Here is a 72089-nt window from a genome sequence, read left to right on the forward strand (position 1 = left end):
TACACAATTCGTGTATCCAGCGTGCTTCCTTTCTCAGGAGTATCTTGGCTCGATTCCCTCCTCTTCGTAGGACTGGTACATGATCTATAATTCTGAAGCGTAAGTCGCTCACAGTGTGTCCTGCTTCCAGGAAGTGGCGGGCCACAGGGTGCTCTGCCTTCTGAGAATTGATTGCCGATCTGATGCTGGAGCGGTGGTTCGCTATCCTCACCCTGGCATCATCCGTCGTCTTGCCAGTCTAGAATTTCCCACAAGGGCAATTAAGTAGATATACGATAAATTGGGTTGTACATGTCAGATAGTATTTGATCTGGTATCTTTTGCGGCGGTCAGGATGTTGGAATGTCGTGCCAGTGTGCATACTGTTGCAAGTTACACAACTAATGCATTTATAGCATCCCATTTTTCTCTTTAGCCATGTTTGTTTCTCATTTCTTAGGGGGATGTCTGTCTTTACCAGCAAATCCCTCAAGCTTCTGCCCCTGCGGTATGCCAATTGTGGAGCTGCCCATTCAGCGAATGGCAGTGTAGGGTCACTCTGGAGTAATTTCCATTCCTCCTTAATTGCTTTGGCAATTCTGTGTTGGTCTGGATTGTACGTGGTCACAAACGTGAGTTGGGGATTTGATGTAATATCTGTGGTGCTTACTTCTTGTTGAGATAGAAGAGCCGATTCACGTTGTTGCTCTAGATTTTTCTTACTGTATCCACGTTGCATGAATCTTTGGGTCATTTCTGACATCTGTGTTTGCATCAAATCACTGTTGGTGTTGTTTCTGATCACCCTTTGATATTGCGCTTTAGGGATATTTCGTATGAGTGCAGGCTGATGGCAGCTTCTGGCATGTAGTAATGTGTTGCGGTCTGTTTTCTTCCGAAACAACGTTGTTCCCAGTCTGTTAGAATTTTTGAACACCCTGACATCCAGAAAATCAACTGTGGTACTGTTGGCAGAGTGTTGAAATGTAATTGTGCTATCCATCTCGTTTAGAGTATGGATCCAGTCGTTCAGTGCCTGTTCACCATCACGCCATATCAAGAAGACGTCGTCTATATACCGACAGTAGTGTAGGATGGCATCCATTTCGTACACCCTCATTTGTATGGCCTCATAGTCCGCCATGAACAGATTAGCCAACGATGGGGCCATGTTTGACCCCATCGCGGTCCCCTCAATTTGTAGGTAAAAGGTGTTTTCAAACCGGAAGAAGTTATTCTCCAAACATATCCTTAGGAGCTCAACCAGCACATCCTCTGGGGGCCCCACATATGGACTTTTCCGTAGATGGTTAACCACGGCTGCAATCCCTGACTTATGGGGAATAACCGTGTACAAACTGCAGACATCCATCGTCACAAGTAGATCAGTGGGTTGTATGTCATCTAGTTTGGTAATGGCATGGATAAAGGCATTTGAATCTTGTGTATATGATTGCATTCTTTTAACCATTGGCTGTAGATGAAAATCCAGAAATTCGGCAAGTGGTTGAAGGAGTGATCCCCTTGCTGAAACGATGGGTCTTCCTGGGGGATTTTTTGGATCCTTGTGGATCTTTGGTAACGTCTAAATGATGGGTATTATAGGATAATCTCTCTTCATGAATTTGTACTCCTGTGTGGTTATGAAACCGATTGTACACCACATGTCCAGTTTTTCATCAATATATCTTTTCAATTGCTGAGTCGGATCCGTTTGGAGGGCCCTATAGGTGTTCCTGTCTGTTAATTGGCCCAAAAGTTCAGCTCTGTATTGTTGCACATCCATAACAAACACAGCCCCACCCTTGTCTGCCGGGCGTATTATGATGGTCGTGTCTTCAGCTAGTGTCTTAAGTGCCTGTCTTTCTTCCTTAGATAGATTGTCCACTCTCCTCCTATTGGGAACCTTCTTGGAGACATGACTTAAGTAGTTCGTGTATGCGGTAATGGATGGGTTTTGTGACTTCGGGTCAAATGTTCCAGGTGTTCGGAAAGGTGTTATTTCGCTATTCTCTGTCTGATAATATTCTTTAAGTCTCAAATTTCTTCCAAATTTTTGAATGTCGATGTACATATCAAATGAACTGGACCTCATTTTTGGGACAAAGGATAAGCCCTTATTTAATAGGGAGTTTTCCGATTGTGATAGTGGTCTTGTACTGATGTTAAATACATTGTCAATTATCTCCTCTGTATCGGAGGGCGGCGTGACATGCCCCCCCCCTCCTCGTGTGTGGCCTGTGCCTCGTCCTAAAAAACGAGCCGGAGGAAGGTGAGATGGAGGGTATGCGGTACCTCTAGTGTTCGTTCCCCTCATATTGTCCCACTGTTGTCCTCTATTGGCACCTCTGGATCTAGTGGTAATGCCACGATATGAAGATTCTCCGCTAGTTGTGGCCACCTCTGGATCTGAGCTATCACCTGAGCTAGTATCAACTGTATTGATGTTTCTTTTTGTGAATCTCCTTTCACGTCTTGATCTGAAATTCTTTCTTTCGTCTGGTGATAGCATCCACCGATATACACTCTTATAGGTGTAATCCTGATTAACTGTTTGGAGTTTCCGATTTTTGAACGCAATAAGTTCTTGCTTATATACCTTGACCTGTTGTGTTAATTTGTCAATCCAATCCACGGTCTTGTCTGCTCTCAGTGTATGTAGCTGTTCTGCTTCAAATGCTTGGATCTCATTTCGTACTTCTTGGAGTAGTCGTCCCGCTTCTCTGATCACCAGAAGCATAAGATCAAACGAGCATTTGTTGAGGATTTTGCACCAGTTGGTGCAAAATTCAGCATTTGATCTACCAATTGTAGGGATGTTCTTCACTCTGAACCCTCGTGGCAGTAGTCTCTTTTTGTGGTAGTCCGAAAGATAAATCCCATGAAGATTGAGATCTATCTCACGTTGTTTAAGCTTCGCCAGTGTGTTATACAGAGATTGACACAACTCTTCTACTTGTTGTTCTTCAACGGAACCAAATCGGATGGCCTCTGCATCTTCGTCCGTGAACGTAAAGATGTCCTCATGTCTCTCTTCCATACTCTCGCTATGGGTTAAATCAGGTGTTTCCATGTTTTCACTATTAGGTTCAGTCATACTGATAAAAGATTGAGGCACAAATACTGAGAAAGAAGGGAAATGATAGGGGCTAATTCAGCCAAAATATGGGTGCACTGTACCGTGGGAGTATAAGTAAAAGTATGTATGTGGTATATGCACTCTCATCAACAGACCGCAACTTGCCAGGGTGCTGTAGCCAGGTATGTAAGAAAATAAGAATTAGCAAGCACTCACTGGACTGTAGACAACAACTTCAATGAAATATCCTTTATTGTGACGTTTCGGGACCAACAATGTCCCTTCTTCTGACAAGCAAAAAAGTGAAAACAGACAAACTTATAAAGACCCTTACAACCACTCCCCTTGGTGAGTTACCAATCAAAATGTGCCGTGTGCAAAAGTACATGGGCCGGGTGCAAAACCGGCTTTCATATAAGTGATACAAAACAGATATAAACTGTTATTATTTAAAGTGTACATCAAACAATATATATATTATTATCCCTGTGAATGTGTAATACAAATGTAACAAAAAACTGGATCCGATCACACACATGCTCAAAGTTGTCCGAGGTGTATTAGACCTAATATAAATAACAACACGAACCTGATAGGAGGGCGAAACACACCCTCGCAATGCGATAGGTTAAAAACATTCATCACACAAAAACACACCTATCACTATTACGCCAACCAATAACAAGGACTGAAATCTGTAAACAAATAGACTGATTGGTAATCTTCACCCGTCCTCTATGATGTCAGGGGGCGTGTTAGTTAGCAGACCGAGTATCAATAGAGCTGTCAAACCGCAGGTCCGGGGCTTACTATAGTGTCCACTGACACCTAATCCCCATATTTCAAAGCGCAGTCATCGCATCAATCATACGTGTCCCTTATTATCAGCGCACTGTGTATCATGGCACCATGTTGAGATGGATGATTGTGGGTTGGCTCTGATGAGTTTGTGACATCTAGGGCCACACTCATATAACCCTGATCTTCTATTTTATTATATTCACGTACACTTTCTTCTATGTAAGTTGTCTACGAGTGGTCTACTATTGGGGATAATATCCCACGGAGAGTGGGGGTTTACCCTTGCAGACCCCGGAGTGGTGACTGCAGTTGGGTGGTTATGTTTCGTATTGTGGGTAATAGAGTACTTGGTACACAGCACTTTGACAGTAGAATTAGGTGTTTATTATGTCATTATATGTGCAGAGGTGATTGCATATGAGTGGCTTTATTTGCGATTGAGGGTAGTAATTTACCGGATATATTATACTTTTGAGGAGAATTGTTTGATCTTCTATTTTATTATATTCACGTACACTTTCTTCTATGTAGGTTGTCTACGAGTGGTTTACTATTGGGGATAATATCCCACGGAGAGTGGGGGTTTACACTTGCAGACCCCGGAGTGGTGACTGGTGTTTTGTATTGTGAGTAATAGAGTACTTGGTACACAGCACTTTGGCAGTAGAATTAGGTGGTTATTATGTCATTATATGTGCAGAGGTGATTGCTTATGAGTGGTTTGATTTGCGATTGAGGGTAGTAATTTACCGGGTATATAATACTTTTGAGGAGAATTGTTTAACCTGAGTATATGCATATAGTAGAGGATAAGTTTATATTTATATCTATTTTTATTGTTATTTTTTCATGATTTGGGTTGCATTTGTGTTCCGTGCTTGGAAGGTGACACTTGGTGAGCAGCACAGCCGTCTGTATCAGTTAGCGGCCTCCAGCACGCATTTATGGTTGCTATGGTTTCCATTTACATTGTGGTCTCTTTGGTCACAGGTGGCGGTCCCAAGTATGCAATTGTGGGTACTTGTGTTGGCAGTGCGGTTTCTTAGAAGTCCGCGATATTTAACTAGGGGAACGCGGCATAAGCCTAGTATAGCTAATTACTATCGAGAATATGCCTGGCGTGTTGAAATATGGGAGAAACACTTGGTCACCATGGCAACCGCGGCATGAAGTAAGGACTATTGTGATGTACTCTGCCGTGTCGGTGCCATGATGTTGTGGATGATATGACCCTTTGAGCGCTGCGATTGAGAGGTTATGTATCATGGATTGTGTATACAGGTTGTCATGACAACCGGGAACTGGGACACACAGCCGCATCTGTGGCATGAGGTTTCTGATGATACACAGTGCGCTGATAATAAGGGACACGTATGATTGATGCGATGACTGCGCTTTGAAATAGGGGGATTAGGTGTCAGTGGACACTATAGTAAGCCCCGGACCTGCGGTTTGACAGCTCTATTGATACTCGGTCTGCTAGCTAACACGCCCCCTGACATCATAGAGGACGGGTGAAGATTACCAATCAGTCTATTTGTTTACAGATTTCAGTCCTTGTTATTGGTTGGCGTAATAGTGATAGGTGTGTTTTTGTGTGATGAATGTTTTTAACCTATCGCATTGCGAGGGTGTGTTTCGCCCTCCTATCAGGTTCGTGTTGTTATTTATATTAGGTCTAATACACCTCAGACAACTTTGAGCATGTGTGTGATCGGATCCAGTTTTTTGTTACATTTGTATTACACATTCACAGGGATAATGATATATATATTGTTTGATGTACACTTTAAATAATAACAGTTTATATCTGTTTTGTATCACTTATATGAAAGCCGGTTTTGCACCCGGCCCATGTACTTTTGCACACGGCACATTTTGATTGGTAACTCACCAAGGGGAGTGGTTGTAAGGGTCTTTATAAGTTTGTCTGTTTTCACTTTTTTGCTTGTCAGAAGAAGGGACGTTGTTGGTCCCGAAACGTCACAATAAAGGATATTTCATTGAAGTTGTTGTCTACAGTCCAGTGAGTGCTTGCTAATTCTTATTTTCTTACATACCTGGCTACAGCACCCTGGCAAGTTGCGGTCTGTTGATGAGAGTGCATATACCACATACAAACTTTTACTTATACTCCCACGGTACAGTGCACCCATATTTTGGCTGAATTAGCCCCTATCATTTCCCTTCTTTCTCAGTATTTGTGCCTCAATCTTTTATCAGTATGACTGAACCTAATAGTGAAAACATGGAAACACCTGATTTAACCCATAGCGAGAGTATGGAAGAGAGACATGAGGACATCTTTACATTCACGGACGAAGATGCAGAGGCCATCCGATTTGGTTCCGTTGAAGAACAACAAGTAGAAGAGTCGTGTCAATCTCTGTATAACACACTGGCGAAGCTTAAACAACGTGAGATAGATCTCAATCTTCATGGGATTTATCTTTCGGACTACCACAAAAAGAGACTACTGCCACGAGGGTTCAGAGTGAAGAACATCCCTACAATTGGTAGATCAAATGCTGAATTTTGCACCAACTGGTGCAAAATCCTCAACAAATGCTCGTTTGATCTTATGCTTCTGGTGATCAGAGAAGCGGGACGACTACTCCAAGAAGTACGAAATGAGATCCAAGCATTTGAAGCAGAACAGCTACATACACTGAGAGCAGACAAGACCGTGGATTGGATTGACAAATTGACACAACAGGTCAAGGTATATAAACAAGAACTTATTGCGTTCAAAAATCGGAAACTCCAAACAGTTAATCAGGATTACACCTATAAGAGTGTATATCGGTGGATGCTATCACCAGACGAAAGAAAGAATTTCAGATCAAGACGTGAAAGGAGATTCACAAAAAGAAACATCAATACAGTTGATACTAGCTCAGGTGATAGCTCAGATCCAGAGGTGGCCACAACTAGCGGAAAATCTTCATATCGTGGCATTACCACTAGATCCAGAGGTGCCAATAGAGGACAACAGTGGGACAATATGAGGGGAATGAACACTAGAGGTACTGCATACCCTCCATCTCACCTTCCTCCGGCTCGTTTTTTAGGACGAGGCAAAGGCCACACACGAGGAGGGGGGGGGCATGTCACGCCGCCCTCCGATACAGAGGAGATAATTGACAATGTATTTAACATCAGTACAAGACCACTATCACAATCGGAAAACTCCCTATTAAATAAGGGCTTATCCTTTGTCCCAACAATGAGGTCCAGTTCATTTGATATGTACATCGACATTCAAAAATTTGGAAGAAATTTGAGACTTAAAGAATATTATCAGACAGAGAATAGCGAAATAACACCTTTCCGAACACCTGGAACATTTGACCCGAAGTCACAAAACCCATCCATTACCGCATACACGAACTACTTAAGTCATGTCTCCAAGAAGGTTCCCAATAGGAGGAGAGTGGACAATCTATCTAAGGAAGAAAGACAGGCACTTAAGACACTAGCTGAAGACACGACCATCATAATACGCCCGGCAGACAAGGGTGGGGCGGTGGTTGTTATGGATGTGCAACAATACAGAGCTGAACTTTTGGGCCAATTAACAGACAGGAACACCTATAGGGCCCTCCAAACGGATCCGACTCAGCAATTGAAAAGATATATTGATGAAAAACTGGACATGTGGTGTACAATCGGTTTCATAACCACACAGGAGTACAAATTCATGAAGAGAGATTATCCTATAATACCCATCATTTACACGTTACCAAAGATCCACAAGGATCCAAAAAATCCCCCAGGAAGACCCATCGTTTCAGCAAGGGGATCACTCTTTCAACCACTTGCCGAATTTCTGGATTTTCATCTACAGCCAATGGTTAAAAGAATGCAATCATATACACAAGATTCAAATGCCTTTATCCGTGCCATTACCAAACTAGATGACATACAACCCACTGATCTACTTGTGACGATGGATGTCTGCAGTTTGTACACGGTTATTCCCCATAAGTCAGGGATTGCAGCTGTGGTTAACCATCTACGAAAAAGTCCATATGTGGGGCCCCCAGAGGATGTGCTGGTTGAGCTCCTAAGGATATGTTTGGAGAATAACTTCTTCCGGTTTGAAAACACCTTTTACCTACAAATTGAGGGGACCGCGATGGGGTCAAACATGGCCCCATCGTTGGCTAATCTGTTCATGGCGGACTATGAGGCCATACAAATGAGGGTGTACGAAATGGATGCCATCCTACACTACTGTCGGTATATAGACGACGTCTTCTTGATATGGCGTGATGGTGAACAGGCACTGAACGACTGGATCCATACTCTAAATGAGATGGATAGCACAATTAAATTTCAACACTCTGCCAACAGTACCACAGTTGATTTTCTGGATGTCAGGGTGTTCAAAAATTCTAACAGACTGGGAACAACGTTGTTCCGGAAGAAAACAGACCGCAACACATTACTACATGCCAGAAGCTGCCATCAGCCTGCACTCATACGAAATATCCCTAAAGCGCAATATCAAAGGGTGATCAGAAACAACACCAGCAGTGATTTGATGCAAACACAGATGTCAGAAATGACACAAAGATTCATGCAACGTGGATACAGTAAGAAAAATCTAGAGCAACAACGTGAATCGGCTCTTCTATCTCAACAAGAAGTAAGCACCACAGATATTACATCAAATCCCCAACTCACGTTTGTGACCACGTACAATCCAGACCAACACAGAATTGCCAAAGCAATTAAGGAGGAATGGAAATTACTCCAGAGTGACCCTACACTGCCATTCGCTGAATGGGCAGCTCCACGATTGGCATACCGCAGGGGCAGAAGCTTGAGGGATTTGCTGGTAAAGACAGACATCCCCCTAAGAAATGAGAAACAAACATGGCTAAAGAGAAAAATGGGATGCTATAAATGCATTAGTTGTGTAACTTGCAACAGTATGCACACTGGCACGACATTCCAACATCCTGACCGCCGCAAAAGATACCAGATCAAATACTATCTGACATGTACAACCCAATTTATCGTATATCTACTTAATTGCCCTTGTGGGAAATTCTACACTGGCAAGACGACGGATGATGCCAGGGTGAGGATGGCGAACCACCGCTCCAGCATCAGATCGGCAATCAATTCTCAGAAGTTAGAGCACCCTGTGGCCCGCCACTTCCTGGAAGCAGGACACACTGTGAGCGACTTACGCTTCAGAATTATAGATCATGTACCAGTCCTACGAAGAGGAGGGAATTAAGCCAAGATACTCCTGAGAAAGGAAGCACGCTGGATACACGAATTGTGTACATTGGCCCCTAGAGGCTTGAACATACAGACGGGATGGCAGAACTTTCTATAATGAAGATGAGGTGCAAGAGTTCACTGGTTCACATTTGGAGTCCACAATCACATTGATTCTAAAACTAAGTCGTGATGTGAGAGTCCACTGATCCATTGAGTTTTGGCCCAATGGGGCAGGCGTTATAAGATGCAGCGCCATAAATGAGAGTCCACTTCCTACTCTGATGGTAGTTTTAGAAATTATTTCATCCAGAAATTATTTCATTTAGAAATAGTGAGTTCCATGTTTTCTCGCAGTTGATGATCACTTTGTGAATATACATGTATATGAGGTGTGCTATGTTTTTATCTGTTTTTAATTTGGTTCTTATCTTCGTTAGTTTACATACATGTTTATGTTTTGTTTTTTCTATGACTGGTATGCTTTCTACACATGCTTAAGTTGTGTGACTATTTTTTCTTGGGGGGGCTAGACCATGATGCTTAGTGTCTTACTGGTTGGCACGCTTGGACAGTCGTTACTGTGACTCCTTGGGATACATATGTCGAGATGGATGATTGTGGGTTGGCTCTGATGAGTTTGTGACATCTAGTGCCACACTCATATAACCCTGATCTTCTATTTTATTATATTCACGTACACTTTCTTCTATGTAAGTTGTCTACGAGTGGTCTACTATTGGGGATAATATCCCACGGAGAGTGGGGGTTTACCCTTGCAGACCCCGGAGTGGTGACTGCAGTTGGGTGGTTATGTTTCGTATTGTGGGTAATAGAGTACTTGGTACACAGCACTTTGACAGTAGAATTAGGTGTTTATTATGTCATTATATGTGCAGAGGTGATTGCATATGAGTGGCTTTATTTGCGATTGAGGGTAGTAATTTACCGGATATATTATACTTTTGAGGAGAATTGTTTGATCTTCTATTTTATTATATTCACGTACACTTTCTTCTATGTAGGTTGTCTACGAGTGGTTTACTATTGGGGATAATATCCCACGGAGAGTGGGGGTTTACACTTGCAGACCCCGGAGTGGTGACTGGTGTTTGGTGTTGTGAGTAATAGAGTACTTGGTACACAGCACTTTGGCAGTAGAATTAGGTGGTTATTATGTCATTATATGTGCAGAGGTGTTTGCTTATGAGTGGTTTGATTTGCGATTGAGGGTAGTAATTTACCGGGTATATAATACTTTTGAGGAGAATTGTTTAACCTGAGTATATGCATATAGTAGAGGATAAGTTTATATTTATATCTATTTTTATTGTTATTTTTTCATGATTTGGGTTGCATTTGTGTTCCGTGCTTGGAAGGTGACACTTGGTGAGCAGCACAGCCGTCTGTATCAGTTAGCGGCCTCCAGCACGCATTTATGGTTGCTATGGTTTCCATTTACATTGTGGTATCTTTGGTCACAGGTGGCGGTCCCAAGTATGCAATTGTGGGTACTTGTGTTGGCAGTGCGGTTTCTTAGAAGTCCGCGATATTTAACTAGGGGAACGCGGCATAAGCCTAGTATAGCTAATTACTATCGAGAATATGCCTGGCGTGTTGAAATATGGGAGAAACACTTGGTCACCATGGCAACCGCGGCATGAAGTAAGGACTATTGTGATGTACTCTGCCGTGTCGGTGCCATGATGTTGTGGATGATATGACCCTTTGAGCGCTGCGATTGAGAGGTTATGTATCATGGATTGTGTATACAGGTTGTCATGACAACTGGGAACTGGGACACACAGCCGCATCTGTGGCATGAGGTTTCTGATGATACACAGTGCGCTGATAATAAGGGACACGTATGATTGATGCGATGACTGCGCTTTGAAATAGGGGGATTAGGTGTCAGTGGACACTATAGTAAGCCCCGGACCTGCGGTTTGACAGCTCTACTGATACTCGGTCTGCTAGCTAACACGCCCCCTGACATCATAGAGGACGGGTGAAGATTACCAATCAGTCTATTTGTTTACAGATTTCAGTCCTTGTTATTGGTTGGCGTAATAGTGATAGGTGTGTTTTTGTGTGATGAATGTTTTTAACCTATCGCATTGCGAGGGTGTGTTTCGCCCTCCTATCAGGTTCGTGTTGTTATTTATATTAGGTCTAATACACCTCGGACAACTTTGAGCATGTGTGTGATCGGATCCAGTTTTTTGTTACATTTGTATTACACATTCACAGGGATAATAATATATATATTGTTTGATGTACACTTTAAATAATAACAGTTTATATCTGTTTTGTATCACTTATATGAAAGCCGGTTTTGCACCCGGCCCATGTACTTTTGCACACGGCACATTTTGATTGGTAACTCACCAAGGGGAGTGGTTGTAAGGGTCTTTATAAGTTTGTCTGTTTTCACTTTTTTGCTTGTCAGAAGAAGGGACGTTGTTGGTCCCGAAACGTCACAATAAAGGATATTTCATTGAAGTTGTTGTCTACAGTCCAGTGAGTGCTTTCTAATTCTTATTTTCTTACATACCTGGCTACAGCACCCTGGCAAGTTGCGGTCTGTTGATGAGAGTGCATATACCACATACAAACTTTTATTTATATATATATATATATATATATATATATATATATATATATATATATAAAAAATATATATATATGTGTGTGTGTGTGTGTGCATGTATGTGTGTGTGGATATATATATATATATATATATATACATACAGTATATATGTATGTGTGTGTGTAATTATATGTGTGTGAGTATGCATCTTTGTGTCCTTGTTATTCATTATGTGTGTATGCAGTATTGTTTGGGTGTGGGTGTAATTGAATTTGGCACTGGCCCTACTTTAATGGGGGCACATTTTGGAATTTCGCCCTGGGAGCCTGATTCTCTAGAAACGGTCCTGCCTGCAATATTCTTATATTGCACACGCTAACTTTAGCACCCCACCTGTAATTTAGTTCTGTCTGATCTATTTAGAAACTGAAAATGTAATTTTAACTTTCATGTACATTTAAGTGATTCCTAAACAATCCCAAATCAATAATCATAATAATAATAAACATTACTAAGAAATATCCAAGAATGCTGGCCAAAAGATATTGATTAACCAAGCATTGCCAATTTATATATTAAAATTAATTTCCAGAGACAAATCAATAAAATTCATCTATTCCACTTGATACAATTAATATGACTGTTACAAAGTTATTACTGAAAAAAAAACAATCAATATTATTCTTCAAGTAATCAGAGAATACATTATATCACTATAGATAGTATATTAACAGTTCATGCATTATAATGTATAATAAGTGACTTATCTTTACAGAGTAATAATTTATGCAAATTATAAAAGCTTCAGAAAAGATTGTAGTTATTGTTATAAGACTGTAAAATCTGGTATCTGCCTTAATTGTTGATATGAAATTTATATTTTATACATACATTAAAGTGGCAATAAAGGCAAAAGTATGCTTATATGACTCAGATAGATCTTGTCATTTTAAACAACTTTCTAATTTATTTCTAAATTAGAAATGTGCTGTGTTCCCTTGGTATCCTTTGATGAACAGCATACCTAGGTGGGCTTAGGAGCAGCAATGCCCTATTGGGAGCAATCTGCTAATTGGTGGCTACACATTTATATCTCTTGTGATGGGCTTTCTAGATGAGTTCAGCTAGCACCTAGTAGAGCATTGCTGCTTCTTAAACAAGGATACCAGGAGAATGAAGCATATTTCATAATAGAAGTCAGTTGTAAAGTTGTTTTAAATTGTATGTTCTGTCTGAATCATGAAAGATACATTTTGGGTTTCATGTTCCTTTAATACCTATATGTCTGAGAGTACTGATGGTAGTTTAATGATGACTCTTTTCAATATGTTAGAAAATCACTTTGCAAGTGATTTCATAAGGTCAAAAGTAATTAACAAGAAAATCTTATGACTTTTCACTGCATTAACTGTTCAGATATTTTGCATTGAGAAACCTCATTAAAATTATTCCAGTCTACCAGAAACAAAATTATGCATTGATTTTTGCACATTTTTGTAGTCATCTATTTTAACAAATGTTATGTCTTGAAAACTAATTTTAAGAATATTTTACACAACAAATATTTGCTGGTTTATTGTTTTGTTTTTCTAAATGTTTATTTTCTTATTCATGCACACACAGACCAAGTACTGCACATTTATATATCTTTTAATGGTGCAATCTTGCCAAGTAGCCAGGTTCTGCTAAATAACTGGACCAAGTGGAACCACTGGACAAAGGCAGCACTTGACAGGGGGAGCACAAAGAGAAAGCTTATTCTGAAACACAGTGTTCTTATATGATGCCCATCTGCATGTTATCATGTGACCTTTTTAAACTGCTGAACTATAATCTCTGAGATAACTGACTCTTGTTGGGTGTAGACTGTAGTCTGCAGAGAGTTAAGGGGAGTCATTTTATTCTTGGACCCAGACAGCACAATGTCTTGAGCTGGCCCTGCAGGGGGCTATGTCCCAAGACCCCAATAAAAAATGTAAAATCAATGAAAATATCAGCGCTCCCAATACTGTATACTTTTAGTGGTTCCAGGGCTAGTACTGCATGCAGTGTGTGCTGTTTCTTTTCTTGAAGACAAAAATGTTTTTATTTCTTTTGCAGTTCTGCATTTTGTGTTTGCAGAATCAGATTGGGAAGTATAATTGTTCTTGCAGTAAACTACATCACAGTGCAACTGCACAGGGCATTCATTTTTTTCTTTGTGGAGCAGGGATTTCTCTATCATTTTTAAGTCTTAATTCTGAGCATCAGTTTTAACATTTCATTTATAATTTGTATTGCAGTGAGGGCATTGCTGGACTGATAAGGCTCCAACATGAGCCTTGTCTTTGCTCTATAAACTAGGCTTAGTTGTCTAGCAGTATAGCTTTATTCTTTTAAATAAATAAATATAATAATACATGTTTAAGTTGCAGGATATTGGGCACAGTGCCTTCCTATTGCCTTGACTATGCAGAGTTTGTGTCGGCTTCTACTTGTCTTGAGCAAAGTGGGACAAGCACTGTTTCCTCTGCTTCACAGTGTCAAATATAATGTTCAATGCCATTGTCTGCTGCTTTGGCTTAAAAAACTAGATGGGCTGCTGCAACAGCAACAGTAGGATATCTTCAGCATCTCGTGTCCACAAGGAGTAGGAGATCTGTAGGGCTCACCACTGCCAGGACTAGGAGGAGCAACAGCATCAGTAGCAGTAAGGGTTGTTCAAGTCCACCCAAAAAAGTAAAGCAACAAGGGGAACTGAATGTGTAGGTGTTGAGTTGACATTGTTTAGCTCCAAGCGTAGCAGTAGGATTGGAAGGGGGTCTGAGGTTACCAAGCAGTCTCTGTGTACATACAAGCTCTTTAGACAGTCTATTCTCAAAACCATCTGCACCAGTGTTAGTCCCAGTGCCACAATCAGTTCTACAACTGCCATTTCCACTACTGTCCTTATTCCCTTCATATTTAATATTATAAGAATTTATCAGAATCTGAATATAGCATGTCTGATATAGCCTTTACTCTGGACAAGGGGCGACTTGATAAATAGCCAGAGGAGATAGTGGAGGAGATTCCACTTTAATCAATGCCAAATCTTTAGAGAAATGTAGCTGTGTCTAAGGGAGTTTTGGCACGTATTTGTTTGCCTACCATGAAGGTGCATTTTTGGGGTTTGTGTACTATAATCCGAGGCCTATTTCAGTAACTCTGTTGTCTGCTGCTGCTATTGCTCCTACCATTCCTGCTCTGTTGGGTGGTAACTAGCCATAGAACAAGCTATCATGCTATTGTTCGTTCCCAGGTTGAGCGCTTCTCTCTTTTTATTTATGCAAATTATGACACTTGGGGAAGTCTCCCTAAGTGTGATGCGGGAATCCAGACGTAGACCCGTTGCTCAGTGTGCCTAGAGGGATATGGCTGCACCTCACTGACGAGGCCCACAATAGGCCGAAACGTACATCTGGGGTTTTGCTGTTTCTCTCGTTCAGAGAGGGATTGCTTGGTATTTCGGGGCTGGACTGCACTGTTAAGTCAGGATCAGACTGATATGCTACAGGAAAGTTCTTCTCTGTGAAAGGCACATATTGAGCAAAAAGAGGCTGCTTCTAGGGTGGTAACTAGCCATAGAACAAGCTATTATGCTATTGTTCGTTCCCAGGTTGAGCGCTTCTCTCTTTTTATTTATGCAAATTATGACACTTGGGGAAGTCTCCCTAAGTGTGATGCGGGAATCCAGACGTGGACCCGTTGCTCAGTGTGCCTAGAGGGATATGGCTGCACCTCACTGACGAGGCCCACAATAGGCTGAAACGTACGTCTGGGGTTTTGCTGTTTCTCTCGTTCAGAGAGGGATTGCCTGGTATTTCGGGGCTGGACTGCACTGTTAAGTCAGGATCAGACTGATATGCTACAGGAAAGTTCTTCTCTGTGAAAGGCACATATTGAGCAAAAAGAGGCTGCTTCTAGGGTGGTAACTAGCCATAGAACAAGCTATTATGCTATTGTTCGTTCCCAGCTTGAGCGCTCCTCTCTTTTTATTTATGCAAATTATGACACTTGGGGAAGTCTCCCTAAGTGTGATGCGGGAATCCAGACGTGGACCCGTTGCTCAGTGTGCCTAGAGGGATATGGCTGCACCTCACTGACGAGGCCCACAATAGGCCGAAACGTACGTCTGGGGTTTTGCTGTTTCTCTTGTTCAGAGAGGGATTGCCTGGTATTTCGGGGCTGGACTGCACTGTTAAGTTAGGATCAGACTGATATGCTACAGGAAAGTTCTTCTCTGTGAAAGGCACATATTGAGCAAAAAGAGGCTGCTTCTAGGGTGGTAACTAGCCATAGAACAAGCTATTATGCTATTGTTCGTTCCCAGGTTGAGCGCTCCTCTCTTTTTATTTATGCAAATTATTACACTTGGGGAAGTCTCCCTAAGTGTGATGCGGGAATCCAGACGTGGACCCTTTGCTCAGTGTGCCTAGAGGGATATGGCTGCACCTCACTGACGAGGCCCACAATAGGCTGAAACGTACGTCTGGGGTTTTGCTGTTTCTCTCGTTCAGAGAGGGATTGCCTGGTATTTCGGGGCTGGACTGCACTGTTAAGTCAGGATTAGACTGATATGCTACAGGAAAGTTCTTCTCTGTGAAAGGCACATATTGAGCAAAAAGAGGCTGCTTCTAGGGTGGTAACTAGCCATAGAACAAGCTATTATGCTATTGTTCATTCCCAGGTTGAGCGCTTCTCTCTTTTTATTTATGCAAATTATGACACTTGGGGAAGTCTCCCTAAGTGTGATGCGGGAATCCAGACGTGGACCCGTTGCTCAGTGTGCCTAGAGGGATATGGCTGCACCTCACTGACGAGGCCCACAATAGGCCGAAACGTACGTCTGGGGTTTTGCTGTTTCTCTCGTTCAGAGAGGGATTGCCTGGTATTTCGGGGCTGAACTGCACTGTTAAGTCAGGATCAGACTGATATGCTACAGGAAAGTTCTTCTCTGTGAAAGGCACATATTGAGCAAAAAGAGGCTGCTTCTAGGGTGGTAACTAGCCATAGAACAAGCTATTATGCTGTTGTTCGTTCCCAGGTTGAGCGCTTCTCTCTTTTTATTTATGCAAATTATGACACTTGGGGAAGTCTCCCTAAGTGTGATGCGGGAATCCAGACGTGGACCCGTTGCTCAGTGTGCCTAGAGGGATATGGCTGCACCTCACTGACGAGGCCCACAATAGGCTGAAACGTACGTCTGGGGTTTTGCTGTTTCTCTCGTTTAGAGAGGGATTGCCTGGTATTTCGGGGCTGGACTGCACTGTTAAGTCAGGATCAGACTGATATGCTACAGGAAAGTTCTTCTCTGTGAAAGGCACATATTGAGCAAAAAGAGGCTGCTTCTAGGGTGGTAACTAGCCATAGAACAAGCTATTATGCTATTGTTCGTTCCCAGGTTGAGCGCTTCTCTCTTTTTATTTATGCAAATTATGACACTTGGGGAAGTCTCCCTAAGTGTGATGCGGGAATCCAGACGTGGACCCGTTGCTCAGTGTGCCTAGAGGGATATGGCTGCACCTCACTGACGAGGCCCACAATAGGCCGAAACGTACGTCTGTGGTTTTGCTGTTTCTCTCGTTCAGAGAGGGATTGCCTGGTATTTCGGGGCTGGACTGCACTGTTAAGTCAGGATCAGACTGATATGCTACAGGAAAGTTCTTCTCTGTGAAAGGCACATATTGAGCAAAAAGAGGCTGCTTCTAGGGTGGTAACTAGCCATAGAACAAGCTATTATGCTATTGTTCGTTCCCAGGTTGAGCGCTTCTCTCTTTTTATTTATGCAAATTATGACACTTGGGGAAGTCTCCCTAAGTGTGATGCGGGAATCCAGACGTGGACCCGTTGCTCAGTGTGCCTAGAGGGATATGGCTGCACCTCACTGACGAGGCCCACAATAGGCCGAAACGTACGTCTGGGGTTTTGCTGTTTCTCTCGTTCAGAGAGGCATTGCCTGATATTTCGGGGTTGGACTGCACTGTTAAGTGAGGATCAGACTGATATGCTACAGGAAAGTTCTTCTCTGTGAAAGGCACATATTGAGCAAAAAGAGGCTGCTTCTAGGGTGGTAACTAGCCATAGAACAAGCTATTATGCTATTGTTCGTTCCCAGGTTGAGCGCTTCTCTCTTTTTATTTAAGACTATAGACGTGTTTGCATCCTATAAGATGGGCTTCTGAGAAGTACTGTTCTTGCTCATGTTGAAGAAATTCCGCAAGGAATTGTAAACAGATCTCTCAAAAGATAACTACAAGCTTGTTATGGATCATGTGTGTGGGAAGAGCACAAGAGCTGCTGGTGCAATGCTGAATACAGAGAGCGTATTGCTCTCCACATTCAGCGAGGTCTGGCGGACCTGATCCGCATTGTCGGATCAGGTCCGCCAGACCTTTGATAAATATCCCCCTTAGACATGCTACAGAACACTAACATGCAATCCCTTATATAGCACCTGTGTGGTAATTAATTATTTAACCTGTTCACTCCTTGTAACATATACATTTCATATTAACTATCGCCATCTAGTGGAATTTTAATATAATTGCTCATTTTAAAGAAACTTTTTTTTCTTTCACTTTTTTTTTTTAGGCTATTTAGGCTTTTTTTTAGGCTATTAGTCAGATTTTTTTAGGCTATTTAGGCTTTTTTTTAGGCTATTAGTCAGATTATGGGAAATATATATATATATATATATATATATATATATACAACCTCCCAAAAAAATAATAATAATTATAATTAAAAAAAAATGAATCACCAATTATTTACCCTAATTGATCAGAAAATAAATTCAAACAAATTTAACCTTAATCTACCTTAATTTAACCTTAATCTAAACTTTCTGTGTTGACCATCAGGGATCACAGAATCTATGCTTGTTTTCTGTTTGTCTAGACTACTTTAAATTAATTTCTCATATTGAGATGAATTTTATCTCTCGCATTTTTCTATCATTCACTTGTGCTACATATTTACCCTTTATCATTGAATTGCACTGTGCACACTGTAGGCAGGGGTATGATCCCTTATTTGGGGGTAGATAAATAATTTACTTTTTCCTCCCTCCTTTTTCCCATGTCTGCCTTTACCAGCATGTCCCTAAGGTTTTTTCACCCTCTTATATGAGGGAATGGGGGGATAATGGAATTGATTAATGTTAGCATTGTATTTACTTGATGATGCCAGATATTCTTTCACTATACATACTATGTTCAGTAGTGAATATAATCTGATTCCCTTCTTTTTTATTATTTTTATTGCACCTTGTTGCAGTAATACTTTCTTCCCCCTCTGTTAGTACGTCTTGTTTGCAGTTTGTTATTAAAGATTTGGGATATCCTCTTTGTTTAAACCTAGCGGCCATCTGTTCTAATCTTATTGGTTGAAGGTTTCTGTCCTTCACATTTCTCAATGTTCTAACAAATTGGCTCTTGGGGATAGAGTTAAAAACTCGTTTAGGGTGGTAACTGTCATAATGCAAAAGTGTATTACGGTCGGTAGATTTATTATATAGGTCAGTAGTTAGTATGCAGTCTTTTTTTATACCACTGTATCCAAATAACTTATGCTTGTATCTAAGTAATTCAAAGTAAATCTCAGACTGTCCATACTTCTATTTAATTCATCCACAGACTCCTGTAATGTGGTTAATATGCCCCTCCGTACGCCAAATACGTCATCTATAAAACGAATCCAAAGCTTGCAACTTGATTGGAATATCATGTTGGTATATACATATTTTTTTTTCGAATTGACTGACAAAAATATTGGCGTATGAAGGGGCCACATTAGAGCCCATGGCCGTTCCTTTTTTTTTTGGATGTAAAAAGTGTCTTGGAAAAGAAAGTAGTTCAGATACAGTACTATATTTAACAGGTCCTCAATAAATTGGCATTTGGGCATAGAGGAATTTGTCTCTTGTTTTATCAATTCTATTACTGAGCATATGCCTGCTTCATGGGGAATAGCTGTGTATAGACTAACTACATCAAGGGTAAATAGAGTGTCAGATTCTTCACTTTGTATTTTACCTAATTGTTCAAGACAATTACCAGTATCTTTTAAATAAGATTTTTGGATGGAGACTAAGGGATTTTAATTTTTTTCTAAGAAGGTAGCTATGTTAGAAAAAACTGATTTGGTGCTAGCAACAATGGGCCTACCTGGGGGTTCAATTAGGCTCTTATGGACCTTAGGGAGAGTATAAAAAACAGGGGTGATGGGATCCCTTTTAATAAAAAAAGTTGCAAGTTCTTTAGTGATGACATGGTTCTCAAGGTGTCAGGATGTCATTCTGCCAACCGGACTTATCTTCCTTTTCTCTGACTTGTACCTTTAAATTTCAATTAAGGTCATGTTCACTCCCTATAAATTCCCAGCAGCCCTTTTTCTTTTGCTTGGTATTATTGTGCCTACATTATATCCAGCCTCTGCTTTGCATTTGATGTTTAGGAAATTATCAACACTCTTTGGATCAAGTTATCCTTTTCTAAATCAAAACTACTCTACTGCAGCACTCTCTGTGTATGCGCTACTTTGCTGCCTGAACTGCCTGTGTCTGTTCTTCGCACGGAACTACTTCCACCTAAGACGGCCGGACCTCATATCCATCCGCGGTGACGTCACACGCCAGCTTCACGGATCAACGGACATTGCTAGCTGCTGCTCCCGCTCCGCTACCGTCAGGGCTCTGTTCCCACTGCCCATCTGACTACCGAAGTACTATCCATAATCCAAACTAAGGGGACAAGGTAATAAAATGTACATATACGTATACTAACTTCTACTCCTTAGAAATCCTTGCCTAAAACGTTCCTATCTAAGTTAACTTGATCAGCTAAAGTCTCTTACTAAGTGGCATATTATAACTCTAATTTTTGTTACTGAGTTTTATAAGGTTCTTCCAGTAAACTATACTACAAAGGTCTTAAATTATCTTAATGTAGCCAAAGTTCACTGGTGAACCAGTATATTAACACTCTGGTTGTATATGGGTATCAGAACACCATCTAGGTGTTTTATCTGTTCCCCTCACATCTCCCAGGAACAAAACCCAATTTTCACATCTCAGCAGCTGAGGTCAGTTTTTGTAACACATTTATCTCTCTAGTTGTTGTAGGTTGCTGACAAGTCTGACAGAGCCTGACACAAGGGCTTTGTTAATTACTACATGTATTTCATTTTGTATATCTGATAGTGGGTCACCATCAAGTATATGGTAAACTCCACCGTCAGAAAGTTGGGCCAAAATCTCCTGTATATAGTACTCCCTATCCAGGATAACTACAGTGCCGCCCTTGTCCGCATTTTTAATTACAATTAATTTCTTTCTTTGTTAGTAAAGTGTTTATATTATTCTGCACACATTTTATGTAGGTTTCAACACCTGAATTTAATGTGCTTGGAACATAATGTGATTTATTTTTTAAATCCAAATATTTCAAATTAAACATATCATTTTCATCATAGTTACTAACATTTCTGGTATTAACACTCTGTGTCCCAAAGTGTGCCTTGAGTCTCAGAGTTCTAAAGAAGCAATACAAATCCTTTTCAAGATTAAATTCATTGATATGGGTAGTGGGACAAAATGATAGGCCCTTGTTTAGTACAGACAATTCTATTTCAGTCAGTTGATAACTTGAAATGTTAATAACTAGATGGCTTTTATCAGTCATAAGTTCTTTTGTATGTCCAAAGTCTCTTTTAATACTGGGGTTAGTGATTAGAGAGACATTACAGGCATTAAAGATATTATTTGTGTTTTCAGCATACTCAACACTACTCACAACAGTGTCGGTACATACCGATGTTGGCAGATCATGATCAGACGGTTCATTCACGACTTGTGGGTCACTTTCTTTTTTCCACGTTGTGCCTGCTTGCCTCGTGTTCGGCTCTGCTGCAGGGGATGTCCAGTACCTCCCTCTGTGTTTCTGTCCTCCCCTCCGGTATCAACATCGGAACCAGAGCTTAAAAAACCCTCTGATGAAGTTGATTCGGGCTGTCCATGTGCAGTAACTTTTGGAGCATTCCTAGCTACCCTCCATGTTGCTCCTTCTCTTCCGGGTTGCCCACAAGTGACATCACAGTCCACGAAATCTGTTATCATGTGACCAGCGGTATACACGGTTGTGCTGGTAGTCTTCCTCATCTCTGCAAAACTTCTGCCTTTTTGTTTCCTTGAGCTCTGTTTGAAAATCATCCAAGATTTTATTAACATCGGCTTTAATCTTTTGAAGTTCTTTGGCAGAGAAGTAAGTATCCAGATTTTTTTCACACTCTGTAATAAGTGCCTTTTGTTTATCGATCTCCTCCTGGAGACACTCCACTGTCCAGACGATAATATCGAAGGAGCATTTGTTGAGAATGCGCTTAAATCTTTTTTTATATTTGACATTATTTGCCATGATTGTAGGTCTGAATCTAATTCACAAACCCCTTGGTATCCATCTTACTCTGTAGTACTCTGCTAATGTTGTACTGTGTAGTTGATATGATAATAATTTCTTTCTTGCTTTTTCCAAATCTTTAAGCACATTGATTTTGGATGTACCTCTAAGCAAATCCCTGTGATTCTAGATGCATCTACATCTGTGTAGGAGAAAACCTCTATTTCTTCATCAGTCACTTCCATGGTTAGTAGCGCACGTGATCCCAGCAGGTAAGTATATGCAATACACAATAAAGGATCCAGCACAAGTAGAAGGATTAGCACTAATCTTATTTATGAGGTGCACATACGTCATAGGATCCTGCACCCCTCTCATACCTAGAAGAAAATCCAAAGGAAGACGTCAGCACCAATAATTATTATTTAACCTGTTCACTCCTTGTAAAATATACATTTCCTATCAACTATTCCCATCTAGTGGAGTTTAAATGTAATTGCTAATTTTAAACAGATTTTTTTCTTTCACTTTTTTTTTTTTTACATTAGGCTATTGATAGTCAGATTTTGAGAACAATATACATACAAACCCCACCCAAAAAAAAAAATAATAATAAAAAAATGAATCACCAATTATTTACCCTAATTGATCAGAAAATAAATTCAAGCAAATTCAACCAATCTAAACTTTCTGTGTTGACCATCAGGGATCACAGAATCTATGCTTATTTTCTGCTTGTCTAGACTACTTTAAATTAATTTCTCATATTGAGATGATTGTTGAGCATGTTTCAAAAATTACATCAAAGCAATTTTCACTGCAGACTCCCGGTAAATTATCCTATATAAAACGTTTATTTGCAATACTTATTATCTATTTCAAAATGTTTAGATTGTTTAAGAAGGGCTAAGGTAATACAATTTAGCCTTGGGGGCTGAATTATAAATGTGCAGGCGGACATAATCCGCTGTCCACCGCACATCGATAAATGCCAACAGCATATGCTGTCGGCATTTATCATTGCACAAGCATTTCACTGGAAATGCTTGTGCAATGCCGCCCCCTGCACATTCGCTAGCAGGGGGTGCCAATCAACCTGATTGTATCTGATTGTGCTGATTGCTGTCTGCCGCCTCAGTGGTGGCGGACGAGTTAAGAAGCAGTGGTCTAAATACCGCTGATTCTTAACCCCTGTTTCCAGCGAGCCTGAAGGCAGCTGCATAAATCAGCCCCTTAGAGTCAGTCATTGCAATCCAGTGTCTTTCTTGTACTTATGACAATATTTCCTCCACTATAGGCAGCCTTTTATTTATGAGAATGTTTAATAGAATTGTGTTTCTTTCTTCTTAACAACAACATCTTCCATTTAGATTTAGAATACGTGTGGTGTGTGCAATCTCTTGCTAATAATCATGATGTTTGTTTTGACAGGCTTCTAAGGTGGTTCGGATGAAAATATGTCACTTTATACTTTGTCAGAAAAGTTAGAAAATAAATCTCAATAGACTTAGTTGCACACTTACTAAAACCATTGAAAGTTTTACAGACACAAACCTCTAAGGACAATGTATGTGAGCTGAACAAGCATATGAATTTTCAATAAAAATGTGATTATTTTACAATAAAAGTCTAAGAAGCCTTGCATACTGATGAATAAAAGGCACCACTGTCCCCACTTTGTAAATACATTAGACAAGTATATCATTTTAAAAGAGTATTTGTGTTAGTTGGCACTGTCTTAAAAAAGAAAATAGTCTAATGGATCAGGCTTAAAATCTAAAAAGGTTCAGCCTGGTTCTACAGCCCTTCATAATACAAGTTAAAATGAAAAGTATTTAAAACCCACTTATATTTTAAAGAAGTATCAAAAGATAAGCCAAATGTTATTTTATTAAAGTTAAAAACAAAAATGTAACAAAATATAAATTGGATTAAACTTGCACAAATATTCCATTAGTAATACACGCCTAGATTTAGAGTTTTGCGGCCAAAGGGGTGCGTTAGCTACGCGTGTTTTTTTCCCCCCGCACCTTTTAAATACCGCTGGTATTTAGAGTTCACAGAATAGCTGGGTTTTCAGCGCGTTAGGCTCCAAAAAGGGAGCGTAGAGCATAATTTAACGCCACTGCAACTCTCGATACCAGCGGTGCTTACGGACGCGGCCAGCTTCAAAAACGTGCTCGTGCACGATTCCCCCATAGAAAACAATGGGGCTGTTTGAGCTGAAAAAAAACCTAACACCTGCAAAAAAGCCGCGTTCAGCTCCTAACGCAGCCCCATTGTTTCCTATGGGGAAACACTTCCTACATCTGCACCTAACACTCTAACATGTACCCCGAGTCTAAACACCCCTAACCTTACACTTATTAACCCTTAATTTGCCGCCCCCGCTATCGCTGACCCTTGCATATTAATTTTAACCCCTAATCTGCCGCTCCATACACCCCCGCCACCTACATTATCCCTATGTACCCCTAATCTGCTGCCCTAACATCGCCGACCCCTATATTATATTTATTAACCCTAATCTGCCGCCCCAACGTCGCCTCCACCTAACTACACTTATTAACCCCTAATCTGCCGACCGGACCTGAGCGCTACTATAATAAATGTATTAACCCCTAATCCGCCTCACTCCCGCCTCAATAACCCTATAAGAAATAGTATTAACCCCTAATCTGCCCTCCCTAACATTGCCGACACCTAACGTCAAGTATTAACCCCTAATCTGCCGATCGGAGCTCACCGCTCAACCCCTAAAGCTAATTCTAACCCTAACCCTAACACCCCCCTAAGTTAAATATAATTTTATTCTAACGAAATAAATTAACTCTTATTAAAAAACTTATTCCTATTTAAAGCTAAATACTTACCTGTAAAATAAACCCTAATATAGCTACAATATAAATTATAATTATATTGTAGCTATTTTAGGATTAATATTTATTTTACAGGCAACTTTGTAATTATTTTAACCAGGTACAATAGCTATTAAATAGTTAATAACTATTTAATAGTTACCTAGTTAAAATAATAACAAAATTACCTGTAAAATAAATCCTAACCTAAGTTACAATTAAACCTAACACTAAACTATCAATAAATAAATTAAATAAAATACCTCCAATTACCTACAATTAAACCTAACACTACACTATCAATACATTAATTAAATACAATACCTACAAATAACTACAATTAAATAAACTAACTAAAGTACAAAAAATAAAAAAGAACTAAGTTACAAAAAATAAAAAAATATTTACAAACATTAGAAAAATATTACAAAAATTTTAAACTAATTACACCTACTCTAAGCTCCCTAATAAAATAACAAAGCCCCCCAAAATAAAAAAATGCCCTACCCTATTCTAAATTAAAAAAGTTCAAAGCTCTTTTACCTTACCAGCCCTTAAAAGGACCTTTTGTGGGGCATGCCCCAAAGAATTCAGCTCTTTTGCCTGTAAAAAAAATCATACAATACCCCCCCAACATTACAACCCACCACCCACATACCCCTAATCTAACCCAAACCCCCCTTAAATAAACCTAACACTAAGCCCCTGAAGATCTTCCTACCTTATCTTCACCTCGCCGGGTATTACCGATCGGTCCTGGCTCCGAAATCTTCATCCAATCCAAGCTGTGGCTGGCGATCCATAATCCTGCGGCTGAAGAGGTCCAGAAGAGGCTCCAAAGTCTTCATCCTATCCGGGAAGAAGAGGCGATCCAGACCGGCAACCATCTTGATCCAAGCGGCATCTTCTATCTTCATCCGATGAGGAACGGCTCCATCGTGAAGACCTCCAGCGTGGATCAATCTTTTTCCTCCGACGTCCAACTGATGAATGACGATTCCTTTAAGGGACGTCATCCAAGATGGCGTCCCTCGAATTCCGATTGGCTGATAGGATTCTATCAGCCAATCGGAATTAAGGTAGGAAAATTCTGATTGGCTGATGGAATCAGCCAATCAGAATCAAGTTCAATCCGATTGGCTGATCCGATCAGCCAATCAGATTGAGCTCGCATTCTATTGGCTAATCGGAACAGCCAATAGAATGCAAGCTCAATCTGATTGGCTGATTGGATCAGCCAATCGGATTGAACTTGATTCTGATTGGCTGATTCCATCAGCCAATCAGAATTTTCCTACCTTAATTCCGATTGGCTGATAGAATCCTATCAGCCAATTGGAATTCGAGGGACGCCATCTTGGATGACGTCCCTTAAAGGAACCATCATTCTTCAGTTGGACGTCGGAGGAAGAAGATTGATCCGCGCTGGAGGTCTTCACGATGGAGCCGTTCCTCATCGGATGAAGATAGAAGATGCCGCTTGGATCAAGATGGTTGCCGGTCTGGATCGCCTCTTCTTCCCGGATAGGATGAAGACTTTGGAGCCTCTTCTGGACCTCTTCAGCTGCAGGATTATGGATCGCCAGCCCCCGCTTGGGTTGGATGAAGATTTCGGTGCCAGGACCGATCGGTGATACCCGGCGAGGTGAAGATAAAGTAGGAAGATCTTCAGGGACTTAGTGTTAGGTTTATTTAAGGGGGGTTTGGGTTAGATTAGGGGTATGTGGGTGGTGGGTTTTAATGTTGGGGGGGGCTATTGTATGTTTTTTTTTACAGGCTGAATTCTTACTGAATTCTTTGGGGCATGCCCCACAAAAGGTCCTTTTAAGGGCTGGTAAGGTAAAAGAGCTTTGAACTTTTTTAATTTAGAATAGGGTAGGGCATTTTTTTTATTTTGGGGGGCTTTGTTATTTTATTAGGGGGCTTAGAGTAGGTGTAATTAGTTTAAAATTGTTGTAATATTTTTCTAATGTTTGTAAATATTTTTTTATTTTTTGTAACTTAGTCCTTTTTTATTTTTTGTACTTTAGTTAGTTTATTTAATTGTAGTTATTTGTAGGTATTGTATTTAATTAATGTATTGATAGTGTAGTGTTAGGTTTAATTGTAGGTAATTGTAGGTATTTTATTTAATTAATTTATTGATAGTGTAGTGTTAGGTTTAATTGTAGATAATTGTAGGTATTTTATTTAATTAATTTATTGCTAGTGTAGTGTTAGGTTTAATTGCAACTTAGGTTAGGATTTATTTTACAGGTAATTTTGTAATTATTTTAACTAGGTAACTATTAAATAGTTATTAACTATTTAATAGCTATTGTACCTGGTTAAAATAATTACAAACTTTCCTGTAAAATAAATATAAATCATAAAATAGCTACAATATAATTATAATTTATATTGCAGCTATATTAGGGTTTATTTTACAGGTAAGTATTTATCTTTAAATAGGAATAATTTATTTAATAATAGTTAATTTATTTCGTTAGATTTAAATTATATTTAAGTTAGGGGGGTGTTAGGGTTAGGGTTAGAATTAGCTTTAGGGGTTAAAAAATTTATTACAATAGCGGTGAGCTCCGGTCGGCGATGTTAGGGAGGGCAGATTAGGGGTTAATACAATTTATTATAGGGTTATTGAGGCGGGAGTGAGGCGGATTAGGGGTTAATAACTTTATTATAATAGCGGCGCGGTCCGGTCGGCAGATTAGGGGTTAATAAGTGTAGGCAGGTGGAGGCGACGTTGTGGGGGGCAGATTAGGGGTTAATAAATATAATATAGGGGTCGGCGGTATTAGGGGCAGCAGATTAGGGGTACATAGGGATACCGTAGTTGGCGGCAGTGTACGGAGCGGAAGATTAGGGGTTAAAAAATTTAAATATAGTGGCGGCGATGTGGTGGGACCTCGGTTTAGGGGTACATAGGTAGTTTATGGGTGTTAGTGTACTTTAGAGCACAGTAGTTAAGAGCTTTATGAACCGGCGTTAGCCCAGAAAGCTCTTAACTACTGACTTTTTTCTGCTGCTGGAGTTTTGTCGTTAGATTTCTAACGCTCACTTCAGCCACGACTCTAAATACCGGTGTTAGAAAGATCCCATTGAAAAGATAGGATACGCAATTGACGTAAGGGGATCTGCGGTATGGAAAAGTCGTGGCTGGAAATTGAGCGTTAGACCCTTTCCTGACTGACTCCAAATACCAGCGGGCGGTAAAAACCAGCGTTAGGAGCCTCTAACGCTGGTTTTCCCGGCTACTGCCCAACTCTAAATCTAGGCGACAGGCAATAAAGGTTAAAAAAAAGCACTGCCAGCAGATCACCCCCATTGGAGGCTGGCAATCTTTTTTTGTAAGTGGGGACCTAGGCTCCTCACAAGCTTAACCCTGTGTGATATCCCACCCTATGCCTCCAACATGCAACAAATGTAAACACACATAACACATGCGCACACACATACAGGGAGTGCAGAATTATTAGGCAAATGAGTATTTTGACCACATCATCCTCTTTATGCATGTTTTCTTACTCCAAGCTGTATAGGTTCGAAAGCCTACTACCAATTAAGCATATTAGGTGATGTGCATTTCTGTAATGAGAAGGGGTGTGGTCTAATGACATCAACACCCTATATCAGGTGTGCATAATTATTAGGCAACTTCCTTTCCTTTGGCAAAATGGGTCAAAAGAAGGACTTGACAGGCTCAGAAAAGTCAAAAATAGTGAGATATCTTGCAGAGGGATGCAGCACTCTTAAAATTGCAAAGCTTCTGAAGCGTGATCATCGAACAATCAAGCATTTCATTCAAAATAGTCAACAGGGTCGCAAGAAGCGTGTGGAAAAACCAAGGCGCAAAATAACTGCCCATGAACTGAGAAAAGTCAAGCATGCAGTTGCCAAGATGCCACTTGCCACCAGTTTGGCCATATTTCAGAGCTGCAACATCACTGGAGTGCCCAAAAGCACAAGGTGTGCAATACTCAGAGACATGGCCAAGGTAAGAAAGGCTGAAAGACGACCACCACTGAACAAGACACACAAGCTGAAACGTCAAGACTGGGCCAAGAAATATCTCAAGACTGATTTTTCTAAGGTTTTATGGACTGATGAAATGAGAGTGAGTCTTGATGGGCCAGATGGATGGGCCCGTGGCTGGATTGGTAAAGGGCAGAGAGCTCCAGTCTGACTCAGACACCAGCAAGGTGGAGGTGGAGTACTGGTTTGGGCTGGTATCATCAAAGATGAGCTTGTGGGGCCTTTTCGGGTTGAGGATGGAGTCAAGCTCAACTCCCAGTCCTACTGCCAGTTTCTGGAAGACACCTTCTTCAAGCAGTGGTACAGGAAGAAGTCTGCATCCTTCAAGAAAAACATGATTTTCATGCAGGACAATGCTCCATCACACGTACTCCACAGCGTGGCTGGCAAGAAAAGGGTATAAAAGAAGAAAATCTAATGACATGGCCTCCTTGTTCACCTGATCTGAACCCCATTGAGAACCTGTGGTCCATCATCAAATGTGAGATTTACAAGGAGGGAAAACAGTACACCTCTCTGAACAGTGTATGGGAGGCTGTGGTTGCTGCTGCACGCAATGTTGATGGTGAACAGATCAAAACACTGACAGAATCCATGGATGGCAGGCTTTTGAGTGTCCTTGCAAAGAAAGGTGGCTATATTGGTCACTGATTTGTTTTTGTTTTGTTTTTGAATGTCAGAAATGTATATTTGTGAATGTTGAGATGTTATATTGGTTTCACTGGTAAAAATAAATAATTGAAATGGGTATATATTTGTTTTTTGTTAAGTTGCCTAATAATTATGCACAGTAATAGTCACCTGCACACAAAGATATCCCCCTAAAATAGCTATAACTAAAAACAAACTAAAAACTACTTCCAAAACTATTCAGCTTTGATATTAATGAGCTTTTTGGGTTCATTGAGAACATGGTTGTTGTTCAATAATAAAATTAATCCTCAAAAATACAACTTGCCTAATAATTCTGCACTCCCTATAGGCACAAATATACACAATATCACGTGCATACCCACAGTCACACTCACACACATACTATCACAAATGAATGCTCACACATTTACACATTATCAAACACACAGATACATATCATGCACACTGTCACATACAGACAGACTCTTGCACACTCACAAACATGCTCACACACATACGGTACACATACTCAAACACAAAACAGAAGATATTTAGCTATCTCAGGTGATTTGGCCACCATACATGCTTTACTGTACATGAGGGTGGAATGTAGGAAAAAAATTACATACAAGAAAAAAGCCCCCTATGGGCCCTTAATGAAAAGGGTAGGACATCTGTGGGTTACTTAATACAGGGAATACGTTTGTGTTTCTAAGTCACATTCTAATACTAATAATCATTAACCCACTCTTCTAATAACTAACTCAGGCCTAGATTTGGAGTTTTGTCGGTAACGACCCGCGTAACGACCCGGCTTTTTTCTGACCGCACCAGAAAAATAACTCTGGTATTGAGAGTCCATATAAAGGCTGCGTTAGGCTCCAAAAAAGAAGCGTAGAGCATTTTTAACGCAGCTTCAACTCTCGATACCAGAGTTGCTTACGCAAGCGGCCAACCTCAAAAACGTGCTCGTGCACGATTCCCCCATAGAAAACAATGGGGCTGTTTGAGCTGAAAAAAAACCTAACACCTGCAAAAAAGCCGCGTTCAGCTCCTAACGCAGCCCCATTTTCTGCTATGCGTAAATACTTCCTACGTCTGCACCTAACACTCTAACATGTACCCCGAGTCTAAACACCCCTAACCTTACACTTATTAACCCCTATTCTGCCGCCCCCGCTATCGCTGACCCCTGCATATTATTATTAACCCCTAATCTACCGCTCCGGACACCTCCGCAATTTACATTATCCCTATGTACCCCTAATCTGCTGCCCTAACACCGCCGACCCCTATATTATATTTATTAACCCCTAATCTGCCCCCCACAACGTCGCCTCCACCTGCCTACACTTATTAACCCCTAATCTGCCGACCGGACCTGAGCGCTACTATAATAAAGTTATTAACCCCTAATCCGCCTCACTAACATCGCCGACACCTAATTTCAATTATTAACCCCTAATCTGCCGACCGGAGCTCACTGCTATTCTAATAAATGGATTAACCCCTAAAGCTAAGTCTAACCCTAACACTAACACCCCCCTAAGTTAAATATAATTTACATCTAACAAAATTAATTATCTCTTATTAAATAAATTATTCCTATTTAAAGTTAAATACTTACCTGTAAAATAAATCCTAATATAGCTACAATATAAATTATAATTACATTGTAGCTATTTTAGGATTAATATTTATTTTACAGGCAACTTTGTATTTATTTTAACCAGGTACAATAGCTATTAAATAGTTAAGAACTATTTAATAGTTATATAGTTAAAATAATTACAAAATTACCTGTCAAATAAATCCTAACCTAAGTTACAATTAAACCTAACACTATACTATCATTAAACTAATTAAATAAAATACCTACAATTACCTACAATTAAACCTAACACTACACTATCAATAAATTAATTAAATACAATACCTACAATTACCTACAATTAAACCTAACACTACACTATCAATATCTACAAATAACTACAATGAAATAAACTAACTAAAGTACAAAAAATAAAAAATTTCTACAAACATAAGAAAAATATTACAACAATTTTAAACTAATTACACCTACTCTAAGCCCCCTAATAAAACAACAAAGCCCCCCAAAATAAAAAATGCCCTACCTTATTCTAAATTACTAAAGTTAAAAGCTCTTTTACCTTACCAGCCCTGAACAGGGCCCTTTGCGGGGCATGCCCCAAGAAGTTCAGCTCTTTTGCCTGTAAAAAAAACATACAATACCCCCCCCCAACATTACAACCCACCAACCACATACCCCTAATCTAACCCAAACCCCCCTTAAATAAACCTAACACTAAGCCCCTGAAGATCTTCCTACCTTGTCTTCACCATACCAGGTTCACCGATCGGTCCTGAAGAGCTCCTCCGATGTCCTGATCCAAGCCCAAGCGGGGGGCTGAAGATGTCCATGATCCGGTTGAAGTCTTCACCCAAGCGGGGCAGAAGAGGTCTTCCATCCGATTGAAGTCTTCATCCAGGTGGCATCTTCTATCGACATCCATCTGGAACGGAGCGGCAGCATCCTGAAGACCTCCGACGCGGAACATCCATCCTGGCCGACGAATGAACGACGAATGACGGTTCCTTTAAATGACGTCATCCAAGATGGCGCCCCTCGAATTCCGATTGGCTGATAGGATTCTATCAGCCAATCAGAATTAAGGTAGGAATATTCTGATTGGCTGATGGAATCAGCCAATCAGATTGAGCTCGCATTCTATTGGCTGTTCCGATCAGCCAATAGAATGCGAGCTAAATCTGATTGTAGATATTTTTTTATTTTTTGTAACTTAGTTCTTTTTTATTTTTTGTACTTTAGTTAGTTTATTTCATTGTGGTTATTTGTAGATATTGTATTTAATTAATGTATTGATAGTGTAGTGTTAGGTTTAATTGTAGGTATTGTATTTAATTAATTTATTGATAGTGTAGTGTTAGGTTTAATTGTAGGTAATTGTAGGTATTTTATTTAATTAATTTAATGATAGTATAGTGTTAGGTTTAATTGTAACTTAGGTTAGGATTTATTTGACAGGTAATTTTGTAATTATTTTAACTAGGTAACTATTAAATAGTTCTTAACTATTTAATAGCTATTGTACCTGGTTAAAATAATTACAAAGTTGCCTGTAAAATAAATATTAATCCTAAAATAGCTACAATGTAATTATAATTTATATTGTAGCTATATTAGGATTTATTTTATTTAGCTTTAAATAGGAATAATTTATTTAATAAGAGTTAATTAATTTCGTTAGATTAAAATTATATTTAATTTAGGGGGGTGTTAGGGTTAGACTTAGCTTTAGGGGTTAATACATTTATTAGAATAGCGGTGAGCTCCGGTTGGCAGATTAGGGGTTAATAATTGAAGTTAGGTGTCGGCGATGTTAGGGAGGGCAGATTAGGGGTTAATACTATTTATTATAGGGTTAGTGAGGCGGATTAGGGGTTAATAACTTTATTATAGTCGCGTTTAGGTCCGCTCGGCAGATTAGGGGTTAATAAGTGTAGGCAGGTGGAGGCGACGTTGAGGGGGGCAGATTAGTGGTTAATAAATATAATATAGGGGTCGGTGGTGTTAGGGGCAGCAGATTAGGGGTACATAAGGATAACGTAGGTGGCGGCGCTTTGCAGTCGGCAGATTAGGGGTTAATAAGTGTAGGTAGCTGGCGGCGACGTTGTGGGGGGCAGGTTAGGGGTTACTAAATATAATATAGGGGTCGGCGGTGTTAGGGGCAGCAGATTAGGGGTACATAAGGATAACGTAGTTGGCGGTCGGCAGATTAGGGGTTAAAAAAATTTAATAGAGTGTCAGTGATATGGGGGGACCTCGGTTTAGGGGTACATAGGTAGTTTATGGGTGTTAGTGTACTTTAGAGTACAGTAGTTAAGAGCTTTATGAACCGGCGTTAGCCCAGACAGCTCTTAACTACTGACTTTTTTCCTGCGGCTGGAGTTTTGTCGTTAGAGTTCTAACGCTCACTTCAGCCACGACTCTAAATACCGGAGTTAGAAAAATCCCATTGAAAAGATAGGATACGCAATTTACATAAGGTGATCTGCCGTATTGAAAAAGTCGCGGCTGGAAAGTGAGCGTTAGACCCTTTTTTGAGTGACTCCAAATACCAGAGTTAGCCTAAGGAGCCTCTAACGCTGGTTTTCACAGCTAACGCCAAACTCCAAATCTAGGCCTCAGTGTTTCAAGTATCCTGCAAGTTAAGGACCTGCACTACCAATTACTTAAACACTCTACTGGTGAATAACCCAGCGTTAGTAACAATCATCATTTAAATAAATGGCTTGTTCTAATAAAAACATATTCTTCTTCTATCTAATCCAGCTGCTAGTAACTAGAGTGCTCCAAGTTAGTGTTTCGTACTACTAAAGTCACACTCTATTACTGTTAGCACTATGCATTTACAGCTTTATATGGAGAACAAGGGAACAATAAATATAAAGTGCTGATTCTCTGTCCTCACTATTGTTGTCCATCCACTCTCTTCAGAGGGAGAGAATTAGAAGAGCAGCAAAAGGTAGGGTTTTAAAAGATAGGCAGCCCAGTAGTGAAGCAGCATTGATAGTAAACACTTCAATCAGCACTACTGTAAAAGTCTGGGTCCATGAAAAAAATACAAATAAAAACTATTAGGTGGTCTTCATCTCACTTTTGCTCCCTGCAATGAAGGTAATTAGCTGCGAAAAGCTCTGGCGAGTCTGCGTGTACCCTGTCAGTCTGTCTGGGCGTTCAATCAGTTTGCGTTCCTGTTTTTCTGATATGTGCGAGTCTGACAAGGCGCCCAGTTTAAGGAATTTTTATTCTGCTACTGCCTACACATCCTGTACACATTTATTTTTATAAAAAGGTAGTATAACACTGGGCACTTATACAGTACGCACGGTTTAGCCCTCCCTCTCCTTTACTGCCCTTCCTATCTCTACCACACATTGACCTTTTAGGCTAAGAAAAATGCAATGATAAATTGTCATGTGTTATATATTCTAATTGTTGTCTGTTCTTTTGGTGGTGCAGAGCCCCTCTGGCCCATATTGACGAACATCCACTGGTCACCCTCATAGTATTGCTGGCGATCAGATCTCTGGTTAATGTAAAAAAGTTGCCTCCAAAATAAAGAGGACTGTACAGTAAAATAAAATAAATCTTAGCATCTTTCTTGTTTTTAAATAAACTGCACAAAGCAGTTATAAGGGGTTAAAGTGAGGGGATATGGGTGTTAGAAAAAAACAGCACCTAAAGTGCCTTTACATGGAGGTCAATGGGGAACTGTGTTTTCACTATAATTATATATATATATATATATATATATATATATTTTTTTTTTATTTTTTTTTTGCTGCCCAACGCTGCACGATTTGCCCCCTGCACTGTGCTACATGGTTCTAGTAAGATGTGTGGTGATATATGTGCAGGACTCAACTGTGCAGCCCCTAATTCTGATATGCTCCCAGTATCAGAAAGTTTAAGTCTAAAACAAGTGGGGGGAGGGGTGCGCTCAACTTCAGAGCTGTGAGTGGGACTTTATCTATTGTGTATGACTAATATATATTTTGGCAACCTAGTTAAGGAACATATATTATCGTGATAACATATGATTGTGATATTTCTATTTATTTATATATTCTACCCGTGGTAGCATATGATTATATGGTGGGAGGATATTAGATGTGAATCCTTATAGAATAAGGTATAAGGTGTGTGTGCAATGATTTGTTACAAATAGTGATACAATATGTTGCAAGGAACAATGCTTAAAGTGCAATATGTGCAATATATACGGTGAAAACAACCAACAATATGTGGTGTATAAAAACAGATACTTCTTAATTGAAACAAAACAAATGTACAATTGAATTATTAATCAGTTTATAGATATAAGCAAATAAAAACAAATAATAACAAATAAAATGGTCATATCATTGCAATGGAATATAACAACTAGTTCACTGAGTTTGTGAAAAGTGGTGTCGGTAAAACTGACTTATCAGCATAGACAAAAGTACTGGCATTGGTCAATAGACACTTTTAGACAAAGTAAGTCCTTGAAAGGATATGATGATTATAGTTCAGCGTAAAATATAAAAGTTAAAAGTTGTGGTCACAACTATTTGTAAGGGATCCAAAAAGCTCCAAAGAGCTGTTTCCTGTTAGGATAGCTTGTGTAGCTTGTAATGTCCCGTTGTTAAAAAAGGAGTAATACGGAGTTCTTATGATGCTCACCCCTACCGGACTACCGATATCCCTTACCTCCTCTTCTACTAGCGTGGGTTATGGGAAGGATTGTAATTAACCTGGGATGTGTCTCAGTTCGGCGTTTTGCCGTATAGCTGTGGTAGTATGTGAGCGTCTCACCTTCAAATTTCCCGGTCAGTCCTTCCTACCCTGACGTCTACGTAGAGTAGTCACGTGGTCCTCGGAGGTCCAATCGGATAGCCGGGTCGTTGGGGGGAGTGGTGCGATAGCGGTTCTATCTGATTTGCTTGCTGGAGCCAAATTCGGTCACACTGGATTGTCAAAATCTACGCGTTTCAGCGCTGGATATGCGCCTTTATCAAGACTTCCTATGCTGATCTCAGCTTTTACACAACTGAAAATTGCTAAGCAAATGTATATATTTTCAAAAAGAAGACATCTCAAAAGTTTTACATTTGGACGTTTTTGACACATATCATATGGTCATTTGATTAGCAATATCTGCAAGATTATGGGGTACTATTTTGTTTTGTGTGTTTTACACACAAACTTACACAATATTGCATTTTCATTGTGAATATTGATATCCTGATATGTACCACTGCAGACAAATTCTTAAATATGTAACATTAAAAAAAATATAAAATATTTAAGATTTAAAAAAATATTTAAATCTTCTGAGTCCGCCAGTACCCCACTTGTATAGGTTTGTCTACTTTTTGTGAAGTTATAGGGCTCTTTTAGGAACTTATTCATTTCTGTTTTCATAGCAGGATTTTTTATAGATTAATTTATTGGGCCCATGTTGTATTTAGATTAGGGGAGTAGCCTACCAGCTCAAGATATCTCAATTATGCATACAATTTTCAAATATAGGCACCCCAGGGAATTTGAAATGGAGCATTTTCCGCTTTTATAAACCACCATCTCATCACCAATTTTTCCAAATATTTCAGTAAGAAAACAAAATATCTCTATATTTTTTGGATACAAGTTGCAGTTTCATTGTCTGCAGTGGCACACATCAGGATTTTAATATTAACAAACTCCTCAATATGTTAATTTCCTGAATCCACCAGTACTCCACATAGGTTTGGCTACTTTTTGATAAGTTATATTGCCAAACTAGGAACCAGACCATTTCTGTTTTCAAAGCAGGAGTATTTTACAGATTCATTTATTGGGGGCATGTGGCATTTAGAATTCTGCAGTAGCCTACCAGATCAAGATGCCCTTACAATGCATTTAGAAATGGAGCATTTTCAGCTTTTATGAACCACCATTTATTTTACCAATTTCTTCCAAAATGTACTTTTACAAAACAAATTTGCATTTTTTTCAGACACAAGTTGTAATTTCATTGTGAATATTGAAATCCTGATGTATGCCACTGCAAACAAATTCCTTAATATGTGTTCAGCTACATCTCCTAAATCCGCCAGTACCCCAAATATATAGGTGTGTCTATTTTAAGTAAAGTAATAGGATCCAATTAGAAACCTACCGATTTATGTTTTCAAAGCAGGAATTTTTACAGATTAATGTATTGGGCCCATGTTGCATTTAGAGTGGTGCAGTAGCCTACCAGTGTAGGATACCCCCATCATGTATGCTATTTTCAATGACAGACACCCCAGGGAATCTGAAATGGACTATTTTCAGTTTTTATAAAACACCATCCCATCACCAACTTCTTCCAAAAATTGTGGTTAAAGAACAAAACGGCATACCCCACATGTATAGTTTTCATTAGATATTAGTGAAGTTACAGGGTTAAATTAGATACCAGACTTTTTTATTTTTGAAACTTGAAATTTAGATGCTGGGCCACTCTGTGATTTTGGGAAATGTATAGGAGCTAGGAAAGACAAAATACATCCACATGAATAATATATTATCTTAAGTGAAGTTTATTTTCTTCATCTGTTTCTTTCACATGCTACAGTTCTTAGACAATTTTTATACAAAGCAATTTTTATGGATCTGTGGTAATTTAATGGCTCTGTGTCTGATATTGGAGTATTTACAACCAAAAATAAGGTTTGCTCTGAGTAGTTAACAATGGTGTGGTAGTCTCTGAAACAATTATTAATGCAGTAACCAGTTGAAGGAGGACAGTTAGGACAATAATAGACTGAGACCCTTTGGTCACCTTTTTTGCTGCAGATTACGTAGTGGTTTTGGTGGGCTCATTTGAGTGCAGTGGGAGGAATCCTACTTGGAAAATACCTTCCAGAAATTCTGATGATGTTCTCAGGTTGTAAATACTGGGGATTTCGGGGCTTCTGCTCAAATAAAATATTTTTTACTATATTTATTAAGTAGCCCAGGTAAGTTACTTAGTGGTCTGCGCCTAACTGGTTGTATAATACTTAGGAGTTGAAGACTACCATTTGTGTGAAGTATATGGTGACTTTTTTTTATACCAAACAGTGGTTTTGCGATGTACCAGGTATGGCTTCAAGCACTGGTCAGCCAGGTCAACTCCCCCCATATATTTATTACAATCAAGACATGCTTTGGCTTGTTTATTGGCTCGTGCCCTCCTCTTTCTGTTACTGGCTCTGTGGCTTTAGTGTGCATTGTAGATAAAAAATGGACATCTTTTATATCCATAAAACTGAGTGCCAAAAGTTCACCCTGACGCAAAGCAGATGTGTTTCCACACTTTTGCTTGGGCTGTACCAACTGATGTGGAAATCCTCTCCTGTTTTTTTTGGATTGTGCCACAAACACAAGTGTCAAAATGAAACAATTTTTTAAATAACTCCATGTGTCATGAGGTTGTGTTTGCATTGGGCTACACTGCTAATGCCAGCGCAGATTTGCTTGCGCTGGTATTACAAATGGAGCACAAATATCTCGCTAGCGAAAGCACAATTTTGCACTCCACTCGACCTAGGCCGTAATCATAAATTTAAGCTAACTCTGGTTCATATATGTTTTTCTCAGGCATATCATAACCAGTTCCTCACCAGCCTTTGACCTCACCGCACATCACTGTGGGCCACCATTAGATTTGTTGTTTTAGCAAAGGTATAATGACCATATATAATTATTTCTCAGTCTCTTTATTAGAATACAACCAGAAAATACAGAATATTTTATGATATAATATAAGCTTGCTAATAAGACCAACTTTCAATCACATTATTTCATTAAAAATGCCAAAGGTCACAAAATCTGACAGACATCAAATCATATTTTTGTATCAGCAAATCCACTCTCATCAGCAAATAAGCTGGATACTGAAGATGTGGTATTCAAGCTGTTATAAGTAAATTTGAAGAATCAGGAGGGGTCAAGGGAAAAAAAAAGGACTGAAAAGCCAAGAAAACTTTCAAAATCTGATGAGAAGTTTCTCAGAGTTGCTTCTTTGAGAGACCAGAAGAAGTCCAGCAAGTTCCTGGCTCAACATCTGGCAGCTTCATTGGGATGTCGTTCACCCTTCTACAGTCCAAAGAAGCTTGATCAGTAATGGTCTTTGTTGAAGGGTAGCAGCCAAGAAACCACCTTTTCAGAAGAGGAACAGGGTGAAAATGCTAAGATATGCTAAAGCTTACAAAGATTGGAATGAAGATCAGTAGAATGAAGTGTTACAAAGTGATGAATACAAGTTTGAAAGAGTTGGAGAGAGATGGGAGAATGAGTGCTTGCAGCCTTCAGTGAAACATGGTGGAGGGTCTGTCTTGGTTTGGGGCTACATTTCTGCCAGGGGTGTTGGCAATATTATCCAAATTGATGGGATCATGAAAGCTGAAATGTACAGACAGTTTTTAATTCACCATGTAATTCCTTCTGGAAAGCGTCTGTTTGGGACTGGTTTTATTTTAAGCATGATAATGATCCCAAGCACTGACATTCATGGACTGGCCTCCACAGAGTCCCCACCTTAATATTATCGTGACAATATGGGGTCACCTGGACAGAGAAATAAATAAAAGTTAACCTAAATCTAAAGAAGAACTCTGGGAAGTGCTGAAAAAAGCCTAATATAATATACCAGAAGATTACTTCAGAAAAAGAGTTCAAGATGTGCTTAGTGCCAAGAGAGGTCACACTAAATACTGATTTTTTTTTTAATATATTGACTACATATGTCCTGTATTTTCTGTTTGTATCTTAATAAAGAGGCATTAAATGGTCATTAAAGCTTTGTTAAAAAAAAATCTAACGGTGACCTAAGACTTTTGCACAGTACTGTAAATATTATCATATATATATATATATATATATATTATTATTATTATCGGTTAATTGTAGAGCGTCAACAGATTCCACAGCACTAAAATTTTCAAGTGAAGAACAATGTTATTTGAAGTATTTCTTAACACATCTTCAGCTTTAGTGCAGTTGGCATAGCGTATCTTAGGGTTACCACGCAAGCATGTGTGCACATACATATAAACACATAGATACATACACACACATATATATATATATATATATATATATATATACACACAATATCTCACAAAAGTGATTACACCCCTCACATTTTTGTAAATATTTTATTATATATTTTAATGTGACAACACTGAAGAACTGACACTTTGCTACAATGTAAAGTAGTGAGTGTACGGCCTGTATAACAGTGTAAATTTGCTGTCCCCTCAAAATAACTCAACACACAGCCATTAATGTCAAAACCATTGGCAACAAAAGTGAGTACACCCCTAAGGGGAAATGTCCAAATTGGACCCAAAGTGTCAATATTGTGTGTGGCCACCATTATTTTATAGCACTGCCTTAATCATCTTAGACATGGAGTTCACCAGAGCTTCAGAGGTTGCCACTGGAGTCCTCTTCCTCTCCTCCATGATGACATCACGGAGCTGGTGGATGTTAGAGACCTTGCGTTCCCCCACCTTCCATTTGAGGATGCCCCACAGATGCTCAATATGGGTTAGGTCTGGAGACATACTTGGCCAGGCCATCACCTTTACCCTCAGCTTCTTTAGCAAGGCAGTGGTCGTCATGGAGGTGTGTTTGGTGTCGTTATCATGTTGGAATACTGCCCTGCTGTCCATCATCCGAAGGGAGGGGATCATGCTCTGCTTCAGTATGTCACAGTACATGTTGGCATTCATGGTTCCTTCAATGAACTGTAGCTCCCCAGTGCCGGCAGCACTCATGCAGGCCCAGACCATGACACTACCACCACAATGCTTGACTGTAGGCAAGACACACTTGTCTTTGTATTCCTCACCTGGTTGCCACCACACACGCTTGACATCATCGGAACCAAATAAGTTTATCTTGGTCTCATCGGACCACAGGACATGGTTCCAATAATCCATGTACTTTGTCTGCTTGTCTTCAACAAACTGTTTGCGGGCTTTCTTGTGCATCATCTTTAGAAGAGGCTTCCTTCTGGGGCGATAGCCATGCAGACCAATTTGATGCAGTGTGCGGCGTATGGTCTGAGGACAGGCTGACCCCCACCCTTCAACCTCTGCAGCAATGCTGGTAGCACTTATACATCTATTTCCCAAAGACAACCTCTGGATATGACGCTAAACATGTGCACTCAACTTCTTTGGTCGACCATGGCGAGGCCTGTTCTGAGTGGAACCTGTCCTGTGAAACCACTGTATGGTCTTGCCCACCATGCTGCAGCTCAGTTTCAGGGTCTTAGCAATCTTCTTATAGCCTATGCTATCTTCATGTAGAGCAGCAGTTCTTTTTTCAGATCCTCAGAGAGTTCTTTGCCATAAGGTGCTGTTGAACTTCCAGTGACCAGTATGAGAGAGTGTGAGAGCGACAACACCAAATTTAACACACCTGCTCCTCATTCACACATGAGACCTTGTAACACTAACGAGTCACATGACACCGGGGAGGGAAAATGGCTAATTGGGCCCAATTTGGACATTTCCACTTCGGGGTGTACTCACTTTTGTTACCAACGGTTTAGACATTAATGGCTGTGTGCTGAGTTATTTTGAGGGGACAGAAAATTTACACTGTTATACAGGCTGTACACTCACTACTTTACATTGTAGCAAAGTGTCATTTCTTCAGTGTTGTCACATGAAAAGTCCAAGCAAACATATTTTATGTTATATTTTAGATAATATTTATAATTAAATAACATATTTTTTGATTAAAATGTTTATACATGAATGTAATCCTTTAATTTATTTATTTATTTGCATGTGCTTTGTAAAACTTTTTTTTAGCACAAACTGAATGTGAAAGTGTTAGGGTCATATTTATCTAAGCGTCAATCTTAGTGCATTCGCCGTCGTCAATATGCTCGGCAGACATCGCTGATGCGGATCCACATACGATCCCCTTATTTATAAAAAAAAGTCACGTGTGTCAAGTACGGCGCGATGAGCATCGGACTGTTGTTAACTAACAATCATCGATGACACGGTTATTCGTGCTTTTCCCAACTTTATTTACACAATTTCATTACTGTCCATGAACAAGTACATTTCTCTAAAGCTAATCTTTTATTTTTCATTGGTTAATGTCCAGCTATGATTACGGCAACCATCCGAAAGATGTCATCAAAATGCATTTATGCGTTTTTATGTGTTTCTTGGGACCCCCATGTGATTGTTTTACCATATTTGGATTACAATAAAAGTTTGTTTTTTACTTTGTCTTGAGACCTCTCTACTCTCTAAAAGTTTGCATTGGACCAGGATTCCCAAAGCGAAGGGAACATTTGCCTCTCCTCCTACTCAGCATGTGCAGCTTAGTCCCGGAACAGGTCTACATGGATTGCCAAGGTTGGTCAGCTTGGTTTAAGAGCTGGGCCAGTTTTCTCTCTGTACCTGTGTAACTCCTCCTGATTGCAATCTAGTTTTAAAATCACTCCTACAAAGGTGTTATAAAATTGGCTAGCATATAAGATGGCATTTCTTACTGAAAAAGAAAGAAGTTTTGGGTGTTGTAGAACAATGTTTAGTGTGGTCCAGCTATACTGATATTGCAGCCAACACTATCATTATCACTCCACTTGTAATCTGTAATTGTATGCAATACTCTCATACACTGACTCTGTGATGCTGCCTTTAAGGAGTAATGTCAGCACTTTTGAATATTTCACTGGCGTTCTCAACATTGCATCGGATCCCGTTTGAATATATCACGGCCTCTTAGCACTTTTTTTTTTTTCAAAAGCTTTCTTGATGTAAGAAAAACATAGTACAAATAGAAAATATGAATATGGTTACATTCCGATGTATTAACATTCATAACTACAAGTATTAGAACCAAGCTGTTTTTCACATAAAAAATTATTGATTCCGTCCAACAGATCTCCTCCGAAGACTGAAACTGAAGAGTCCATTTCTCTTTATAAATGTGATTATTCTATGTCCGGTACAAGAGAGTCTAAGTGCGAAGATGGGAGGTAGTAGAGAGGGGGGGGGGGGGAGAAAGGAGAGGGAGGGCAACAACAACAGAGAAAAAAAAAAGGGGGAGTTAGATTGTTTTATGCCACAAGGCCAACATCATCTCATGAGTTTCCAATTTGTGCGTTTTCAGGTAGTGAAATCTCTCCATGAGAAGAGTCCCGCCTACCTGAGCTCGCCATTCCTCAATCGTAGGAATGACCTTCGATTTCCATTGTCTGGGTATTAGCATTTTGGCCCCAGATATCATTATTAACATAAGTGCTAGATGGGCCTCACTTTGTGTTTTAGGTAAGTTCAGGAATAAAAGTATTTCTGTTGAGTTTGGAACAGTAACATTGAGGATAGTAGTCATCTCCTCCGTCACCTTTGGCCAATAGTCCCTTAGGTTTGGGCAGTGCCACCATATGTGGAGCAGAGAGCCTTCCTCTCCACATACCCTCCAGCAGGTGGGGTTAAGAGTAGGGAATAGTTTGTGCAGCCTCATGGGGGTAAGGTACTATCTGCCTAGAAGCTTAAAATGGGACTCTTGGATATATGCCGACACTGAGGATTTTTTGATGAGGCTCAATGCCTTCATCCAATCCCTGTAGTCATAAACTGATTCAAATTCCCTATGCCATTGGTTGGTATATGTGGGAAGTGTGTTTGCCTCGGGAATGAGCAAAATTTTATAGATCAATGAGGTCAGATGTCTGGGTTCTTGTGCAGAAGTGCACAGGGCCTCAAAGGGCGTTAAGTTTCTCCCCAGATCTTGTTTATTTTTATGGGATTTTATATAATGGGTTAGTTGATTGTAGTGTAGCCAGTATTGAAAAATGTCTGCGTGAGTTTCTCTCAGTCTGTCTTGGGGCAGAACATTCCCCTTTTCTGTAATTCCCTTTATCGATCCCTCCCTGAGGATATATGGTTTGGATTTACGGAAACTTAAGCTATGGTAAGGGAGGTCAGGGTTCTCGATGACTGGTGTGAGGGGGAAATACCTTGTGGATATGTGTGATGTAGTAGCTAGGATGCTGTCCCACACCCGAAAAGTCTCTGTTAACAAGTGGTATTCCCAAACAGTCTTGGGTCTCTTATTAGGGGAAACCCATGCCAGTGTGCCTACGTTGTTTAGTTTGAGGATTTGTCTGTCTAATTGTATCCATGCCTTTTGTTCTGCGTTATATGCCGAGGTGTGAGGGGGGAATACCTTGTGGATATGTGTGATGTAGTAGCTAGGATGCTGTCCCACACCCGAAAAGTCTCTGTTAACAAGTGGTATTCCCAAACAGTCTTGGGTCTCTTATTAGGGGAAACCCATGCCAGTGTGCCTACGTTATTTAGTTTGAGGATTTGTCTGTCTAATTGTATCCATGCCTTTTGTTCTGCGTTATATGCAGAGGCGACTATCCTCTGTAGTATGACATCGTTTCTGTATGCCTGCAAGTCCGGCAGTCCTAACCCTCCCCTATCTCTCGTCAAATACATGGTGCGTCTGGGAAGACGGGGTCTAATTTTCGCCCACACATACTGTTCAATCATCCTTTGGAGTTAGTTTAGGTAACCAGGCGGGAGGGCGATTGGGACTGTTTGAAAAATGTATAAGATCCTTGGTAGGACATTTTAATGACTCCCACCCTGCCCAACCATGAGAGAGGCTTATTATTCCAAGAGGAGAGATCTGTCATTACATTATGTTTAAGGGTTTCGTAGTTATGTTTAAAGAGATCCGAAGGATCGGAGGTAAGGTGTATCCCTAAATATTTTAATTTTCCTTTGGCAAGTTTAATGTTGTATGTTTTTTGTAGAGATTGTATAAGTTTGGGGCAAGCATTAATGTTTAATAATTCTGATTTACTTAAGTTAAGGAGAAAGTTAGATACGTCTCTGTATGTCTTCAGCTCAGTTAGTAACTCAGGAAGGGATGTTTCGACGTTTGTAATGGTGTAGAGGACATCATCGGCATATAATGCCTGTTTATACTCAGTGTGTTCGATTTGTAAGCCTGTGATATTATGGTTCTGCCTAATTTTTTTTTTTTGGGCCAAAGCCTCTATCGACAAAGCAAATAGAAGCGGGGACAAGGGACAGCCCTGCCTGGTTCCGTTATTTATGGGGAAAGTTTCAGATAAGGTTCCATTTACTCTAATCCTCGCATTGGGGTTTGAATAGAGGGCAAAAACTGTGTTTAAAAAGGTATCTCCAAAACCCATCTTTTCCATGACCCGACGCAGAAAAGGCCAATCAACCCTGTCGAAGGCCTTCTCCGTGTCGGTTGAGAATAATACCATAGGGTTTTTTGTAATTCTTGCATGGGAGATTAGCTGTACAACGTTGGTGGTATTATCTTTAGCCTCCCGTCCTGGGACAAATCCCACCTGGTCGTTAGATATATCAATTCTGGGAGATATTTGTTAAGGCGATTTGCCAATATTTTAGCCAACAGTTTCATGTCTGTATTAATGAGAGATATGGGCCTAAAATTTTCCGGTATTTATGGTATTTTACCAGGTTTAGGTATAACAGTTATGTGGGCCTCTAAAAGAATCTTGGATAATTCTGGGTTATCTCTGAGGCTATTGAACAGTTGTATGAGGGGTCCAGTAACCTCCTCAGTAAACTTTTTATAGTAAGGTATTGTAAAGCCATCAGGGCCTGGGCTTTTTCCCGACGGAGAGTTTTTGATGGCTAGAGTTAGTTCCTCTTTGGTGATTGGAGAGTCTAGATGCTCCAAGGCTTCTTTGGTTAACATTGGCAAGCCAATGTCTCTGAGGTATAAGTCAATTTTTTGATACCCTCGGGACTGAAGGGACCCCCCATCTCGAGGCTCTAGGTTTTCTTTAATGTTGTAAAGGGAGTGATAGTATTTATGAAATGCAGAGGCAATCTGCGAGCTACTATAGAGGCGTTGGCCTTCTTTAGCTTTGATCGAGTGGATATATGATTGCAATTGCCTTTTTTTAATAGACCTAGCCAATATCCTACCAGGTTTGTTTCCCCCCTCATAATAATACTGTCTCATGGAAAGTGCTTTCTTTTGACGCCTTTCCTCTAAGTATTTATTTAGATCAGATTTTGTGGTGAGTAATTTACTTTTCACCTCTGCGTTTAATGGGTCTGCCTTATGTGAAGTTTCTAAGGATTGTAGCATGGAGAGTAACTCAGCATATTTTATCCGGTAGCGCTTGTTCAATGTTTCTTTATGTCTAATGAGGGTTCCTCTTATTACACTTTTGTGAGCCTCCCACAGCATCATAGCTGAGGTGGATAGGGACGCATTTAATTGAAAGTATTCTTTAAGTGTCTTACGTGTATCCTCAAGTATTAAGGGGTCGTCTAATAAAGTGGCATTGAGTTTCCACATGAAGTTTGTCACCGGTATGTCAGGCCAGTGAACCAAGTATGTGACTGGAGCATGGTCTGACCAAGTGATGTGACCAATGTCACATTTTTTGTGTGATTGATAAACCGTTGGCATCTGTATACACATAATCTAGCCTCGAGTAGCTGTTATGGGGAATGGAGTAGAAGGAGTAATCCCTCAAGCTGGGATGTAAGATTCTCCAGGTGTCATGTAAAGCCATCTCTCTAAGAGTAGAATTTACCTATTGGTGAAGAAGGTGTGCAGGTCACGCCCTTTGAGGTGTCTACAGATGAGTTAGCTAACAAATTGAAGTCGCCTACCAAAAAGGTAATTCCCTTAGAGTGCTCCAAGAGAAGGTTTGTAACCTTTTTAATGAAATTTCCTTGGGAAAAGCTAGGGGAGTATACTGACGCCAAAGTGATGTAGTGTCCGTACAGAGTGCCTATGACCACTATAAATCTTCCCTCTGGGTCTTTCTCTACTTGAGTTAAGTGAAAGGGGACTGACTTGTGAAAAATGATACCTACCCCCCCTTTTTTGCTCATCCCCGAGGCAAATATGGCCGTTGGGTATACTGGGTGATGCCATTTTGGTTCTTTTCCCTTCTGGAAGTGGGTCTCTTGAATGAGGATAATTTGGCTCTGTAGTTTTGCCAGTTCCCTAAAAGCAATAGAGCGCTTGCCGGGGTTATTAAGACCCTTCGCGTTTATTGTGGTGATATTGAGACCATGGTCTTGAAACTTACTAACCTTGGGCTGCATTGTTATTATCTATGAGAAAAAAAAAAAAAAGGGGGAGAGAATGGGATAAGAAAGAGAGGTGAGTGGTAAGGGGAGAAGGTTTAGGAAGTAGAAGAAGAAAAAGGAGAGTCTAGGGAAAGAAGGTAGAGGAAAAGCAATAGATGTAGCTGATTATTTTGCAATTATTATATACAAAACACTCCTATACCGACAGATATAAAGAATACAAACTTTCAATCAAAATTCAATACAGTTACAGTAGATAAATTACAACAACCGGGGAAAAGCCCCATAACTGACGTAAATTATAAAATAAAATCTTTGGCACTTCAATAACTGCATTGGCATATATTTTTGGCATATAGGATTGTGATAGAACCTGTGAGACAGGCCTTCTAAGAAGCTATAGTGGTTGAGTAGCCTAATTACCTTATATTTGGAGTTGGGAAGGAGTTATGTATGCAAAACCAGCAAGGTTGGTATCTAACCTTATGTGAGAAGTATTGCTTTATAAGGCATCTTGCTGTGGTTAGTACCTACTTTCTGTGAATTCTTCCCTCTGACATTGTGTGATTTGTATAAAATGTGTTGTTATTTAGACCAAGGATCAGTGCTACTCTCTCCTTCGTGGTAACTAACTCGTTATCCTGAGGATGGTGTAGTGTGCTACAGAACAACAGGAGGTTTTTAGGCAGACTAATAAAGATAACCTGAGATTGAGCAGCTTTAAACATGCTGCCCCTAGTAATATATGTGCAGGTACTAAACGTGTACTCTTAACCCTCTCTAATCTATTTAAATCACAACAAGCAAGGTAACAAACAGTTTTCAAGTATTAAATTACATGTTATACATGTTAACAGTCCTCGACCAGACCCACTGAAAAGGTGATCCTCCCCAGTGGATTGACAGTCATTTCAGGAAAAGAAGTATAGGAGGCTCCTTATTACCAGTTTTTACATGCAGTACTTTACCAGTGGTTCCGTGCGTCCAGCGACTAATCCAAGGAGGACTGGGAAGAAGGTGTTCCATTGTCTGCGCTTGAGTTCTGTGTTGGCGGTGACTGCAGGAACAGATTTTCATAAAATTCCTTTTCATCTGCTCCAGGCCTAAAGATGACAGTTCTATTGTAATTGTTCACTATAATGGAGACAGGAAATCCCCAGCGATATTGGATCTTGTGTGAGTTCAGATGTTATGTGGCTTAATTATCTCCTCTTCTGGAGGGTGACTGGTGAGAGATCGGTAAAGATTTGAATCTCTTCTCCGGCATGGGTTATAGGATGTTTACGCCTTGCCTCTTGTATAATCCCTTCTTTATCTTTAAAACTGAGGAACTTTACAATTATATCCCTTGGTGGGACTTTACTGGGAGGCTTGGGCCTAAGTGCTCGGTGTGCCCTTTCTAGTGGTATTTCTGGGGCAGAGGGGTTTCCTTTAATGATTCTAAATAGGGCCTGTAGGTAACCTTCAATCCCCTGCTGGGGGACCGTTTCTGAGACCCCATGAATTCGCAGGTTATTCCTGCGGCCTCTATTGTCGAGATCTTCAATCTTGTTGTTTAGGAATTGTAGGTTTTCTGTGTGGTGTTGCAGCTCAGTTGAATTCTGCTTTATAGAAGTTGAGACTTTGCTAACACTTGATTCAACTTTTAGAATTCTAGTGTCCAGTGCTGCTATGTCTCTTCTAAGGTCCCCAAATAGTGTTTTCATCTCGTGCATAATGTCTTTAATGTCCTCTTTGGAGGACAAGTGAACAATATCCTCCTTTGTAAGATATAGTGCTGTAGTAGCATCTGTAACTATTGAGGGGGTCGGTGAAGTCGCCATTTCTGCACTACCTGCTGTTTTACCTGTGGCAGCTGGCTCCAGGTATTGTGATAGGGGTTTTATGTTTAATGCTCTGTCAGCCCTGCTTTGTCTCTTGTTAGGCATCCCCTGCAGGTGTTTTGTGGCGCTTAATATATTTCTCTGTGGGCTGCCTCCCTGCTCTTTGCTATAGCTTATCTGTAGCAGGGGGTAAAGAGTTAACTTGGTGCCATACTCGGGAACATGCCGCTAAATCCCCGCCACAGAGTCTCCTCCGAGATTGTCGCTGCAAACTGTTTTGTGTGTTATATCTAAGGAAGCTTTGTGATGCAAGTCTCTTGCCCTAATATGCAGCGATTACTGCCCTCTCCTTCTTACCTCCGGGTTATGTGTGTTGCCCCCAAGAGTTGTTTTTCCTGCGGCAAAAGATCCTAACAGCGGTAAGTCAGAGGCCGCCTCCAAAGATGGCGTCAGTGGGTGCTGTAAGCGAGACGCTCTGTGCAGACAAGGGTCTATCCCGTGTATCGCTTCTGAGGCGTGCACCGCTGAACCGCGGTCAAGTGTTTGGGGTAGATCAGGATCCGGTCTGTCTCGCGGTCCTTGTAAAGACTGCCGCTTTCTGAGAGAGTTTACCCGCTGTCAGGACGACAACACAGGTCTAATGTTCCGGCACTTAGGTAGGCCTATTGCTCATTCAGGGTTGTTGCTGTGTCCCCTCATTCGTTTTGCTCCTCGATCTGTTGCTGGAAATTAATGGTGGTATTTAGGAGAGATATCCCAGTCCGCTCACAGATAATTATAAATAAAATTTATGCCATTTAAAGCTGTTTTGTCAGTTTAAGGAGCTGGAGCCCTTCTAATGTGTGGCCATCTTTCAGCGCGGCCAGACTCCGCCCCCCGCCTCTTAGCACTTTTGATCATCAGGGCGTAGGTGAGCTCAGGAGTGCACACATGACTTAAGCATTTAGCAGCAGGGCTTGCAACAATATTCATATCAGTTTTATACATTGCTGCCACACAATGCTACAGACACTCTATAGCAGCAAAGTTTGCAACCATGTGTAACATTGCTTGCAAAACACTGCTGTCAGATGGCTAAGGACAACTGCACTCTCCTTGGCTCATCTAGGATTTATCTAGAACAAAGAATACTAATAGAACTAAGCAAAATTTATAATAGAAGTAAATTAAAAGTTGTTTAAAATTGCATTCTCTTTCAGAATCATAAATGTTTAATGTTGCTGTTCTTATGTAATATGTTTCAGAGAAAGATAATTGCAAACTATTTCCATACTAGCAAAGGACCAGCTGGTTTTTGTGGTCAGCAGATATGCAGCGACAGCACTGTAAATAGCATATCAGCTTGCCTACCATTTTCTTCTATAATATCAAATACTCAGATATGTACAATGTTTTATATATTAGCTAATTTACGTGCATTTTATTATGCTTGAAGTCAGAGAAAAAGACACTAGCAAATAATGAACTAAAATAAGTAATATGAAGATGACCAATAAAGTTTTAGTTTGGTTTGAAGTTTTATTTTTAAGATTCTAAATGTCATAATAGCAAGAATCTATTTGATCATTTGTGCTCTGCTTACCCTGCTTAGCTTAGAGAATGTTTAGGAGAAAACAAATAAAATCATCGGTTTATAAATGTACCTTATGCTGTTTTGTTGAAAAATAGGCAACATTGTTTACCAATCCAACAACTAAAATTATTATCTATAAATCTGTCCTCTTGCAGTTTAAAATATACCAAATAATATTTTTAAGATGCTGCAGATACCTGGTCCTTTTGTGCATCGGTCAATAGCTATTACAGTTTTAAAATCTATTTAAAAATATGTCTAGTGAGAAAAATATAGAATGTATTAAACTGTACTAGTGTTGTTTTTATCATTAAGATACCATGCGTAGCTGTAAGAAATGAAAATTGTCATTCTCTGTGTTATAGTAAGAAAAACATTTATTTCTGTTGCACTCTGCTACAATCAGTGATTTGTGGCCATAAAAAGAGTACAATCCCAAGTTATATCCTGTTTTAAAATATTTTCTAGACTTGTAGTTTGTAGCAAATGCAAATTGTTCTCAGTTCAGCTGCTCTTTGTTTTGTTTTTAACAGTATAGCAAACTGTCCAAAAAGTATTGCTGCTTAAAGCAACAGAAATGTCAAAATTGAAATATGCATTCATGCATTTCAGTTTTAAATAGAAGCATTTTGCAATATACAGTACTTCTATTAGCAAAATGCTTGTAGTAAACGTTATTACTATTTTAGCAGCATACGCACATATGCTATCTGTGACTAGATGATCAAGGTTCAAACGTGATTCATGTTCAGAAAATTGGCGTTGGTGTGTAATGTGTTAGTGATGTGCATTTGCTGTTTTCAAAACGGTATGTCTTTTATTAGAAGCATTTCGCCAATAGAAATTATATTGCAAAAACGCTTCTTTTTCAAATTCAAATACACCCATACGCTTTTCAATTTTGACCTTTCTATCCGTTTAACACTGCACTATGGGCTAGATTACAAGTGGAGAGCAAAATATCGCTTTTCGATGTTCACAAGAGCTTGCTTCCATAGGCTCCAATGAGACACAGCATGAGAACCTAGCGCAGCAATGGGCAGCAAATGTTAAATATATATGTATATGAATATATACATATATATTTATGTGTTTATATGTGTATATACACTTATTAACACATAGATATATACACTCACCGGCCATTTGATTAGGTACACCTTGCTAGTATCAGGTTGGACCCCCTTTTGCCTTCAGAACTGCCTTAATTCTTTGTGGCATAGATTCAATAAGGTGTGAACATTCCTCAGAGATTTTAGTCCATATTGACATGATAGTATCACACAGTTGCTGCAGATTTGGCGGCTGCACATCCATGATGTGAATCTCCTGTTTCACAACATCCCAAAGGTGCTCTATTGATTGAGATCTGGTGACTGTGGAGGCCATTGGAGTACAGTGCACTCATTGCCATGCTCAAGAAACCAGTTTGAGATGATTTGAGCGTTGTGACACGGTGCATTATCCTACTGGAAGTAGCTTTTAAAACATGGGTACACTGTAGTCATAAAGGGATGGTCATGGTCAGCAACAATACTAAGGTAGGCCGTGGCATTTAAACGATGCTCAATTGATACTAAGGGGCCCAAAGTGTGCCAAGAAAATATCCCCCACACCATTTCACCACCACCACCAGCCTAAACCATTGATACAAGGCAGGATGGATCCATGCTTTCATGTTGTTTACACAAAATTCTGACCTTACCATCTGAATGTCGCAGTTTAAATTGAGACTCATCAGACGAGGCAACGTTTTTTAGATCTTCTATTTTTCAATTTTAATGAGCATGTGCGAATTGTAGCCTCATTTTTTTGTTCTTAGTTGAAAGGAGTGCCATCCGGTGTGGTCTTCTTCTTTTGTAAAAAAAACAACAAAAAATATTGGTGCACATCCAACCACTTAAGTCCACTCTTTCATGGCATATTTGTATATGCTTCTGTCTGCCAAATATACTTACATAGCTTCTAATAAGATTGGGATAAACATTTCCCCTTTGGTTAATGCACGCCACCCAGCCCAGGTGTGTTCCAGATAAATATACTTAATAATCTAGAAAGCTTCACACTGTGTAGACATGACTTGCTGCATTATGGAAACTGGTTAGTGTAGGACCAGTCTTTGTGGGACACCTTGTAAGTGGTGACTGGCTTAGCAGAATATGATCATATTGTGTGACTAAGATCCCATTTCATTTAAAGGCATTTTTAAAGCAAAAAAAATTTTTTTGCAGCATAAATATAAGTCAATATTATTGCGAGATGTTAATCCCAATTTTATTTGAACTATGTAAGTATATTTAGCAGATAGAAGTATATTTGTTTTTGCAGCACAGATATAGGCTCATATTATTGCGAGATGTTTATCCCAATCTTATTAGAAGCTATGTAAGTATATTTGGCAGACTGAAGCATATACAAATATGCCATGAAAGAGTGGACTTAAATGGTTGGATGTGCACCAATATTTTTTGTTGTTTTGTAATTATTTTGGTCACTTTGGTAGCACTCCCACAATATGTGTGTTAAGATTAAACAGTCCTTTTGTGGTGTGCTTAACCAAAAAACCCTTTTGTTGTATTTCTTAAATAGGGAGCTGACCAAATACCTCCCCTTTGGTTAATGCACGCCACCCAGCCCATGTGTGTTCCAGATAAATATACTTAATAAGCTAGAAAGCTTCACACTGTGTAGACATGACTTGCTGCAGTGTGGAAACTGGTTAGTATAGGACCAGTCTTTGTGGGACACCTTGTAAGTGGTGACTGGCTTAGCAGAATATGATCATATTGTGTGACTAAGATCCCATTTCATTTAAAGGCATTTTTAAAGCAAAAAAATATTTTTTTGCAGCATAAATTTAAGTCAATATTATTGCGAGATGTTAATCCCAATTTTATTTGAACTATGTAAGTATATTTAGCAGATAGAAGTATATTTGTTTTTGCAGCACAGATATAGGCTCATATTATTGTGAGATGTTTATCCCAATCTTATTAGAAGCTATGTAAGTATATTTGGCAGACAGAAGCATATACAAATATGCCATGAAAGAGTGGACTTAAGTGGTTGGATGTGCACCAATATTTTTTGTTTTGTAATTATTTTGGTCACTTTGGTAGCACTCCCACAATATGTGTGTTAAGATTAAACAGTCCTTTTGTGGTGTGCTTAACCAAAAAAAACCTTCGTTGTACTTCTTTTGTAGCCCATCTCCTTCAATGTTCAAAGTGTTGTGCATTCAGAGATAGTATTCTGCATACTTTGGTTGTAACAAGTGGCTATTTGAGTTACTGTTGCCTTTCTATCATCTCGAACCAGTCTGCCCATTCTCCTCTGACCTCTGACATTAAAGGGACACTAAACCCTAACATTTTCTTTCATTATTTCAATAGAGAATACAAATTTAAACAACATTACAATTTACTTCTATTATATATTTTTTTTTTTTATTTTGCTTCATTATTAGATATTCTTAGTTGAAGAAAAAGCAATGCACATGGGTGAGCCAATCACACAAGACTTCCATGTGCAGGAACCAATAAGCAGCTACTGAGCCTACCTAGATATGCTTTTCAGCAAAGAATATCAAGAGAATAAAACAAATTAGATAATGGAAGTAAACTAGAAAGTTGTTTAAAATTGCATACTCTTTCTAAATCATGAAAGAAAAAATGTGGGTTTCATGTCCCTTTAACAAGGCATTTTCGTCCACACAACTGCCACTCACTGGATATTTTCTCTTTTTAGGATCATTCTCTGTAAACCCTAGAGATGGTTGTGCGTGAAAATCCCAGTAGATCAGCAATTTTTTGAATACTCAGACCAACCCGCCTGGCACCAATAACCATGCCACGTTCAAAGTTACTTAAATCTTCTTTCTTCTCCATTCTGATGCTTGGTTTGAACTTCAGCAAGTCATCTTCACCACGTCTAGATGCCTAAATTCATTGAGTTGCTGCCATGTGATTGGCTGATTAGCAATTTGTGTTACCAAGCAATTGAGCAGGTGTACCTAATAAAGAGTCCGGTGAGTGTATAAATATAAGCATATACATTTATATTTACACAGTTTCCCATAGACCGCAAGGAAAAGGCACTTTTCAGTGCTGTTTTTTTTTTTTCTAACACCCCACACCGGCCAACTTTAACCCTAAAAACCGTTTGGTGCAGTTTTTTTTTCATTAAAATAAATGCTAAATTTTTTCAAAATAAAAAAACTAAAATATGCTTTATTTTGGGGCCAATTGGAGCACTTTTGGTAAATTAACTAGAGATCTGATCTCTGGTTAATCTTCAAAGCACTAATTGCTAATGCAAACTTGCAGTAGCAATTACCAGTTACTTTTAATGGCTGGTTATTTATCGCCTGCCCGTGAACGGGCAAATTTGCCTGTTAATGGAATGCTATAAATTAGTGCTCCACTTGTAATCTAGCCCTATATAGATAAGACAGGGGATCTTGAGCTCTTAGCAGCAGATGAGGAATATAATACTAGCATCATAAATTAAATCTGGTTAGGATGATTCACATGATTGGGCAGCATACTAAAAGGATTATGCAAATTCAAACAGATAGAGAAGCAGTCTGCCAGGAATGAACAACAGCTCAATAGCTAGTTCTATGGCCCGGTTACCACATGAGAGTAGCTTCTTCTTTTTGCCCAATTGTGCTTTTCACAGAGGAAGACTTTCCTGAGGTATATCAGTCTAATCCCGTCTAACAAGGTCAGTCCAGTCCCGAAATACCAAGCAATTCTACTTTCCTAGAAATGAACATCTGGGGTTACTGTGTTCCTTGTTCAGAGAGAAATTGCCTGGTATTTTGGAGCTGGACTGACTGTACCTGATATACTACAGGAAAGTTCTACTCTGTGAAAAGCATTACTAAGCTAAAAAGAAGCTGCACCCAGGTGATAAATCGCCATTGAACAGGCTAACAATGTTATTGAGCAGGTTGTTCGTTTCTGTGAGTGCTCTGTTTTCTGTGTGAATTAAGTCTCCCTAAGAAAAAAAAAAGGGGAAACCAGACATGGACTCCTTGCTCAGTGTGCTTAGAGGAATATGGCTTCACCTCACTGACGAGGACAAATGAAGGCCGAAACGATCGTCTGGGGTTGCTGTGTTCCTTATTCAGAGAGGAATTGCCTGGTATTTCAGCGCTGGACTCACTGTAATAGGCGGGATCAGACTGATATACTACAGGAAAGTTCTACTCTGTGAAAAGCATTACTGAGCTAAAACAAAGCTGCACCCAGGTGGCAAATCACCATAGAACCGGCTAACAATGTCATTGAGCTGGTTGTTCATTCCTGTGCATTTAAATAAATATAAATAAAATTACAATTATTAACTAAATTATTCCTATTAAAAACTAAATACTTACCTGTAAAATAAACCCTAAGATAGCTACAATATAACTAATAGTTACATTGTAGCTAGCTTAGGGTTTATTTTTATTTTACAGGCAACTTTGTATTTATTTAGACTAGGTACAATAGTTATTAAATAGTTATTAACTATTACATAACTACCTAGTTAAAATAAAGACAAATTTACCTGTAAAATAAAACCTAACCTAAGTTACAATTACACCTAATACTACACTACAATTAAATTAATTACCTAAATTAAATACAATTAATTACAATTAAATAAAATTATCTAAAGCTAGCTTAGGGTTTATTTTACAGATAAGTATTTAGATTTAAATAGGAATTATTTAGTTAATTGTAGTAATTGTATTTAGATTTATTTAAATTATATTTAAGTTAGGGGGGTTAGGGTTAGGGTTAGACTTAGGTTTAGGGGTTAATTTGTTTATTATGGTGGCGGCGACATTGGGGGCGGCAGATTAGGAGTTAATAAATATAATGTAGGTGTTGGCGATGTTGGGGGCAGCAGATTAGGGGTTCATAAGTATAATGTAGGTGGCGGCGGTGTCCGGAGCAGCAGATTAGGGGTTAATAATATAATGCAGGTGGCGGTGATGTCAGGGGCGGCAGATTAGGGGTTAATAAGTGTAAGATTAGGGATGTTTAGACTCTGGGTTCATGTTAGGGTGTTAGGTGTAGACATAAATGTATTTTCCCCATAGGAATAAATGGGGCTGCGTTAGGAGCTTTACGCTGCTTTTTTGCAGGTGTTAGGTTTTTTTTCAGCCGGCTCTCCTCCATTGATTCCTATGGGGAAATCGTGCATGAGCAAGTTTAGCCAGCTCACCGCTAACGTAAGCAGCGCTGGTATTGAGGTGAGATGTGGAGCTAAATTTTGCTCTACGCTCACTTTTTTGCGGTTAACTCCGGGTTTGTAAAAACCTGTAATACCAGCGCTGTCTGCAAGTGAGCGGTGAGCATAAACTGCTCGTTAGCACCGCACAGGCTCTAAATCAAAATTCGTAATCTAGACTAAAGTTATTTAAGGAAATTGTTAAATAGCATAAATTGGGACACATTTTTCTTAAATAAAAAAAACTGTCGGCTAGATTTAGAGTTTTGTCGGTAACGACCCGCATATCTAACGCTGGCTTTTTTCTGGCCGCACCTTTAAAATAACTCTGGTATTGAGAGTCCACAGAATGGCTGCGTTAGGCTCCAAAAAAGGAGCGTAGAGCATATTTAACGCAACTTCAACTCTCGATACCAGAGTTGCTTACGGACGCGGCCAGCCTCAAAAACGTGCTTGTGCACGATTCCCCCATAGGAAACAATGGGGCTGTTTGAGCTGAAAAAAAACCTAACACCTGCAAAAAAAACGCGTTCAGCTCCTAACGCAGCCCCATTGTTGTCTATGGGGAAACACTTCCTACGTCTGCACCTAACACTCTAACATGTACCCCGAGTCTAAACACCCCTAACCTTACACTTATTAACCCCTATTCTGCCGCCCCCGCTATCGCTGACCCCTGCATATTATTTTTAACCCCTAATCTGCCGCTCCGTAAACCGCCGCTACTTACATTATCCCTATGTACCCCTAATCTGCTGCCCCTAACACAGCCGACCCCTATATTATATTTATTAACCCCTAATCTGCCCCCCGCAACGTCGCCTCCACCTGCCTACACTTATTAACCCCTAATCTGCCGACCGGACCGCACCGCTATTATAATAAAGTTATTAACCCCTAATCCGCCTCACTAACCCTATAATAAATAGTATTAACCCCTAATCTGCCCTCCCTAACATCGCCGACACCTAACTACAAACATTAACCCCTAATCTGCCGACTGGAGCTCACCGCTATTCTAATAAATGTATTAACCCCTAAAGCTAAGTCTAACCCTAACACTAACACCCCCCTAAATTAAATATAATTTTAATCTAACAAAATTAATTAACTCTTCTTAAATAAATTATTCCTATTTAAAGCTAAATACTTACCTGTAAAATAAATCCTAATATAGCTACAATATAAATTATATTTATATTATAGCTATTTTAGGATTAATATTTATTTTACAGGTAACTTTGTATTTATTTTAACCAGGTACAATAGCTATTAAATAGTTAAGAACTATTTAATAGCTAAAATAGTTAAAATAATTACTAATTTACCTGTAAAATAAATCCTAACCTAAGTTACAATTAAACCTAACACTACACTATCAATAAATAAATTAAATACAATTCCTACAAATAAATACAATGAAATAAACTAAGTTACAAAAAATAAAAAAATATTTACAAACATTAGAAATATATTACAACAATTTTAAACTAATTACACCTACTCTAAGCCCCCTAATAAAATAACAAAGCCCCCCAAAATAAAAAAATGCCCTACCCTATTCTAAATTACTAAAGTTCAAAGCTCTTTTACCTTACCAGCCCTGAACAGGGCCCTTTGCGGGGCATGCCCCAAGAAGTTCAGCTCTTTTGCCTGTAAAAATAAACATACAATACCCCCCCAACATTACAACCCACCACCCACATACCCCTAATCTAACCCAAACCCCCCTTAAATAAACCTAACACTAAGCCCCTGAAGATCTCCCTACCTTGAGTCGTCTTCACCCAGCCGAGCCAAATTCTTCATCCAAGCGGAGCAAGAAGAGGTCCTCCATCCGGTAGAAGTCTTCATCCAAGTGGGGCAGAAGAGGTCTTCCATCCGATTGAAGTCTTCATCCAAGCGGAATTTTCTATCGTCATCCATCCGGAGCTGAGCGGCAGCATCCTGAAGATCTCCGACGCGGAACATCCATCCTGGCCGACGACTGAACGACGAATGACGGTTCCTTTAAATGACGTCATCCAAGATGGCGGCCCTCGAATTCCGATTGGCTGATAGGATTCTATCAGCCAATCGGAATTAAGGTAGGAATATTCTGATTGGCTGATGGAATCAGCCAATCAGAATCAAGTTCAATCCGATTGGCTGATCCAATCAGCCAATCAGATTGAGCTCGCATTCTATTGGCTGATCGGAACAAAGAGCTGAACTTCTTGGGGCATGCCCCGCAAAGGGTAAGGTAAAAGAGCTTTGAACTTTAGTAATTTAGAATAGGGTAGGGCATTTTTTTATTTTGGGGGTCTTTGTTATTTTATTAGGGGGCTTAGAGTAGGTGTAATTAGTTTAAAATTGTTGTAATATTTTTCTGATGTTTGTAAAAAAAAAAATATTTTTTGTAACTTAGTTCTTTTTTATTTTTTGTACTTTAGTTAGTTTATTTCATTGTATTTATTTGTAGATATTGTATTTAATTAATGTATTGATAGTGTAGTGTTAGGTTTAATTGTAGGTAATTGTAGGTATTTTATTTAATTAATTTATTGATAGTGTAGTGTTAGGTTTAATTGTAACTTAGGTTAGGATTTATTTTACAGGTAATTTTGTAATTATTTTAACTATTTTAGCTATTAAATAGTTCTTAACTATTTAATAGCTATTGCACCTGGTTAAAATAAATACAAAGTTACCTGTAAAATAAATATAAATCCTAAAATAGCTATAATATAATTATAATTTATATTGTAGCTATATTAGGGTTTATTTTACAGGTAAGTATTTAGCTTTAAATAGGATTAATTTATTTAATAAGAGTTAATTTATTTCGTTAGATATAAATTATATTTAACTTAGGGGGGTGTTAGTGTTAGGGTTAGACTTAGCTTTAGGGGTTAAAACATTTATTAGAATAGCGGCGAGATTAGGGGTCAATAATTGAAGTTAGGTGTCGGCGATGTTAGGGAGGGCAGATTAGGGGTTAATAAATATAATATAGGGGTCGGCGGTGTTAGGGGCAGCAGATTAGGGGTACATAGCTATAATGTAGGTGGCGGCTCTTTGCGGTCGGCAGATTAGGGGTTAATTATTGTAGGTAGGTGGCGGCGACGTTGTGGGGGGCAGGTTAGGGGTTAATAAATATAATATAGAGGTCGGCGATGTTAGGGCAGCAGATTAGGGGTACATAGCTATAATGTAGTTGGCGGCGGCGTGCGGACGGCAGATTAGGGGTTAATAAGTGTAGGTAGCTGGCGGCGACGTTGTGGGGGGCAGGTTAGGGGTTAATAAATATAATATAGGGGTCGGCGGTGTTAGGGGCAGCAGATTAGGGGTACATAAGTATAACGTAGGTGGCGGTCGGCAGATTAGGGGTTAAAAAAAATTAATCGAGTGTCGGCGATGTGGGGGGGCCTCGGTTTAGGGGTACATAGGTAGTTTATGGGTGTTAGTGTACTTTAGAGCACAGTAGTTAAGAGCTTTATGAACCGGCGTTAGCCCAGAAAGCTCTTAACTACTGACTTTTTTCTGCGGCTGGAGTTTTGTCGTTAGAATTCTAACGCTCACTTCAGACACGACTCTAAATACCGGAGTTAGAAAGATCCCATTGAAAAGATAGGATACGCAATTTACGTAAGGGGATCTACGGTATGGAAAAGTCGCGGCTGAAAAGTGAGCGTTAGACCCTTTTTTGACTGACTCCAAATACCGGCGGTAGCCTAAAACCAGCGTTAGGAGCCTCTAACGCTGGTTTTCACGGCTACCGCCAAACTCCAAATCTAGGCCTGTGTATTTAAATGGAGAACATTTAAAACTTTGTTAAATAAACATACATATCAACACATACCACAATGGTTATAAAAGTAAAATAAATAAATCCAAGTTAATGTGACTAAATATAAATGTGTTGAGAGAAATTTGGAAAAAATAAGGGTCATTTCAATTATTCATAAAATGGCACAAATTCATCATTCCAGATTTATAAGGAATGTAGCAAGGCATACAAAAGATCAATTAGATTATTAAAAAATGAAAATGAAGGATTCTAAGGCAAACTCTAAAAGCTTTATGGAGTATATATATGGCAAAAAAAATCTAAAAAAGGAAATATAGGTTCATTAAAATGTGTAGCATGATTTACAGTGACTGTGGGAAGGCTGACAAGCTAAACCATTTCTTTTCTTTGGTAAACACAAGAGAGGAACCAAAGGGAGAAGTGCTGAAACAAACTAGAACATACAATCCCATACCAATAACTTTAAGATGATATATGTAAAAACCTGCATAATATTAAGGTAAATAAAACTCCAGGTCATTGTTAGGCTTACTGGTTCAGGTAAGATATGAACCAGTAAGCCTAACAATGGTAATGGGAAAGATACAGGAAATTATTATAAAGGATTATATTTAAGAGTATATTCTTGAAAAAAAGATTATGAGTTCAAATTAGCATGGTTTTATGAGAAATCATTAATCTAAATAGATTCTATAAAAAAGTAAACAAGAGAATAGATAAAGGTGAATCAGTTAATGCGGTATGGATTTTGCAAAGGCTTTTAATGCACTGCCACATGAGACACTATTGTACAAAATTAAAGTGATGGTAAACTCTCCCCTTTTTAAAAGCAGATCCAGAATGTTAATGATATTTTAGATGGAGTTTCATTCATCAATTGTAATAAAGATGCGCTATAACTTTTTAATATAATTATAAAATTTAAATACCCTGTGAGGGGGGGGGGGAGATTGAGGAGAGAGAGAAAGAAAGGAGAGAAAGAGGAGAGGGAGGCGAAGAGAGAGAGGGAGATGGCCAATATTACCTGCAGGAACGCTGAACTTTGCATGCACCATGCCGCAACTGCATATCAATGACATCATCAAAATGCGTCACAGCATTACAGTGTACACAAGCTATATAACAAGCAAAGAATGATTGTGCAATGATAAGAAGTGACTTCTAAGGCTAGTAAGATACTAGCATGTATTTAAAGAAGCAAAGATAAAAGCGATGAAAACATAATTATGCCCTACATAAATCCCTGGTAAGACCTGACCTTGAGTATGGAGGGCAGTTCTGGGGACCAATTTAAAAAAGGAAATTGCATAATTAGAAAAAATTCTGAGAAGGGCCACAAAATTAATAAGGGAAATAAAGGATTTTAACCATGAGTAGAGATTAACAAAATTTGAACTGTTTACTCTAGAAAAAAAAGGCACATGAGAGGTGATATAATTGCTTTATACTAATACATTCAATGCCAATCTAAAGATTTGGCAGAAACTGTTTATTTCAAGGCAAATATATCTCCAGTAATGTACACTTTTATTCCACTGTAAGAGTAATCAGATTGTGGAACTTCTTGCCTAAGGAGGTAGTGAATGTCAATACCTTAGATACATTTAAAAATGTCTTAGATACATTTCTGCCTAACAAAAATGGATATGATTGCTTGTGTTAAACGGGTAAGCTTTAATTGTATTAATGTAAGTTCAATTGTCATCTTATGTATTATAAATCAGGCAGGATCTATATAGGTTGAACTTGATGGACTTATATTTTTTTTTAACCACATCTACTATGTTACTAAGTGTTTAAGAATGTGCAGGTTTCTACAATTTCAGAATAGTGATGTCGCGAACATAAAATTTTCCGTTCGCGAACGGCGAACGCGAACTTCCTCAAATGTTCGCAAACCGGGCGAATCGCCATAGACTTCAATATGCAGGCGAATTTTAAAACCCACAGGGACTCTTTCTGGCCACAATAGTGATGGAAAAGTTGTTTCAAGGGGACAAACACCTGGACTGTGGCATGCCGGAGGGGGATCCATGGCAAAACTCCCATGGAAAATTACATAGTTGATGCAGAGTCTGGTTTTAATCCATAAAAGGCATAAATCACCTAACATTCCTAAATTGTTTGGAATAACGTGCTTTAAAACATCAGGTATGATGTTGTATCGAACAGGTAGTGTAAGGGTTATGCTCGCTTCACAGTGACAGACCAAACTCCCTGTTTTACGCACCGCACTGCATTATTCTAGGGTCAAAGGGAATCACAGCACCATGACCACGACGGCCCCTGCGGGGTGGCCTGCCTCTGCCTGTCATTTTTCTTTCGATTAGTGGTACTATGCGTGCAAGCTATGTGACAACAGATATGAGTGGCACTGTGCACTGGCAGAAGTTGGCAGAGTAGACGCTGTAGGCCTGACATACACGCTTGCAGACAACTAACTGCTATTCAATCTATTACAGTCAAAAAAAATTTTTTTTAAAATGTACACTACTGTTACACCAGATATGAGTTGCACTGGTGTGACACTGTGCCCTGGCAGGCCCTGAAATGCACACGCATGAAGGAAACTGACTGCTATTATTTCACAGTCAAATTTCTATTTTTTTTTTTTTAATGTACACTACTGTTACACCAGATATGAGTTGCACTGGTGTGACACTGTGCCCTAGCAGGCCCTGAAACGCACATTTGTGAAGGAAACTGACTGCTATTATTTCACAGTCAAATTTCTATTTTTTTTTAAATGTACACTACTGTAACACCAGATATGAGTTGCACTGGTGTGACACTGTGCCCTGGCAGGCCCTGAAATGCATACGCGTGAAGGAAACTGACTGCTCTTATTTCACAGTCGAATTTCTAGTTTTTTTTTTTTTTTATGTACACTACTGTTACACCAGATATGAGTTGCACTGGTGTGACACTGTACCCTGGCAGGCCCTGAAACTGACTGCTATTATTTCACAGTCAAATTTCTAGTTTTTTTTTTTTAATGCACACTACTGTTACACCAGATATGAGTTGCACTGGTGTGACACTGTGCCCTGGCAGGCCCTGAAACGCACACGTGTGAAGGAAATGGACTGCTATTATTTCACAGTAAAATTTCTAGTTTTTTTTTTAACCCCTTAATGACCGAGGACGTACGCCATACGTCCTCAGAAAAAATACAGTTAACGCCTGAGGACGTATGGCGTATGTCCTCGGTTTGAAAAGCAGCTGGAAGCGATCCTGATCGCTTCCAGCTGCTTTCCGGTTATTGCAGGATGCCTCAATATCGAGGTATCCTGCAATAACAAATTTTACCCCTCCGGTGCAGAGAGAGCCACTCTGTGGCCCTTCTTTGCACCGGGCATCGATGGCTGCATTCGTTGGTGGGTGGGAGCTGAAGTGGGAGGCGGGTGGGCGGCCATCGATGTGGTCCTTGTCAGAGAGGGGGCGGGATCGGGGCGGGATCACCAGGGGCGCGCGGGCCTGCATGGGAGGAGGCGGGCGGGTGCATGCACGGGGAGGGAGCGGGTGGGAACCGCTACTCTACAGAAAAAAATGTTTTTATAAGTGGGAGAAAGGGGTGCAAAATATTTAGTACTTGGAAATCTAAGTGATCTGGGAGCGGGTGGGGGATTGGTCTTGGGGGGGGAAGCTACACTACAGAAAAATGAAATAAAAATAAAAAAACAAACATTTTATTTGCAAACTGGGTACTGGCAGACAGCTGCCAGTACCCAATATGGCCCCCAATAAGGCAGAGGGGGAGGGTTAGGAAGCTGTTTTGGGGGGAATCAGGGAGGTTGGGGGCTAAGAGGGGGATCCTACACAACAGCATATGTAAATATGCTAAATATATATATATATATATATATATATATATCCAAGCAGTTTTCCAGGTCAACCCACCAAGAGGCAACAGCCTGGGTGCAAATATAAATAGCATACAAGGACAAAAGTAGATGCACTCTCAGGTCTTCCACGATTTACTTTATTGTAACGTTTTCGAGGTTCACAACCCCTTCATCAGCATAAAACAACAAGCCAAACTCAAACAATTTATAGTGCTTTAACAAATCACTCACCACACAGGTGTTACTCCAAAGTGCGCCAAACATCGAGTGTGGAACGCATCTTGCGTTCCACTGTGCTAAAGCCTACCGGAAGTGCTACAATCCCACTTCCGGTATCGCGGCTACATGTTAGTTAAATGTAAATTTTACAATTCCACATCTATTGAATCAACATAATGTGTATTAAATCAAAAAGTGACACAAACTAGGGACTACTTGTAGAAGTTGTTAGAATATTCCATTAGATGGCCAAACGTGCTGTTAACGATCAGCTATTCTTAGTACTATTGTGTACATACATCACCATGGTTACTGTAGGCATGGTGATAGTAAACAAGCATTGATCATATCACCATACTACGGTCTATTATAACGTGCAACCCATTAATAACTCATATGGTGACACAGTGTGTTAACTATATTTAATCACACTGGAGTGTTATTTAAAATAGTGTTATATGTGTGCAAGAATATATACAAGAATTAATGCATAAACAAAAATTGGGTTTTTTTTGCTGTACTTGTTATCACATGATGTAATGTTAAATGACTCTTAAATGACTTATAAATAACTAGTAAAATAAATTTGGCACTTTGTCCTGATAGTGTGTCTACAATCTCCCCTTATTGGAACTAATAGTGTAAAGAAATAAATTAGTTCACCTCACATAAATGTTGTATATGTATATCCAGGCAATTATATACTACATTTATAATTATATACTACTACGCCCGCTAAGGATCTGCTCCCTGTTTGGCAATAAGGTGTCTAGCAGATTAGCTGGCTTCTATGGAAAAGAAAGTATGTGTGTCCGTCTGCAATCCCTTATAAAGCTCTAAAGGGTGATGTATAGGTATAGACATTATATACATTCACATTAAGCATGTTTGCAGATTAAATACAACTTGATCTATTAAAGATAACTAAGTATAGACACTTAAAGATTGTCCATCCTGTTGCTTCCTTGATGTTAAAGGTGATTCGATGGCTTCCTCCTCCAAGGTTAAAGGTGCATGGGTAGGTAATTATACCTCAGGGCCCAGGCTTCCACTGCCCCGTTGAGGGCAATTACCCCCATTAGGGAGTGTCGTAAGCGACCAGTCAACAAACCTCATGTGAGCAATGTGGCCGGAAGCTAAATGTAGCCACAATGACCCTGGGTTATACCCCAGGTATGTAGCACTGCCTTGTAGGGTCAAACCAGATTTTTGAAATCTGGGGTAGTGTTTAGTCCACCTGGATGGATAGTTCCCAGTTTGTAAATCCACTGGGCTTCCCGTTTAAGCAGTACCTTGCTCCTGTCTCCTCCCCGGTCCAATGGGGGGATGTGATCAATAAGGATATACCGTATCGAAGAAACTGAGTGACCTTGTTTAGCACAGTGACGTGCTACTGGCTGTTCAGAATCCCCTTGTTTCAGTGCAGATCTTATTGCATGCCTGTGGTTTGCCATTCGTTCACGTAACGTGCCTGTGGTTTTACCCACATAGAAGCACGAGCATGGGCAAAAGAGGAGGTAGACGACATGTGTAGTAGTACACGTGATGGAATGTTTAATCACATATCTCCTATTGGTGTGTGGATGATGAAAGGTTTTGGTGTTAAGCAAACCATTACAGGTTGTGCAGCCTAAACACCTATATGAGCCTTTGATGTTGATTGTGGCCCCAGTAGTGTAATTAGACTTGTTATCCGTTCGCATAAGGAGATCCTTGAGGTTGGTACCCCTCCTGAATCCCACCATAGGTTGTAGCTGTTGAGTGAATGTTAATTTTGAATCAGATGCCATTATGGGCCAGTGCCGATGTAAAATACGCCCCATATTCTTAGTGGCTGGGGTAAATGTTGTAGACATGATCAACTTGTTGCTTGTGTCTCTCTTCTGTGTAGGTTTAATTAGGTCATTCTGAGTAAGTGTGGATACTGTGGTCATGGTATTTTGGATGATGGATGGTTTATATCCCCTTTGATGAAATCTCTCACCCACTCCTGACAGTTGGGAGACCCCAGTGTGTGCGTCTGAATTGTTCCTCATGGTTCTTATAAACTGAGACTTAACTATGCCCTCGAGAAGGGCAGGAGGTTGGCAACTGTCTGCTCTCAATATGGAGTTACGATCAGTTTGTTTCTGATTATTATTATTATTATTATCGGTTATTTGTAGAGCGCCAACAGATTCCGCAGCGCTAATATATAGTGTAGTGCCCAGTTGATGTGCATCTTTAAAGACCGTTAGGTCCAAAAAGTTGATAGTCTGTCTATCAACAGTCATCTTGAATTTTACATTGCTGGTGGCCGTGTTGTAATTTTCAAACCAAATTTGGAGGTCCTCCATGGTCCCTCCATGGCCCCCATGGTGAGTGATTTGTTAAAGCACTATAAATTGTTTGAGTTTGGCTTGTTGTTTTATGCTGATGAAGGGGTTGTGAACCTCGAAAACGTTACAATAAAGTAAATCGTGGAAGACCTGAGAGTGCATCTACTTTTGTCCTTGTATATATATATATATATATAAAAAAAAAGATACCTTTTATTTAGTACTGGCAGACTTTTTTTGGACAATTGTGGGGTGGGGGAGGGAAGAGAGCTCTTTGTGAGGGATCAGGGGGTCTGATGTGTCAGGTGGGAAGCTGATCTCTACACTTAAGCTAAAATTAACCCTGCAAGCTCCCTACAAGCTACCTAATTAACCCCTTCACTGCTGGGCATAATTCATGGGTTGTGCGCAGTTGCATTTAGTGGCCTTCTAACTACCAAAAAGCAACGCCAAATCCATAAATGTCTGCTATTTCTGAACAAAGGGGATCCCAGAGAAGCATTTACAACCATTTGTGCCATAATTGCACAAGCTGTTTGTAAATAATTTACGTGAGAAACCTAAAGTTTGTGAAAAAGTTGACTATTTTTTTTAATTTGTTCGCATTTGGCGGTGAAATGGTGGCATGAAATATACCAAAATGGGCCTAGATCAATACTTGGGGTTGTCTACTACACTACACTAAAGCTAAAATTAACCCTACAAGCTCCCTACAAGCTCCCTAATTAACCCCTGCACTGCTGAGCATAATACACGTGTGGTGCGCAGCAGCATTTAGCGGCCTTCTAATTACCAAAAAGCAATGCCAAAGCCATATATGTCTGCTATTTCTGAAAAAAGGGGATCCCAGAGAAGCATTTACAACCATTTTTGCCATAATTGCACAAAATGTTTGTAAATGATTTCAGTGAGAAACCTAAAATGTGGAAAAATGTAACGTTTTTTTTTATTTGATCGCATTTGGCGGGGAAATGGTGGCATGAAATATACCAAGATGGGCCTAGATCAATACTTTGGGTTGTCTACTACACTACACTAAAGCTAAAATTACCCCAAAAAGCTCCCTACGTGTTCCCTAATTAACCCCTTCACTGCTGGACATAATACACGTGTGGTGCGCAGTGGGATTTAGCGGCCTTCTAATTATAAAAAAGCAACATCAAAGCCATATATGTCTGCTATTTCTGAACAAAGGGGATCCCAGAGAAAAATTTACAACCATTTATGCCATAATTGCACAAGCTATTTGTAAATAATTTCAGTGAGAAATCTAAAGTTTGTGAAAAAATTTGATCGCATTTGGTGGTGAAATGGTGGCATGAAATATACCAAAATGGGCCTAGATCAATACTTTGCGATGTCTTCTAAAAAAAAATATATACATGTCAATGTCTATTCAGGGATTCCTGACAGATATCAGTGTTCCAATGTAACTAGTGCTAATTTTGAAAAAAATGGTTTGGAAATAGCAAAGTGCTACTTGTATTTATGGCCCTATAACTTGCAAAAAAAGCAAAGAACATGTAAACATTGGGTATTTCTAAACTTTTTTGGTGGTTGTAGATGAGTAACAGATTTTGGGGGTCAAAGTTAGAAAAAGTGTGTTTTTTTCCATTTTTTCCTCATATTTTATAATTTTTTTATAGTACATTATAGGATATGATGAAAATAATGGTATCTTTAGAAAGTCCATTTAATGGCGAGAAAAACGGTATATAAAATGTGTGGGTACAGTAAACGAGTAAGAGGAAAATTACAGCTAAACACAAACACCGCAGAAATGTAAAAATAGCCCTGGTCGCAAACGGACAGAAAATGGAAAAGTGCTGTGGGCATTAAGGGGTTAATGTACACTACTGTTACACCAGATATGAGTTGCACTGGTGTGACACTGTGCCCTGGCAGGCCCTGAAATGCACACGTGTGAAGGAAACTGACTGCTATTATTTCACAGTCAAAAAAGTGTTGTTTTTTTTAAATGTACACTACTGTTACACCAGATATGAGTTGCACTGGTGTGACACTGTGTCCTGGCAGGCCCTGAAATGCACACGTGTGAAGGAAACTGACTGCTATTATTTCACAGTCAAAAAAGTGTTGTTGTTTTTTAAATGTACACTACTGTTACACCAGATATGAGTGGTGGCACTGGGCAAGTGGGCACAGTATACGCTGTGAGCCTGACACACATGCTGGCAGGCAGGCAACTGCAATTAGATTACACAGGATAAAAAAAAAAAAACTGATGTTCTAGCCCTAAAAAGGGCTTTTGGGGTGCTGTCCTTACAGCAGAGATCAGATGAGTCCTTCAGGACTGTAGTGGACACTGAATACATTAGCCTAGCTATCGATTTCCCTATTAAATCAGCAGCAGCTACACTGTCCCTCCTCTCACTAAGAATGCAGCTTCCGAATGAATCTAAAAATGGATGCTGTCCAGGAGGTGGGAGGGTCTGGGAGGGAGGGTCTGCTGCTGATTGGCTGGAATGTGTCTGCTGACTGTGAGGTACAGGGTCAAAGTTTTACTCTATGATGACGAATAGGGGGCGGACCGAACATCGCATATGTTCGCCCGCCGCAGCAAACGCGAACATTCTATGTTCGCCGGGAACTATTCGCCGGCAAACTATTCGCGACACCACTATTTCAGAACACTCCAGGAATACATCACTTGAAAAGAAAAAAAAAAACCCTGAGTGTTTATTACATTTCCTTTTCTGAGGCAGATAAAAGACACATGTAAATTAACTCCTAAATTGTTCTAAGCTATGTAGCATGTTGCAGGGTCTGTAAACAGTCCAACACATAACTATGTTATTTGTATCGCAGCCTGAAGAAAATGCTTACAAAATAAATAATAGATATACATTACATATGTGTTTTTCTAAATGTATAGATTACATTGCATGTATAGGTTATTGCTAGCTTACTAGTGGAATGTAATGGCTCAGAGTGCTTTATCCTTTTGCAGAACCTCCCACAAAGAATAATGCACAATCTGGTATTATAATAAGCACCAACACAGTTGAAACATTTTTAGCATTCCCGATACTTTAAATAGAAGCACAAGGACAGTTATTGCACTCATATTACCAAAAGTGAGTTAAGTGATATGCTCAAGCACGATCCAAAATACAATTTTTGAGACCTGAAATAAAGTATTACTAATAATAGTAACACACAGAACTATATAAAAAACACCACACGTATGTACTGTGGGCTTAACCCTCAAATGATATCAAACATTCATTTTACTGTGCACACCCATGGAAGTCTATTAAGTGAGGGATTTATCATTATCCAACTTGCAGATGTCAACACCCCTTCAACTATCGCTTGAGTGATATAAAATAACTTTGCAGTAAGAAATTAAAACCACAATAAAAGCCCTGCCACCTGGCAGGTCTCCCAGTCCGGATGGTTTCATAGCAAAATTTTATCAATTACTTCAGACTCAGTTATGCCCACATTTACATATGTTCTTTACCTCCATCAATCAGGGCAATGCATTCTTTCAACCTCTGTTAGAAGCTCTAATTACGGTCATCCCAAAACAAGACAAACCAAGAGACAGAGTAGAAAATTACATACCTATATCGCTCATAAATATCGACATGAAGATATATGCCAAAATACTTGCAACCCGAATAAATGTAATTCTACCAAAAGTTATACTGTACATCCAAATCAGGAGGGATTTGTTAAAGGCAGGGAGGCAAAATATAATGCAATCAGAGTATTACATTCTTTGCAACATGCTTCTGACAGGGTGGACTGGCATTATATGTGAAAGACCCTGTCGAAATTTGGCTTTTTAAATACATTTATTACTAGAATCCAAGCATTATACATATCTTGCAATCCAAGCATCAACAAACATATCTCGCAACCCTTTCCCACTTCTAATGGCACGCGCCAAGGTTGCCCGTTATCGCCACTGCTTTTGCCCTTTCAGTGGAAATACTAGTCATTCAGATCTGGAATAACCCAGATATTCATGGCATACAGTATGATAATCTTACTCAAAAGTGTCTCTTATTTACAGACTATGTGATCCTTACCCTCCAATTTCCATCTACATCACTGCCTGCCCTGACACTGACGTTAGAGAATTACAAACAAGCTTCCAATTTCTCCATTAATATGGGGAAATCCGGGCGAATACCAATCAACTTACCAGCACAAGATATAGAGTTTGTAGCTCATAACACTAGATACGCCATTGTGGATAAGATTAAATACCCTGGCCTGATATTTCCAAAAAATGCGCAAGATTTATTTCACAAAAAATTTATTTCTCTCCAAACTAATGTAAAGAACCTTCTAGAGGCTTGGCATAAACAGGGTCATCTATCTTGGATGGGTAGAATAAACACTGTGATCGTGACTAAATATCTATATCTCTTCCAAACTTTACCAATAGCTCTTCCTAATTCTTATCTCCGAATACAACAAAAAATGATAAATTCTTTCATTTGGTCTTACAAAAGGTCCAGGGTTGCTCAATACACTTTATATCTTAGAAAAGAGGATGGAGGACTTAATGTCCCTAACATAACAAATTACTACAGGGCAAAGCACCCAACAAGAATAATATCCTGGAATAATGCATGCCACTCTAACATATGGGTACAGATTAAAACCTCTTTATCTTGCACCAAGTACATGAGAGACATGAACTGGCTTCCTAAGTCAGCTAGACCACAAACACTGCAACACAATAGATACATCAAAACCACCCTTGATGTTTGGGACCATGTAATTTCCCAAACGCAAGGAGTGTCCACCCCAATATCCCCTTTAACCCTGTTGCTGAATAATGACTTATTTATGCAACATAGTTATTTTACTCACACTAATGTGACCTAAAACTTACAAATTCTCCCCATATATTTGATAACAGATTCTGTTGTTATTAAATACAGAGCCCTATTAAATGAAGAACTAGGCTCTCCATTCCATAACTGG

The sequence above is a fragment of the Bombina bombina genome, chromosome 2, assembly GCF_027579735.1.
Source record: "Bombina bombina isolate aBomBom1 chromosome 2, aBomBom1.pri, whole genome shotgun sequence".
Classification (NCBI taxonomy): Eukaryota; Metazoa; Chordata; class Amphibia; order Anura; family Bombinatoridae; genus Bombina; species Bombina bombina.